A 72,089-nucleotide genomic window follows, 5' to 3' on the forward strand; every position below is an offset into this window, starting at 1 on the left:
CTAACCACTGGCTGCAAATGTTAAAGCGGACACTTTATCTCATTGTTCCAACCATCAACTAACCCTGCAGACCGCATCACAAAAGAGTTAGGGCGACTGTGTAGGCTATACTGTTACCACAAGCACAATGCATGTGACGTGCATATAAAGGCATTCGAAGAAATTCTGAATGAGTTGCCGAATGGGTCAATGATGTTGCCACTGGTATTAGTATTGAAAAATACGAAGCCTCTGAACTGAATCAAAGAAATGGTACCATGGTCAAAGGAAAGACAACTCCGATACAAGGAGATCATAGACATAGCTTTGAAAAACATGAAGTATGCTGCTGAAATAAGGCAGAAGTACCAAAGGAAAGTACGAAAACTCGACTTCTATATTGGACAAAAGATGTGGGTTCAGCCACACAAGCTATCAAATAAGGGGAAAACGATCTGCAAAAAATTCCTGAACCTTTATAGTAGACCTTACCAAGTGTGCCGCATCCCTCACCCCAATATTATCGAAGTCCAGACCCTATGGGCAAAGAAATCAAGAGGGCTGCATCACGTGTCCAACATGAAACCCCTCATAGAATAGCACACAGTGTCAATGTAAAAATTATGTAATATAGGTCAATAGTGTTACCTTGTATATTAAATATCACTCATAGATTTTGTGGCCCTAGTGTTTTGTTGCATAATGTCAACACGGCAATGGTAGTCGTCTATGATAGAGTAAAAAGGGTAAAAACAAGATTTACAAAGAAGATTTAATTTTAAAAGAAAAGATAATACATTTTGTGGAGAGAATTTATGTTGCAGCAAATAAGTCTTCACGAGTGCAAAGAGGAATGAAGCAAGACGCCACATGACATGTACCAGGGGCACGGAAAGGGAAAACAAAAACAAGGAAGCAAGAGGATTAAATTACCATATAAATTAAGGTTGTAGAATTCATGGTAGACAGTGAAGAGTGTACTTTGTGGTAATGGTAGTTCTTTGTTTGTATTTGTTAATGTAGCATTGATGTATTCTACAATCACTGAATATGCATGGTAAAAGCTATAGTACATGTTCTATGTATTATGTGTGAAAATAGCTTGAAATGAATAGTCATGCATGCGGAAAATGTGATGTCACCAGGGATGCTTTCTGCGTAGTTGGTCAAGATTGCCTCTGTGAGTTACGCATATGTGTAAAAGAATGTGAAATTTGAGGTGTGAGTGACACGAGAGTGTAAAAAAATGAGTGGGTTCTTTTCGTACTCGATATTTTAGCTTCATAACTAGTGCTGATGGGATACACAAAGCATCGATAAACGATTCATGGAATTGAAGTTTAATTTATTTCTTATTTACCATTAACTAAAAACACTTTAAGTTTGGAAAAAAAATCCCTGTTGTAATGCTGTTGAGGGAACGATCAAGAAATAAGACTATTGTAAATTAGCGATAGAGTATTTGTTTACTTAATAGTCAGCTTAATCACAAGCCATGGTAAATATAACGCCCATAAAGCACAATATGAAGAATCATAGAGAACAGGTAAACGTTGGAAAATTATTATGAAGGATGTATTGAGAACAGTGTTCTCCTGAGCACAGATTCCCATCAAGAAGCAGCTTGCAGCTGTGGAAAGTAGAGGCTGCAGGTGAAGGCAGTTAGCAGTGATGACAGGGCGAGCGGGCCACGTCTGGAATTCCCTGACTGAAGAACGCTGTCCGCAAACGCCAGAGCGAAAACGTGGGCCTTCCCCACCACTGGGCCTTCCCCCCACTCCAGGTGGTCAGAGCAGCACAGGGGCTTGGCGAAAGATAGTGACCCTCACTACGGAGTGCGCGCACTGACAGTCGACATGCCCCCAAAGCTGAGTGAGTCGCATAGAAACATCAAATGGTCACGTGCAGTCTGTACGGGCGACATGTAAGGTGACTTGCTACCAACTTGACAGCTGTTGCCAAATACAATACTGAAGACTGCAGCACCCATAAGAGACGAGCTTGGTTTACCATATGTCAAGTATTGCGATGTGGCAGGATGGATGAGAGAAGGACGGGTGCACGCGAGGGGTATGGAACCAGTGTTGGCATGTTTGCAACACCACCACACCCACAATTTCTGCAGCACCACATCAAGAGACATGTCAGACTCACCACCAGAGTCAGGCATGGTGGGACTGCTGGAGGAACAAAAGGGATTAACGCTACCAAGGGGGTGACGTTATGAGTAGTGGCTGTCAAGACAACACTTGCTGAAAAGGCCACACTACTATGAGGTGTCAGCCAGGTGGGTCCAGACACTCGCAACACGACAAGAGGCGATAACAGCTGCGTTGCGATCATCCTGGCCCGGAGGTCGACGCTCATCTGAAGCAGAAACGGATTGCCACCGTGACCTGATGTGGCTGTTAGCATGAGGCACCACGGATCCTGTTGAGCTGCTGCCAAATCGTAATGGAGAGGCCAGAGGTAAGGAGTTGATCTGCATGACAGAGGGACAGTCTACAGTCCCTAATATCTGCACAACAAGTTTGGCCCCCCGTCCACCAAGTAGCCTAACACAGATGTCCTCTGAATGCCCCAAGCCCAATAGTGAAGTGCATAAAAATGCTCGAAAGTGCCACAGATTTAACAAAGGTAGAGCAGGTGTTTCTTTTACAGTGGAACTGATTTTATACGCGTATTATCTTTATGTACGTTTTCAGAAATGTACTTAGGTTAATGAAAGAGACTGATTTCTTAAAATCTGTGATTGTTGTAGCGAAAGGGAAATACTACTTTCAAACTGATCTTCCGTTTTCTAACTAAAGAAAAAATGGACCAATGTTAAAGAAAGGATTTTACCACATTAATCTGAAGTTCAGTAATGAAACTCAAAATAATTTCAACAACTTTATGTGATAATCTCAGAAATTTCAACCACATTTATTTGCCAGTTAAAAAAGAAAGGGAAAATGAAGTGCCAAAATAAGCTTGGAAATGTTGCATTAACTATACTTGGTTAAGTTTCTTATGTAATGTGTTTCAATTTTTCAAGTTTAAAGATTTTATATGTTTCCCTCTGCCTTGTAGATTGTTTCAAAGGAGGACACACTTACGAAAAGATATTAATAACTTGAGTGCCCAAAAGTCGATTATCGATTTGTATACATGTTCTATGAGAATTATGCATTTGTACATGAGTATGTGAAAATTCCTTGAGATTTCAAATGTTTAAAACGTAGAAAATGATTATGTCTTTGTTAACAATTTCAATGCTTGCCTGGGGTAATGGATGAAATAACTTGTGTTCATCTTAAATGCTAAGTCAATGTTTCCATGATAATGTCTGAGAAAGGCACGGGCCTATATATTACTGCGTTACATTTGTGTCGATATTCACTGAGAATAATTTGTTAATAGTCAATAATTTCCATATATTATTCCCTATATATTAGATGATTAAGATTTTGTGTACTTAAAATTAGTGGTCAATCATATATTTACATGACGCAGCTCTTGCCACTATGACTACAACGAATGTTTCAAAGTGCCCTTCCAAAGCAAGAACACTTACTGCTCATTTTTTTCTCAGGAGTGAAAAGTTATGTAACGGCTCCATGTGAGCCACTACATGGCCTGACACAATAGTCATATACTCAAAACACACCTGGGTGCCCTTCTGACACTCAGTGAAGATCAATATAATATTTATTATTCAGAATTATGTTATATTATCACTCTTAGTAGACTCTGCAAGTGTGAATGTGGGTCATCTGCAGATGTATGCGTGGGCTGTCTGCTGTGGGTTCTGTGAATATGGAGATGCTGTTTAGCCAATCATTGTATTAAGTAGAGCGCGCATGCACTGGACCATAGAGACATAAGTTCCCCAAGCGTTAGCAGATCCTGTTAGGTTGGCAAACAGCCGCCGTGCAGACTCTCTGAGCCCTTCCGGCCACTGTGTGTGGACTCTGGGGGAGGTGAGACGGTTAGGCATTCCCTGCTGACACCCTGATAAGTACGGATGCTCTGCATGATGGCTCTTACAGTCATCTTATTTAGGAGAGATTGCTATTTTTATTTTGTGCTACTGATCATGGGCCAGTATTCCTTATAATCGCACTATTAAGTAAAGTGACTGCTTAAGGAGTATTTTTCATGATTTTAAGGAAATAAAAGTTGTTGTTATATAAAACTCTTAAATTTGGAATATCACAGCAATGCCATATTTCCATTACCATTCCAATTAAGTTATTCAAACTTTCGACTTAAAGTTAACCAATAAGCAAAAATTTTGTGTAGTGATGTTTGCTCATTCAAACGGTCGTAGGTGTCATCCACAAAAGACCCAGATGCCATTTTCAAATTGAGGATGCCTGCCAAGGCTTTGTGGAAAGCAAGTATCATGCAAGGTATTTTCATGAAAACATGGTGATTGTGGTAACAAACCGAATAAATCGTAATAACGTTATTACTCTGTAAGAAACCACCAGGGACTTTGCGTCTCTTGTACCAGAATACTCTGATGGTATCCCTGAACAACATCTGAAAGTTTGTTGGTGGAGTTCTGGTTGACTCTGTATTCTCATGGTTCATAGTTCAAAGTCTCAGTTGCAGGTTGCCTGTCTAACAGCTTCCAGGGCTAACAAAAATTTTTTAAAAAATATTTCATATAATTATTGATCGAATTTTGAAATTTAAAAACCTGTCACAATATACTCATTATTTTGAAGGTTTTTAACACAGTAAGACAAGTATTACAGTTATTGTTTATATGCCTTGTTACAGCATTGCTCATGACACGCAGATTGTCCTGGGTGTATTCATTTAGCATTTGAGAATGAGAGCACTTAAGGTTCGCAACAAACTTTGCACATAATTTCAAACCTTTGCGAAATTTTTCTCGCTGATACCCCCGACAAAATGATGAATGGAAAAAAGTTTTTCGCTTACTACATTTTAGCTGTTCATACAGACAAACTGCCACACTTGGAATAAAGTTTTAATATATTACTTCTTTACTCCTAACTCTATTAACAACACATTTAGCAAGCAGTATCTACATAAACCACTGAATGTATCTGTAAAATTACGTATTGTACGACAAATAGCTGAGGAAATTAGACATGATAAACATTGAGATGTGTGAAAAATCTGCTTTTGCTTAAAACAGAGTGTATATTACCCTAACTATAATCGTCCAGTGTTTCATAAAGAGAGCATTGAACTTCTATGAAAAAAACTTTAAATGTAATTTCAACCTTTTCCTCAAAAATGGTTCAAATGACTCTGAGCACTATGGGACTTAACATCTGAGGTCATCAGTCCCCTAGAACTTACAACTACTTAAAATCAACTAACCTAAGGACATCACACACATCCATACCCGAGGCAGGATTCGAACCTGTGACAGTAGCAGTAGCACAGTATCTGAATGAAGTGCCTAGAACTGCTCAGTCACCAAAGCCGGCAACCTTTTCCTCACTTTCAGGCTTAATATCAAACAGTTAACACATTAGCTCACTAGTAAAATAATCAGACGTTTCAATCTGTTTTATACATGAGAGTCTACCCTTTAAACGATCGGGCTGGGGTGTTACTGTTGTATAATAAAACTTCTATGTCATTCTACTTTATTTTACATCATGACTCCCAAGTATTTGAATAGCGAGATTGCTTGCATCAGTGGTTCAGTAAATCTACAACGTAATAACTGTAAACTACTCCCTTAACTGAAATGTGGTAAGTTCACTTTTAAACTCACTGCATAAAATACTAGCCACCCTCTCAAAAGAGCACACTAGTCGATTGGAGGCGCTGCAGGTGGTTTGAAATTGGTACAGTTGGTCATGTGACCCTCCATCGCTCATGGTGGTGAAGCAGTTTGCATATGCCAGTCGGTGAGTCCATGCAAAAACATGGAAACGTGACAGGATGGCAGAAAGAAATTGTTGTGGTTTGACTTGCCACAACAACACAATGGATGAGGTTATCCTATTTGTCGGTGCCTCAGTGCAGAGTGTTTATAAGGAATGTTGTTTCACCAGTAACTACGTAACACTTTATGAAAACAGTTTTCGTAAGAAAATCCTGATGAACACAGACTGTCAGGCCTTGTCTATGACAGTTGGTTTCAAATGTGACAGGAACTGCTCTTGTCAGTGAATTCAGGTCCATGTCGGCCAGTTTCCGAACGAACGTTGCGAAGGGAACTGTATGAAACATGCTAAACGACATGTAAACTGGACGGTAGCTTCTTGATGATGTGTAATATACTTAAGGGTCCATGATTTTTTAAATGATGCAAAGCGTCGAGTACACTGATGTTCCAATGAGATATTTAACCCACAGCATGTGAAGGTGCTCTGTAATGATTTGGGTCCACTCATGTTAATGTGAACATGAACCACGATTTTATTTAAACACTCTTGGTGGCCAAATGTAGTCCTTTCGTTAAAATCATCATGATCAGTGTGCTGTGGACACTCCTGTGAATCTCCCCAGGGTGTTCAGGCAGCAATGGTTGCTATGTGGATGGCGAACACAGGTTTACCAAGCTGAAGGCTGGTCAGCATCACTAGTCCTCTCCTATCATAAACTCCGAGTATCCTTGAGCGACCATTGTTAGGCATTACAATGGAACGTTGTTGGCAATCAACAGTGGGAATCTTGGTTTTACTGCTTGGGTCACTAGGAAAACTGCCAATATCATCCAGATTTTTATTGGGGGCTGGAACTTGTGCTACCACTTTGGCGATGCATTGTCAAGACCTCTTTATTTAGGAGAATATAGCTCCTCAAGGCAATATTCTAAGTGTAACACTGCTTGCAATAACTATCAATGGCATCTTGTCTGCAAGATATCTGATAAAAGCTCATTGTTTGTGTACGATTTTGCGATTTTCTATTCTTCATCCAACTTCACAATAACAATGTGGCAAGTACCATTGTCCATCAGGAGGCTGGGAAGATGGAATAATATAACTGGTTTTAGGTTCTCATCAGAGAAAACTGTTTGCGTAAATCTTAACTATCCATGTCAGAGTTCAAAGTGGGATACAATATTTTAAATTTTAATAAATGTTCCATTTAAGGGCTTTATAACCAACACAAAATTAACCCAAGTATTGAAACTTAAAGACCTAAGAAAACACGTATAAAACCATTGAATATATTGAAATGCACAAGCTTACTAAATAAAAACGCTGGATAATGTCCACCATGAGGGATCAGGCTATCAACAGTCCAGTTTTGAGTTTTTATGCAGAGGCTGTTGTACCGCTATTGCCGGCCGCTGTCGCCGAGCCGTTCTAGGAGCTTCAGTCCGTAACTGCGCTGCTGCTACAGTTGCAGGTTCGAATCCTGCCTCAGGCATGGATGTGTGTGATGTCCATAGCTTAGTTAGGTTTAAGTAGTTCTAAGTTATAGGGGACTGATGACCTCAGATGTTGTTAAGTCCCATAGCGCTTAGAGCCATGTGAACCATTTGAACCATTATTCCAGATATGTTGAGGTCTCACCTTGGCAAAACAGTTCTTTAAAATATTAGCTTTGCCCCAGTCATTGGCATTTAGTGTGGTGGACTGTCAGAATTGTTCGGGAACTGCCAAAATGGAACTGGGCAGTTTGGGACTCCTGTTACAGAATGCCTCATAGATCTAGATGTATCAAACTTCAGAAAAATGCGCCAAGGGATGGAAAAACCTGCTGCTCGGCATCTTCAGAAACTTAGTGTTCTGTAAATTGACAGAGTGAAAGAAATCTCTTATTCCAGACTATTTTTCAGAAGTGGGAGAATGTACTCAATCATTCAGCATCTTTCCTGATAGAGGCTACATATTTTGCCTCCCAGAACAACTAACAAATGAAGACACATAAGTATATCAAGGCCTGGAGGCACTAGAGGAGGTGAGATGCTGTCATGGTAGAACTCTTCTCATCTGCTTCAACTTTATCAGTGTCATGGAGATTGAACAATAAATATATTCTGTACAACAGATAATTCAGATGATCCAAGACATCGTACAGCAAATCCCAAGCAATAGATACGTGATGGTATTTTGCTGGGTACCAAGATAGTTAGGTTACAGGGAAATGAAGTAGCCAACAAAGCAGCCAAAGAAGCAAGTAGATGGATCTCACCCACTGTGCCAATTTCCCACGTGCTATCATCTCACTGTCGAACAGAAGGATCATATGTCAGTAGAAAATCGAGTAGCTATTGGTGTTAAACAAGAAACTGCTATCAATCAAACTTACCAGCCGGGTGTGGTGAACCTCATCGAATTCGCACCAGTGGAAGCAATGCTCACCAGGTTGCAAATAAGACAATGTCCACTGACGTGCATTTTATTCCTCTAGAAGGATAATCCATCAATATGTGAAGCTTGTGGGACACCACATTCAGTACAACAAATGTATGTACATGAGTTTCATATGTCGACACAAGAGCGATCAAGTTGGGTGGAGACCTATCCACTCTTCTATAAGGGGGAGTCAAATGACAACTAGACACATGGAAAATAGTAAGTAAACTGTTTATTATTTCGTAAGTAATCTCCATTGCTGTTCTTACATTTATCCGACTTTGTGACAAGATGGCCACTGTCTTCATGCTAAAATGTTTATGGTTGCTTATGGAACCATATTTGTTCAAAGGTTTGAACCTCTTTGTCTGAAGCAAATTAACAGCCATGGATATTTTTCTTCAGGGCTGAAAACATATGGAAATAGCGTGGGGAGTAATCAGGATTGTGTGAACGATGTGTAAAGGCTTCCCAGCTAAACCTCAGCAGCTTACTCGAAATAATCTTTGCAACATGTGGTGAAGACTGGTGGCCTCGAGGGTATAGTGCAAGCAGAGTGCATAATCTCCAACACTGTCCCTAGAATTTGTCTTGGTCCTTTGATATGGAGCCAAGTGGAGAGTTTCAAGGAAAGGCTCTGTCGATTCTGTGATGGACTCAGCCGCAGATTTCTGGACCTGCATTGTGGGATGGAGTATTACAGGTCTCCTCTTGGGAGGTCAGAGGTGCACTGCACAAGCAAAGTAGCTACTTAGGTAGCAGAGTACTTGTGTAGTGCACAGGGTTTTTTTTTAGGCTAGGTTGGGAGTGTGAGGTCCTCTGGTGAACGCTCGATATTCGATATGCAGAGATCGAAGTCAGACCCAGTACATAGTACAAACATTTCGATTGTACAAATTTTGACAGCAAATTGTCGAAGCATTCGCAACAAAGTTCCTGAATTTATTGCACTCAGGGAATTTCTTAGAACCATGAGCATGTTGAAACCTTAGATAGAAAGCTCTGTATATTTATCAAGGCATGGAATGTTTACCGAAAAGGCTTTCGAAGTAACTTTTCTCCTAGCCAAAAGCTCTTTAGGCTGCAAAAAGAATTATAAGAATATTGGAGGGCCTGAAATGGAACAAAACCCGTATTCCACTCTTTGAAAAGCTAGAAATCTTCCCACTTCCATGTATAACTGTGTATGAGATAACTGTTTTTGTGAAAAAAATATTCAATGGTAAATCTCACTCTCTTCCAAACGAATAAAATTTCCAATCTTATAAAATTAGGCAAAAAGAAAACTTTCATATAGAGCCCACCAATACCACCATAAATAACAAAGGAACCCTGTATTATGGGAAAGTTATTTATATTAACCTTCCCCCATAAATTAAATCAATGAAAGACCTGGCATGTTTCAAATCAGCTTCTGAGGCATATTTGATTCATCACTGCTTTTGTAGCCTCCACAAGTTCCTTCAGGAAGTACATGAAAAGATCTGTGTCTTTGCCTTAGTGATGTTTCATACAAATTTTACTAGAGTCTTAATGATTTACCATCTAAATGTTACTGTAATACAAATATTAATCTGGCAGTATAGCACACGCTCTTTCCGCTTTATAATATCTTCTTTTTAGTTTTATACACTATTTGCTTTGTATATTGTAACTCAGAGATCATTCAATGTCAAAATAGTGAAATTAATGCAAAGTTAAATTATTTATATTATGTTTTGTTATAAATTGACTTGTACTACATCAGAATGTACCATTTGTGTACTGTATGAACACCAGCACCAATAAAACTTTACTCCACTTTACTGTAATCTAGAGATTGGACGCCACAGGAGGGGGAGTGTTCGTTGCTGTTGACAAAAATATTGTCTCTATCGAGATCAGAACTGATTCTGATTTTGAAGTTATCTGGACATTAGTAGCAGGCCTAGGTTAAAATTATTGGATGTATCAGCCATCCAAGTCTGCCATAAGTTGTAAAATCTTCCAAAGAAAGTCTACAGCCAGTAGAGCGGAAATACCCAGATCATACAGTACAAGTTGGAGACAACTTCAACCTACTGAGTATAGACAGGGACGTCTATGGATGCATTGTAGATAGTACAGACAGAAAGTTTTTGGAGTACTTTTGAACACGTCTACCAAAAACCGTTTTGAACATCTAGTTAGAAAATCCATACGCAGTGATAATATTTTAGGCCTTGTAGCTCCAAAAATGTCTCCCCTTATCGACAGTGTCAGTATGGAGGCAGTGATAGGAAAGTGTTTATGCTAGAAAGATCAGGTAAGCAGTTGCTAGCATCCAATTTGCACAATAAATGATCATCATTTAGTTCCAATACAATGGCTGTAGAGGAATTAAGGGCAGAGTAAATGGATTAAGGGCAGAAAAGAGCCACCACGGATTAACAAAAAAATTTGAGAAATGCTGAGAAAGTAGAGATTGTGGCACTCTTGGTACAGGAGGGAACACACTGATGTCAACAGGCAAAATTTAGTAAAATTTTTGAGTCTATGAGAAGAACAATGTGGGAAGCATAAAACTTCCACCGTCGTACCATAGCAAAAGATCTTGCCGAGGATCCGAGCAAATTTTGGCCTTACGTAAATTCGTGAGGCAGTTCGAAGACTTCTACACAGTCACTTGTGGATCAATGGAGTCTAGTGATAGAAGGTAGCAAAAGAAAAGCTTAAGTTTTGTGGTTCGTTTTTAAGAAATCATTTACACTGGAGGATCATACACTACTGGCCATTAAAATTGCTACACCAAGAAGAAATGCAGATGATAAACGGGTATTCACTGCACAAATATATTATACTACAACTGACATTTGATTACATTTTCACACAGTTTGGGTGCATAGATCCCGATAAATCAGTACCCAGAACAACCACCTCTGGCCATAATAACGGCCTTGATACGCCTGGGCATTGAGTCAAACAGAGCTTGGATGACGTGTACAGAAGCTGCCCATGCAACTTCAACACAATACCACAGTTCATCAAGAGTAGTGACTGGCGTATTGTGACATGCCAGTTGCTTGGCCACCATTGACCAGACGTTTTCAATTGGTGAGAGATCTGAAGAATGTGCTGGCCAGGGCAGCAGTTGAACATTTTCTGTATCCAGAAAGGCCCGTACATTACCTGCAACATGAGGTCGTGTATTATCCTGCTGAAATGTAGGGTTTCGCAGGGATTGAATGAAGGGTAGAGCCATGGGTCGTAACACATCTGAAATGTAACGTCCACTGTTCAAAGTGCCATCAATGCGAACAAGAGGTGACCGAGACGTGTAACCAATGGCACCCATACCGTCACACCGGATGACGAATACACGCTTCCAATGTGCGTTCAGTCGCCAAACACGGATGCAACCATCATGATGCTGTACACAGAACCTGGATTCATCCGAAAAAATTATGTTTTGCCATTCGTGCATCCAGGTTCATCATTGAGTACACCATTGCAGGTGCTCCTGTCTGTGATGCAGCATCAAGGGTAACCGCAGCCATGGTCTCCGAGCTGATAGTCCATGCTGCTGCAAACGTCGTCGGACTGTTCGTGCAGATGGTTGTTGTCTTGCAAAAGTCCCCATCTGTTGACTAAGGGATTGAGACGTGGCTGCACAATCCGTTGCAGCCATGCGGATAAGATACCTGTCATTTCGACTGCTAGTGATACGAGGCCGTTGGGAACCAGCACGGCATTCCTTATTACCCTCCTGAACCCATCGATTCCATATTCTGCTAATAGTCATTGAATCTCGAACAATGCGCGCAGCAATGTCGCGGTAAAATAAACAGCAATTGCGATAGGCCACAATCCGACCTTTATCAAAGTAGGAAACGTGATGGTACGCATTTCTCCTCCTTACACAAGGCATCACAACGGTGTTTCACCAGGCAACGCTGGTCAACTGCTGTTTGTGTATGAGAAATCGGTTGGAAACTTTCCTCATGTCAGCACGTTGTAGGTGTCACCACCGGCGGCAACCTTGTGTGAATGCTCTGAAAAGCTAATTATTTGCATATCACAGCATCTTCTTCCTGTCGGTTAAATTTAGTGTATGTAGCACGTCATCTTCGTCGTGTAGTAATTTTAATGGCCAGTAGTGTACAAACATACCATCATTTCTCTGTTGCAAGACTCTCGTATGGAGGACACAGTAATAGGCATATGTGGCGTAGAGAAGTAACCGAAGAGCTGAAAACAAATAAGTCGCCTGACTGTATGGGATACCAGTTCGGTTTTACAGAATACACTGTGGCATTGGGGAGCTTGCAAGGACTGCAGATCTTCTCGTCCATCGCAAAATGTTCAAAAGATCCAAAAACAAGAGCAGGTAATCACCACATATAAGGGCAAAAGAACGGACCCCCATTATTACTGACTAGTATTTTTACCATCGATTTTTGCGGAGTTCTTGGACGTATTTCGAGCAACGATATAATAAATTTCTTGAGACATAAAAGCTTCTCTCAAACTTTCAGCAGAGATTTATAAACAATCCCTCATGTGAAACCCAGGTATCCCTTTTCCCACAAAACATTCTGCAAACTATGGATGAAGGGCACTGGGCAAGAGTCCATATTTCTAAATTTCCAGAAAGCATTCGACACAATGTCCCGCTACAGACTGTTCATGAAGGTATGAGAATATGGAATAGATCCCCAGATATTGAGTAGCTCGAAGATTTCTTAAGTAATATAACCCTGTACATTGTCCTCGACAGCGAATGTTTCATAGTGGACAATGGTATAGTCAGGAGTGTCCCAGGCAAGGGTGATAGGAACATTCTTATTCTCTATTTACATAAATGAACTGATGGAAAGGGTGAGCAGACTCTCCTGCTGTTTGCTGACGATGCTATGGTGTGCAAGATGGAATCGCCATTGAGTGACTGTGATACAAGATAGCTTAGACTGGTGTAATGAGTGGCCACTTCCGCTAAATGTGGAAAAATGTAAGTTAATGCAGATGCGTAGGAAAAACAATCTCATAATAGCTGTAGATCGGCCAACTCTTCATCAGTAAAGCTATCCATAGTACTACCGTTCCTCACTGTTTATGCACAACTAAAACGTTGGAAAACAAAACCCTGGTCATATTTAATTTGACTAGGGTCAATAAACAATAGATAAATAAATAGACGCAACCGAGCAGAACTGAATGCAAACATGGGGACACTGAGTTAAAAGGGAATTAACGCTGTCAACATCAGCTACTGTGAACGAATGGAAATAAGTCACACAGCACATACCGTCAACATCTGCACCGTTTTCCACCTTTTTTTCCCAATACATGTACGAAGCTAACTGGGGCAAGAAACCAAACGAAATGCAATAACTTTGTAACGAGCTGCCAGAGTCTGTGGGTTCCTTGTACCAGAAGGTATTGTTACATGACTGTTGGTCGGAAACAGTACTGTTGTATCTGAAATTATGATTGGTATATTTAACTGACACTGAGGAATGTGATACATAAAAGTACTAGTTATTGTCGGTAACTGACTAATGTCATCTACTCCTTCAATCGGACTTGCATGCCTTATTAAATGACAGAACTTTGAAAGCACATGTGGAATGATGTAGCAGCTGCTGGGTTGCCATGGGAGTGAAGTAGACTACAACTCTTGGAGCCGTTTCGCCAAAGGACACACTGGAAGAGACGCAGGTCAATGGCTCATAGGTCATCACACAGCTTCTTGTAATGCCGCACTGCGGTGCCCAGAGTATCATGGACAAACATGGATAGGATCTCCTGTGGGGCCGTCCGACACCTCCCCCTCTGCCCCTGGCCACGACTGCTTTACAACCGAGGAGTGGAAGAAGCAGGAGCACTTTTTAGCAGAGGGCACTATTGTGTGCAAAAGTAGACAGCTGAGACATTCTCCCAAAAACACTGGAAACCACAGATAAACATCTTGAGAATGGACTGGGTACCTGCAGTTTTGAGAATCAAATGTTTACACAGGCCTAAGACTCGCAGGGCTTGTCTAACATAAACAAACAAGAGTTTGGATGCAGAAGATCGACTGTGCCAATGAGAATCAGGCTCATTTTTCACAGAGATAGATGGAACAGGAGGAGGAGGAGATTGTTATTTAACAACCCATAGACAATTAGGTCATTAGAGACAGAACATAAGCTTGGGTTATGGAAGGATGGGAGAGGAAATCAGCTATGCCTTTTCAAAGGCATTTGCCTGAAGCGATTTAGGAAAATCACAGAAACCTAAATCAGGATGGTCAGACGCAGATTTGAACTGTCATTCTCCTGAAAGAGAGAGAGTTGGAGAGGGAATGAAATGACTTCTTTCAGTAGTAAATGGTAGAATTCACATTATTGGTTAACTGACTAGAGGATAACCCAGGGAAGAGACTGGCATGTTCTAAGGAACATTTTTATTGGTCAGCCACTGGAAGATCCAAAACTCAGCCTATGTGAATACAGCAAGAGACAAAAAATGCAGCAATGCCAGGTTTCCTTTTAGTAAACATTGGATCAGAATTTACTTGATCATCGTCTTCGATAGTCTTGAGCTTCGAAAGACTCTGCCACCAAACTTCTTCGCTGACAGCTTCTGCCATCACAGGTGATGTATCAATGAACTTATAGAAATGATTGGTGCCACCAATGACTGATTCTGTAGCCACTTCAGTCATCACCTACACCTGAAATTTGCTATGGAGAGATGGAACCGCAATCACAAGATGATGACTAGGAATACTAAAGTCATTTTGTAGCATACTGAAGACTTGGTACAGTGAATTTGCTGTTTTCTACAGGCCACCTCACATTGGCCCTCACAGCACCATCACATCATGGCAACTTCACATCAGGGAGTATTCACAATGTCCATCACATCAAGTCAATTAAAGTCATTTGATCTCAACTCGCATTGATGTTCTCAGCCGTTTTTACGTGAGAATTGTGGTCTTTGCAAGATAATTCATAGTCTACATAAACAACAGGACAGCATACATGCGTAGATACAGGAGTCCACATTTGTATGATAATGTCACTTATCAGACTCGAATGGTTTGCTGGTTGAAGGGCTAGCTTGTATGTTAGAGGAAGAAGACAGAAGTGAGAAACAACACAAAAAAGGAGTAGAGTCCAAAAAATGTCATTATGTGCTACTGTACAGAGTGGAATCTGCATTTTGTAGATATTTTAGAAAGCTCAAGCTCCAATTTCTTCTACCAAATTACACCCAGAACTATAAAAACAAACGTAGATGTTAGGAATTGCCATCACACTCCATGAAAAATTTGTTTGCCTAAGGTTACTTTACGTTGCCAATATCAGTGCAGATTTTAATGTAATAGTCGTATCTCCCTCAATACTCTTATCTCCTTCAAGATTTACAGATTTTCGTTAAATCCTGTACTTGGCTTTTAATAGTTCAAGTGTCTTATTTGTACTAGGGTTAGCTAGTGAGACCACATAAATAATGACCATTGGCGCTTGCAAAACTATTTTACACACAATCCAGAGAGCTACTTGACAGCAAATAAGCTTGCCACTAACATATACACTATTTAAACAAACAACGCTAAAAAATTACTTGCTGTATACATCTAAAAAAAATTGCAACTGTTGCTGTTTCTGAAGGTTTCAGCCCATTTCTTTATTAAACATTACAAATTCCTCACAAGATACAAATTAATTCTACTTAATAATCTTTTTTATTCTGGCCACAGCACTTTTTTCTCTTCAAGTTGCAGCCATATTCGGGTCCATTTCACTATAAAACATTAAATACGATATCTGAAGGTATAAAAACTCATTTTATGAGTGTACTAGAGGGCAAGTAATTTAGTATGTTCATGTCATGCAATTTGAGACTGCAGTCTCACTGCTTCAATTAACCTTTCATCATAAATTTAAATGAAAGAAATAACCAAAGATATTGAACTGTTTTTACGCACAAAATGCACTTACACAACATGGCAGCATATACACATGTATGCTGGCGTCCTCATTTGTACAAAAATTAAATTTATGGTATTTGAAGTGGTTTGCAGGTCCCAGGGATAGTTCGTATACTGCAGAAGGAAGACAGAAGTGCGAAACAATGCAATAAAAGGTTGCAATAAAAGGTGTGGGTCCGAAAGATTGCATTACATGGAACAGAAGTGGAATTTCACACACTCTACAAGACACTTGAGGAAGAGGTATCTGCATTTTATAAATGTTTTAGAAAGTTGAAGCTCCAATTCTTTCATTTGTTACGTCAAATTGCACCCTGAATTACTAAAAGGAACACTCTTTCGAGCTGCTATTACACTCCATGAAAAACTGATTTGTTTAAAATAAAATTTAGTTGCTAGTTAGTTTAAGGTTACGTTTTGTGCCATGTCATATCTCCCTCACTGTCTTTCCCTTAAATATTTATAGCATCCTTTCCTTTACATCTTCTATTTGGCTTTCAATAATTCAAGTGCCTTATTTGATCTGGGGTTATCTAGTGAAATCACACAATTATTGACCACTGCTTTTTGCAAAACTGTTTCACAGACGATCCACTGAGCTGCTTAACAATAAATCAGCCTGCTAAAACCACATATATACACAAACAACTCTAATACATTACTTGATGTACACTTAATAAGTTATTTTTTCCCATTATTACAGTGTCTGGAAGTTTCAGTACATTTCTTCATCACATATTACAAATACCTGAGAATATACAAATAAATTCCAGTTATTAATCTACCTAACTGTACACAAAGTACTCTTGTCACTCCAGGTTTCAGTCATATTGCAATCCATTTCATAGTAAAATATTAAATATGGTTCCGGTATGTATAATAATTTGCTTTATAAATACAACACAGAACAATTAATTTAGTACATTCATATTATACAATTCAGACAGCTGCCTTCCTGCTTCAATTAATCTTTCATCATTAATTATAAAATTATAATTTTAAACAAAGTAAATAGCTAAACGAAACAATTTACAGGAGATTAAAAAATAATGAATAAAAAGACTTAGAATAACAACTTATTTCAAGAATGAAAAACGTGATGAAATGGAGAACAGAGAAGAGTACATGGCTGTGTATTGAGAGGAAATTAGCTAGCGGATCACATGGTCAAGAACAGATGGTCATATCAGCCATCAAAGCGTTCTTCTCAAGAAACCTTGACAGTGCTGTGACAGGACATGACGGACACTGTGGATGGCGCAATTTCAAATACATTATGAAATGTTCTGTGGGACATGACATGATGGTCTGTGTGAACTGGCCCTTAAGCGTTCTTGATATGAATAATTTTTTTTATTATTTTACTGTTGTATCGTTTGTGTTCCGTGAGTAAATAGATACTGACATCGGTTTGTTGGCCATATTTAATAGTTCCACTGCTGTGGGCTTGTATACACGCCCTGCTACGTTTTTCCCCAGGTGTTGTGGACAGGCGCTGCTTGGATTTTCCCACTGCACAATGGACGTCTGAATGCATCCTGAGACGCCGATCTCTCACTTCTGCGGCCGTGTAATTTCCAGTTCTTGGTCAATAAAAAGCTTTCGAGTAATTACAATACAATATGTGCCACATTCCGTGCTATATTTGCAAAAAATCTCGTTTCGATATCTAGAATCATTTATGAGATATGACGATTATTATGGCCACATGATTCGCGATGTGCCAAAACGTGAATGGGCGAGTCGCGCGCGACCGTCCTTCGAATATAAAACCTACTAACTCGAGAACGAAATTAAATTTTGTTCTGCTTTCTATGCAATGCATTTTTATCTGTGCAAAATCTCTAAAGTTTCGCGCAATGTTCTACTAAATTTGATGCAGCACAGTAACTATGGCATATAACGAGAGGAAATTCAGTTCTTTATTAAGCGAAGATATTAGACTGTAAGATGAGTAAAAATTTAATTTTTAACCTAATAATTTTTAAAAGTATTTCAAAGCAGCTGGCAAGTGCGCATGGATGGAACTGGGCGCGTCGCGCCCGACCGTCCATCGGATATAAAACCCACTAACTCCTGAACGAAACGAGATAGCGTTCTGCTCTCAATTTCAAATAAAATGTCGGCATCTTGTCTGCAATTCATTCACTGCAATTTATGAGTTAAAATGAACCATATGCAAAGTTGGCGCAATGCGTTTTTACACCTGTGAGCTCTTTAAAATTTCTTGTAATTCTTTACTGAGTTTGATGCAGCGCAATAAGTATGACGAATAACGAAAAGAAATTCAGTTCTTTATCGAGGGGAAGAGTTGAGGATTACTAAGAATGGGATACAGCCCGTCGGCTTCAAACACTGACACCAGAAGTTACCGCAGATGACGTATTCCACAGACTTAACAGCAAAGACGGATTTTGAGAAACAATGCAGGACACAGAAAACAGTTAGTAGGCATGTATCACACACACTCATATTTCGAACATGATGTTATGAATATCGCTTCTTTGAGACCTAGTATCCTATTGTGCAGTTCATACTAGTACTAGCGAAGGCAGAAAGACTGACGTACATAAAATTTGCTTCTCATACTTCAATTGACCTATATAAGTCAACTAATGCTAGCGAAGACAAAAAAAAAACGATGTATGTAACACTGGCATCATGTACCTTAGTTGAACTACATGAAGGCGATAAAACGCAACATACATAAAATTTGTATCCCCTATATTGGTCAACTGAAAAATAGGATACTAATGCTTGTGAAGGCGAAAAACAGCGAGGTACATAGATTTGTATCTCGCATCCCATACCTCTGTAGTTCAACTGTGGTACAGGATGCCAATGTTGCGCATGTCGCTTTTTTCGCCTTTGCTAGCCCTAGCATCCTATTCTTCAGTTGACCTACACAGGTCGACTGAAGTACGGAATACAAATTCTTCGTATGTCAGTCTTTTCCCCTTACATAGTATTAGTATTGACTGAAATATATCGTAGTTAATGCTAGTGCTAGCGAAGGCGAAAAAAGTCGACAACTGTAAAATTTACATTCCATACTACAAATGACAAACCATGCTTCAAGTATTCCATATTCATAGAAATGGCTAAATCCATACCTTCAGACGAAAGTCAAAAAGCAAAAATTGTCCTAAATGAAAAGCAGTTTTTTCAAAATATCTAAAACTCACTAAGAATGGAAATAAGTACCAATTGAATTGGAACGAAGAAATGATTTAAATTAGTGCAAGTTACAAAAATTGCACACAATGTCTAGCCCTGTCTTTTAGAAACACATTTATTTCCGTTTACAATGATGACACCTCGACACACGAGACAACGGCTTTATTATCTATGGCTCGAAAATAAAGACATTAATATCTATGAGTAAAATATGACGTCTAGACTGAATTTTTCACTCTACAGCGGAGTGTGCACTTATATGAAACTTCCTGGCAGATTAAAACTCTGTATCGGACGGATACTCGAGCTCGGGACCTTATGCTTTCGCTTTGCCAACTGAGCTACCCAAGCACGAATCACAGCTTTAATTCCACCAGTACCTCGTCTCCTACCTTCCAAACTTCACAGAAGCTCTCCTGCGAACCTTGCAGAACTAGCACTCCTGGAAGAAGGGATATTGCAGACACATGGCTTAGCCACAGCCTGGGGTTGTTTCTAGAACGAAAGTTTCACTCTACAGCGGAGTGTGCGTTGGTATGAAACTTCCTGGCAGATTAAAACTGTGTGCCGGACCGAGACTCGAACACTAGAGAGCACTTGCCCGAGAAAGGCAAAGGTCCCGAGTTCGAGTCTCGGTCCGGCACACAGGTTTAATCTGCCAGGATGTTTCAAAATATGACATCATTGTTCAAAGCCAAGGGTGGTATTCCATTCTTCAGTTGACCTGTAAGATGCGCAAAATTCCAATTTTTTCAAATAATAGTTCTCAAAGAATTGGTTGAGAAGTACTTCATATCGGTCGTAAAGCCGTCTCTCAGCAGATGCACCAGTATTTGTCTTTAAGTCATTTCAAAAGTCGCTTCGGCACGGAATACAAAGAGTATATCTAAAGCATCGAAAGAATTACTACTTAATTATAACGTATTTCCTCGAATACTCGAAAGATACGATTCGATTATTTCTTTGGAAAGGCAATGACCGATTGTTTTCTTTATCTGATCTTCTATCCCCTCTGTAGCGATCGAGACGTCTACAGGATTATGTATACTAATACTTCTCCTTTCGATATGCATGTATGATATGAATGCTTCCAGCACTGTTTGAACCACAGTGTTAATAAGATATATGTTAAAGGGTACGTAGCTTAAAAATTTTGGTACAGTAACATACAAAGATGGTAAAAGGTAATTCGTATTCACTTGGAAAATTTTCAAGAAACAATGTTAAATTTCTATTCAAATAACAGTACGAAACTTGTGAGGAATTGAAGACGATCTCTTCCCGAGAAGTGTTACAAAAATTCCATAATTCATATTTTTACATACTATGCTAAATTATTAGCATCTTTAATTGTTACTAGTGGCTCGACAAAGCACTAACCTTTTCGCAGCTTCCAATCGCCTTTGAATGCGCTGACGGCGCGCGAGTTTCCGTTCATTTGGATCATCTGATGTAATTTTCAATTCCTCTGATTCTTGCAATGAAATTCCTTCCATTTATATTTCTAGTAACTTGTTTCCGCTGCCGTGCACCTGCTGATTTTTGTTACTTTGTTACTAGTTGCTAATAGCAACGTTGTTTCTGTACATCTTTGTGAAGAGACGTGTGGTACATCTTTCGGAGATGTTTTAGAATGGCTTTGAATTAAAACTCAACACGCAAAGGAAGTTCTTTCTCAAACGTGGAAAATGGCGGGGGTAAGTTGGTTTAACTATGGTGGTTGATATCCGAACACATCGTAGTTTAAAGTCAAAATGTCTGCGTACTTACAGCTGCCTTGAAAATGTTACATATTTATAAGTCTGAGTTTATTTAGTGGAAAATGTATTGATGAGACATTGCTGTTTCACGTGTTACTGTTGTTGCAATGTGTACATGCATTATTTATCCGTGGTATGGTGAAATTCTATTGGATGTACTATGTTCATCAATTTAGGAAAAGGGTAAAGCAGCTGGTAAGACACCAGCGAAAGCGGCCTCCGAAGTATCGAGGAAGGAACCAAAAGACAAGACCAAGAATCCTATGCGCGAAGTTCGCATCAGGAAATTGTGCCTAAACATTTGTGTCGGTGAATCTGGTGACAGATTAACAAGAGCAGCGAAGGTGTGTAACAACTTAGTAATCAATGATTGTTCTCTGTAATATCATTTATTGGCGTAGTTGTAACAAACATGTGACCCGTTGTTAAGGTACTTATTTTGCCCAGTGCCAGAAAATTAATTTGCATTGAAACTATTCAAGAAAGATTAATAGACGGTGATATCTCGCGTTTTATTGTGGTGACAAAATTTTTGTTAGTCTTGGATATAGGTAAGTTTTCTAAGTTTAAAATTGCTGAGTTAGTGAGATCATTTTCTTTGCAAAAGCCAAATCGTGGTAGCGTCATGTTACTTTTAAAACCTAATGTGCTTCTCTGCCGTGGATTTTCGTTAGTAAATGAGTCACATTTACCATCTTCATTTACAAAGTGTTTTTGTCGTCAGGTGTTGGAACAGCTCACAGGCCAACAACCTGTTTTTTCTAAGGCGAGGTACACTGTAAGGTCGTTTGGTATTAGACGTAATGAGAAGATTGCTGTACATTGTACAGTGAGAGGTGCCAAAGCAGAAGAAATCCTAGAACGAGGGTTGAAGGTAGGTTTTTTTTTGTGTGTGATAAAGTTGATGTAAAATTCTTTTCTGTGAATCACTTAAATCAGTAGAATAAGTGATTAATATATTATCTGTAATATTAGTTGACTTTGCTCCATGTTAAAGTGCACAGTGCCATTTGTGTATGAAAAGAAATTGCTAGATACACATTGCAGGAGGTATGGTACATATTACATGGCTTGTGAAGTTTGGTTATATGCTAAATTACTGCAATGAAATTCAGCAATTCTAGGATTAAGATTACTGGTATTTCATGGGTTCTGATTACTACTTTGTCACATGAAATGTATTGATGCACATTACAGCAAGGTCTTCAGTGCCTGTGTTTAGTGGACCATATAGCTTCATGGCCAGTGTTCAGGTGCTTAATGTTTGGAAATTCTTGCCTCGACTTCTGGTTATGTATTCCTTCTTAAGATATTTTAAAAATGTTTAGCCGGCTGTCGGTACTTCTGTTCTCGTAAGTGCTGATTTTATCTCAGTCATTAGAGAATGTTTGGTGGGAATGAAGCGATTTTGTGTTACACGAAAGAAATTCGTAGTAAATTGTGGCGGGTAGTATGTTGTTCTGATGACCTCTCAAAGAGCATTATGAACTTTCACTCTTGGGAGGAATTATGGTGTGGTGGCTGACAGTTTTGATGGAAATCAAATGGTCTTGGTTCAGTTTTCTCGTTGCAGCCATAATTAACAGGCCACAGTATGCACAGCACCTTTACGTATTTGCAAACAAATGTAGAAATAGCACATGAGGTTAAAGTTGCGTATTGGATTCTCCCCATTTTTCAGTGTGGTGCAGATGTAAACATTAGGCTTTGTTGTAAGTCAATTTATCACAATTAGATATTCTTTCACATTTGTTAGCCTTGTCAACTCAGCTAAATTGTCACCTTCCAGTTTATACTAGGCATTGAGTTATGCTACAAATTAGTGTGACACCACAACCAAGATTTCAGATTTAGACACACACGAATTACAGATCACAAATGTAATTGAATTTGAAATCATTTAAATTTGTTATGTTCCACAAAGACAGCCTTGAGACTGTTGAGAGTTAAGGTCGGTAGTGACTTCAAAGAAGTGAATATTGCGATGCAGTCGTACACCTTCTAATAAAACAGCCATGCCTGTTGGCCATCTGTCTGCAGTCTGTACTCTGCAAGATATTGGTGTGTGGCAGTAGCTCGTGTACCAGTGGCACTCCTCCTCACCCCCAACCCTATTTTTCTAGTCAAGTCACAATCGGCTTGTGGGAAGAAAAATTGCTGTAAGTCTTCATGTGGTCTTAAATTTCTGAATTTTTTCCTTCGTGATCTTTTCATGATATACTTACGACAAAGCAATATATTGGACTGTTCCAAAGATGGAGCAAAGGGAGGTGGTGATGCCAGAGAATGGTTTGTGTTGGATTGGGATGGTGGCGGCAATGGTGATGGCAGCAGGGCAGAGGCTGTTTCCACCTATGTTTGTCAGAAGCTGATGTGTGTGAGGGGGACTGTAATAACAGTTGTAAAGCAGCTATTGAAATTGAGCCACTGGGTGGTCATCTCTGCCCCCTGACAATATATGTGGGTGGAGAGGAAGCTAGTCATGTCCATGAAAATTCCATGCCTCTGATAGTTCAATACACCTCTGACAGTACAATAGCAGGGTATGTGGGGTGGGTGTGGAACACACATCCTGCACCTGAGTCTTTCATGTGGGAAGGGGTTTGGACTAATGATGGACTGGGATAATTCTTTGGCTGTGTGGGAAGTGGAATTCCACATTGGGGGAAGTAGGAAAGATTGTGGATAGGTGTAAGATGATAGTTTTACCAGGCACAGTGACACGTAGCCTAAACCCTTTGCGCCTTAACTACTCTTAGCGTGGACTGTTAATAATTGCAGATACATTCCTCATTTTGTGTTATGTTAGATGGAATTTAATGAGAGCTATAGGATTAATAGTTTGGTCCATGGATTATTAACTGTACATGTCAGAATGATTGGTTACTTGAAGGAGAGTATTTGTGACTCCATAACAGAAGTATAATTGTAACAAGAGTTGCCAATTACTTATAAATGTAAGAAGGGAAATACGGAAGCGTCCGATCTAACCCGTCGGCTTTGACCCATGACGTCACAAATATAGCTGAAACGACAATTCCAATATGGCGGATATAGAAACGTTGCATACGTATCACAAAGACGAAAACACATAGAAAAACAACACACACAAAGGTTTCACAAGAACAATCTGCTAACATTGATAGCAAACAAAGATAATAATAAAAAAGTGGTACTCAAGGCCAGGCAGGGGTTGCTGACGCCCCCCCCCCCCCCCCCCCCCCCCCCCCGGCCAAAAAAAAAACTCCCAACCTAACCTCGTATTCAGGGCTACGCTACAGATCAATGTGTAGGTCAATCAAAAGATAAAAAAAGAAAAATAAGTATTGATTCATTAGACATAACGAGTAGCGCCAAAACATACAAACACGCCACACTCACAAACCAAACTCCGCGCCGTAATGACGTCACACACCACAACACCCTTATGTCACGGGTCAAAGCCGACGCGTGAGATCGGATGTTTCTGTTGACCCTGTAAGAAGTTAAGAAAATGTAGACTGTGTGTATGCTGTGTAAGATTTTAAGTCCAATCAGTGCATTCACTTGGTCCAACTAGGCACTGTTGTCTTATTTGGTAATTGTTGAATGCTAAAGCAATTTGTGACTTCCAAATTAGTGCTTGGCTTTATAGCATAAATATTTCACATCACATACATAATTTTTTTATGAAATTATAAGAAGCAGCATCCTTTTAAAACTCTTTGGATATTCTCAATAAATTGGATGCAAATTAAGCTTAACAAACAAGGCTGGCACTGTTATTTGCAATTATTCTTCCTTGGTAATTGACTATTATGTAGATGTGAACAACTGTCTTTTACGGCTTAGTGTTATTTTGTTTTTAACCAAACGTATTTCGCTTCTGTGTAGTGAAATGTGCGATGTACTGTTACTTGGAAACCTGTACTGAGTGCACGTAGTATGTTTATAACAACCAATGAACGATAACAGAAAAATACAAACCAATTAAGATACTACCTCTGAGTAGGTGGAGCACATTTGATTGGAAACCATATAAATATTTTCAGTTGCTTGACAAGGAATTGTTTGTGTCAGTAGGATAAAAGGATCTATTGTGCTGTAGGCAGGCTTTACTGCACACACACAGCAGTGGACACTTTTCAAGCAGATGGGGCTTTTCACACAGCTTGAACACATGTCCTGTCTGTTTCATTGCTTGGTAATCTCTAGTGCTAGTTGTCAACCCCATTGGAATTTTATGCCATATAAGATTCCATCATTCCAAAACTAAAGCATTAGGCAGTTGTCATTACAATTTGAGTGCTAAGAAAATGCCCTGCTTATGATGCCTTGAAGCTGTGTCAAAAGGACTTTTTTGTGTAGTAAAACTCACAAAATGGCAGTGTTGGTGTACAAAAGTGTTACTTACATGCTCTTTCCAGTTCTGCATCTTGCTACTGCTGTTTACCTTCACTTTGATAGCTGCCATCCTTTCCACATCAAACGCTCCCTTCCCTACAGCCTAGGTATTCGTGGCAAACGTATCTGCTCCAGTGACAAATCCCTCAACAATTACACCAATAACCTGACCAGTGCTTTCCTCGCCCGCAACTATCCTGCAGACCTTGTCCACAAACAGATCTCCCGAGCAATACATTCCTCCCCATCCAACAACAATGTTCCTACCCCCAGACCACACAGAAGCATCCCCCTTGTCACCCAATAATATCCTGGCCTCGAAAACATCAACGAATTACTCTGCCAGGGATATGACTTTCTCAAGTCAGCCACTGAAATGAGATCATCCCTTGACAAAATTCTCCCCACACCACCCAGAGTTGCCTTTCGTCGCCCCCCTAACCTCCGTAACATCCTTGTTAAACCCTACAATATTCCCAGACTACCTTCTCTACCCAGCGGTTCCTACCCCTGTAACCGACCCCGCTGCAAAACCTGCCCCATGCATCCCCCCACAACCACCTACTCCAGCTCAGCTACTGGCAAAACATACACAATTCAAGGCAGGGCCACGTGTGAAACTACACATGTCATTTATCAACTGACATGCCTGCACTGCACAGCCTTTTACATCGGCATGACAACTAAACTGGCTGAGCGCATGAACGGACACAGACGAACTGTCCGCCTAGGAGATGCCCAATACCCAGTAGCGGAGCATGCCCTCCAGCATAATTCTAGGGACCTAGGAACCTGCTACACCGTATGTGCCATTTGGCTTCTCCCACCCAACACCAGTCCCTCTGAACTGCGGAGATGGGAACTTGCACTCCAACACATCCTTTCATCCCGCCATCCCCCTGGACTGAACCTACGTTAAACCACCTCACTCCCATTTACTCTTCAGTCTTCTCCTCTTTCCCTTTCCTCTTTAGCCATTCACGCATGTTTTCATCCTACATAGTTGTGTTTATCTTTGTACTATATACCTCTTTACTTCTGTATGCATCCTCTTTGGTTTGAAGCTGGCACAGTACTTACAGTAGAATATCTTTGGCTTCCCTCTGACAACCATGCCTCCATCCTTGCTACCCTCCCTATTTTCCTTTCCCTGTTGCTTCATAACCTGGGTTGTGAGTAACTGAATCTCCTTTCCCTCCTTCCCTTTGTTTCCCCTCTCTCCTCCCCGGTGAAGGAACATTTGTTCCGAAAGCTAGGAATGTAAATTTTCAGTTCTGTTTTATGTGTATCTATCGGCTGTACTGAGCTGAAGTAAGTACTGGCCAGCCCCTCTATCTCTTTGTTAGTATTTGTTTCACATCTTTATATGAGATTTTACAATATCTATACACTCTACTGACCAAATTTGTCAGCTTAGTCACCTTTAAATGCTCATTTGTGTATGTTTGTAAGTGCAGCATTAACAGATTTCAACTTTGCTATTAAAGAAACCATACATCAAGGAATACTTAGAGCATCGTATTTTTGTAAACCACACTAAAACGCAACGTTCAACTTGAGGTGCAGATTCAAATGTCCATATTCACAATAAAATACCTGGTATTGGGTCTAGTGCAGCAGGGGATACAACCCGTCGGCTTTGGACAAGGACGTCACAAGCCGCCAGAGAGCAGTTTCCCATTTTCGCTTTTGCTGTTATGTTTCAGTTTCGTTTTTTTTGCTGATTGCTTAATAAAGTGGATCTGTCTGTTCTATCTCGTGAGATTTTTTTTTAAGCCAAAAAACACTTATCAGCCACTGAAGGGAGCTACAACACTAAGAAGAATCGCTTCTCGATTGGCCGCTTGTGACGTCATTGTCCAAAGCCGACGGGTTGTATCCCCTGCTGCACTAGTCCCCTGGTATTTAACTTCAGTGTGCTTGTTGAGTGGTGATTCTCTTGGTGTAATCTCTCATGTTTGGTTCTTTATTGTGGCATCATATGTGATCTGTGAGAGCCATATATATGAGTAACTGAAAATGTGCAATTGAAATTGAGTGGACAGTTCAGACTAGCCAATATCATTAAGGTAAGAACATTATGTGAATGTATTTCAATTCACTTGATAGGTCTGTCTCAGAAATGTTTTGCTTTTATTTGACATAAGAGCTGTGCATGAAGTAAAAACAGGAGATGGGATGACTACCACTACACTGACAGCTATGTGCATGCACACATCATGCAGCTGAGGAGTGCCAGAAAAATTTCTGCTAGCTGCTTCTGGTAATTTTTTGCAGCTACACTCACTGCAAGAATAATTTACGGACACACTCCAGTTGACCATAATTAAGAGAAACCTTTGTACAAATGCTACTTCTGCTCTATGCATGGGTTTGAGTCTGGGAAGTACTGCATGGGGAAACCTAAACATAAAAGCTGCCAGTGTAGGGCAAGACAGTTAGCTTTTTATTATAAGCACGTGGTGTTTTGTTACATGAGCAAGAGGAATCTTATTAAAAAGTGCTGGAAGGTTTTATTTAATTTTGTATTTCAGCTTGTAATATTGCTAGTATTTTAGAGCTTTCTGGTGATATATGTAATAATTTTCGTAGCTGTTAAATGTAATTCAACAATTTTTTCACACAACTTTTTCAGGTTCGAGAATATGAATTACGAAAAGACAACTTCTCTGACACTGGTAACTTTGGTTTTGGAATTCAAGAACACATTGACTTGGGAATAAAATATGATCCCAGTATTGGGATTTATGGTTTGGACTTCTATGTTGTGCTTGGACGACCAGGTTAGTAAAATGTACTTTGTACTTTTGTTCTGCCCACTCATTTTTGACTCCTTTAGGAACTCATTTCCCACTGCATTTACAGTGCACGTCTGTTAATCACAGATGGATTACCCTTATTTATATTTATTTAGGTTGAGATACAGTCCACTGATTGTAACATTCTTCCACACTAGTGTGGTTGCAGGCAGCAATTAAGTAGCCATGCCTTTAAGTTGTGGTGCAAATAGAAACAATGTATCCTGCAGTCTGACAGTAAATGTTTGTTGGCATCAAGGGAGGATCAGTCAAGGTCATTCCTCCTCTTGTGGAAGTATGGACTAACGAAGTTTTGATACAATTGATAGTCATTGTGGAAGTAACTAGACAATGTTCCTGTCTAAAGGGGACAAATTTGGTAGCTGGGTTTGGAGTATGGTCTACCACACCCTTGTCTTCCCTTCCTCTTTAATTGTAAATGAAATGGAGTCTTATGCTGGATGTAAAAAAATAATAAATAAAAAAATAAAAAATGCTACCTTATGCACAGTCTCAGAAGGGAAGTCTTTCAAGCCCCATGGGATGAAACATGAAAGCCATGTGGTGTTTTCATTCTGAATAGCAAGGAGGATGTGTACAATATAGAGAATCCTGTGACCAAGAAGTTTCTCATGGGAAAGATGATATGGAAGAACTAATTGATTTGGATGATACGAAGGTGGTTGTTTCGCACTTTATGGGAATTCAGAGGTTGTGGTATCATAATGCAGCAGAATGTGGCAGATGTGGTTTCATGACAAAATATTTCACATGGATGTGACTGTTGAACTGGCACAATTCTGTGAACATTCTTCATTCAGGTATGAAAGGCCCATTTGGATGGATGTCATACTGTAACAACTTGGACAACTTTCTTGAGAAAAATGATCATTGACGAGAAATTACTGAAGCAAAATTATGCCTAAAAGCACATGTCAAATACAACAGGCATTAGCAGCTTGAAAACTGATACTGGACAGTCCATGATGGTATACAAGTATGGAAAGAATAAGGGTAAGCACTTGCCATACAGTTGAGAGGGCAGTGGAAGCAGTTTTTGAGCATATTCCTTTGTAATCATTAACAAAGTGAACTGCGTACCTGGTGGTTGTGGAAACTAATGTGGTCGTGTGGCTAGGTAAGGTACGTTCCAGCACAACATCGCACATTGTTATGGAAGAGACTTCAGAAATGCCTTCTGGGAATTTGTTTTAAAAGATGTCAAAGTAAATCTTTAGCATTTGTATGAGACAGCTATTTACAAAAGCCGGACTGCAACAGTGTTTTTAAATGAATCATCAGGATTAGTGGTCTCCCAGTAGTAGCTGGAAACACTGTAGGAAGTATATTGTGGATAACAGCAGGTACATGGTTTGGTCTGATGTGAACAAAATCCTTAGAAAGTACAAATATTGTATAAACACTTATTCATTTGAACACTGTTCTGAGAGAGCTAATTTAGTGTATTGAGTAGTTTCCTGATGTTAAAATGCTGAAGTGAATTACATTGCCCAATGAAAAAATTTTGATAGTTCTATCACTGTAGATTTGTATTACAATGTTTGAATTTGGCAGAGTAAATTTTTAAATGAAGCTCTGAATAGGATGATTCCAGGAGAAATAATAATGCAAGGAAAAGTTATGAAGGCTGTTATATTTTGTAGTTATTCAGGCGTAATAATTTAAGTATTGGAACACCCGTTCAGTATTGACAGGAGGCAATAACAATTATTAGTATGCTAATGTAGCCAAGCACTTTTTGTTTATATTTTTTGAAGATACTGTTTATACTAAATTTTACTGTGGTGTCATTCTTCTGCCTTCACTCATTTTCAAATAGTATATTGTAAACCAGATTATTTTTAAGTAGGGAACTTAAGTTTTGCACACTATGTTCATGCGTGGCCATCAAATTGTGGCTTTGTTTAGTACAGTGTGCTAAAATAACTACTTCCTGTTGCAACACATCACTACGGCTTACTAGTGATGTTACTTTGAGAAGTTACAGTTCATTTTGAAGGATGCAGTTTCTTCTTGCATTGTCTCTTTCATGTACTAATTTTTTTTACAGGGTTCAATGTAGCACACAGGAGAAGGAAAACTGGTGTGGTTGGTTTCCAGCACAGGCTTACAAAAGAAGATGCAATGAAGTGGTTCCAGCAAAAGGTAATTTCTGTTACTTTACTTTATTCAACCATTGTATACCTGGAGTGATGAAAGAAAACTGGTTGTACTGATGGAAGAAAACAGTTGTAAATCAGTGATAATGAAAGAATTCACTAGTCTGAGTTAAAGGCAAATGCATTGAGTGTTGAAATGAATTTAAAGTTGATTTATTGTGTAAGAATGTAATGTGGTTATGAACCTCTGTTGTCTATGATAGTAATGTATTAAGTTAATTTTATATATTACTGTGCAAGAAAAGATTGGGGAGGCTGGTAATCTTTTCAATTAAATATTTAGGGGCACCTGCAGACTTGCTTGGTACGTGCTGAGTCATTATATTGCTTAATTTGTCTCCCAGTGCTAAGTAGATGTGTATGCACTTCTGAGTCAGGGCTACCTGACAGGCTGGTCTCACCATTTTCTGTATATTTGTAGAGTGTTTTCTGCAATATGGCTTGTTGCTCTAAGGTTTGTTAGTGTCTAGAGGAACACCATTGTAGTGTAAAAATTGGTTTTTGGCTCAGAAGTTTACAGTTGTTGCAAATCTACGTAGATGTGAAGATGATAATTCACTCAATAGTTTCCAATTAGATTTTGGTAACCTGTTACTGTTCGATTTTTTAGATCATTGGAATTGTTAAATCTTTTGTGAGGATAGATTGCTACTTGGCACATAGAGATGTTGAGTTGCAGACAGGCGCAACGAAAAGTGTTATATATTAACCCTAACAGTACCAAGGTATTTTCCACAACCTGCATTACTCTGTGTGTGTGTGTGTGTGTGTGTGTGTGTGTGTGTGTGTGTGTGTGTGAGGGGGGATATTCATGCCAACTTTAAAAATGTGAAAAAGCAAAATTCATTAATTTTGTTGAATTATATTAAAAAATACTTTGTGAAGTGGCGTTGAAGTGTAAATAGGATCCAGAACCTGAAAATACCTTTCAGCAGGCAGTCTTAGCAATATCAATGCACTTTCAATAAGCCAGAGCAAAAATCCAACAATTGTTATTATTGCCACTCCCGACATACTTTGTAAAGATATATTGATGTGTAAGTAAGGCCCAAAGCTGGAAATATTCATTATAATATTATCAAGGAAAGTGACGTATGAGGGTTGTTTCAAAAGTAAGGTTCCCAACTCTGTACCCTTATCGTGCGTGGTGCAATGAGAAATCTGGCACCACCACCGTGTTCGACGTATCCCCCACCACCAATTCCAAAAACCAGCGGGCTCTGCAATGGTCAGTACCTGCCTGACAGCCATAAGCTATGGAGTCTGTCATCGCCGTCACCGCCAGGTGTGAAATTTGTGCGTTCATCCAATTTTTGCACGCAAGAAAGTTACCTCCTGGAGAAATTCATCGGCAATTGAGTGAAATGATGAGGAAACATGTATAAGCATGCAACACGTCCGCAAATGGTGTAGGGAGTTTGTCAACGGCTGTATGGACGTCCATGACAAACAACAAAACAGGAGGCCATCAGTCTCTGCCGAATTTGTGGCGAAAGTTGAGCAACTCCTGCTCGAAGATGGGCGAATCACCATCCGGCAAATGGCTGCTCAAATTCCTGAGGCTTCTGAATCTTCAATTGACAAGATATTAAATGAAAAACTAGGCTACCAGAAGGTGTGCGCGTGCTAGGTGCCGCACATGCTTTCAGAAGTCCACAAACAGCAGCGCATCGACTTTGCTCGGAAGTCCTGGAGTGAATGCGATGAGAATAAGGAAGACTTCCTTGATTCCATTGTTACGGGGGATGAATTGTGGTGCCATTATGTTACTCTGGAAACAAAACAACAATTGCGCTAATGGAGACACACCGGATTGCCACCACCAAAGAAGTTTAAGCAGCAGCTGTCATCACGAAGAATCGTGGCATTGGTGTTTTGTGACTGGCATGGTGTACTGCTAATTGATTTTATGCCTAGAGGGACCACCATAAACTCGACAGGTTATTGAGAGACCTTGAAAAAGCTGACGGGCAATCCAAAATCATTGTAGGGGAAAACTCAGCAAAGGCGTAAGTCGGCACCATGACAATACCCATCCACATGTGTTGCAACAAACGAAGTACTTAATCGACAAATTTGGCTGTGATGTCATTAACCATCCCCCTTACAGCCCCGATTAGGCACCCAGTGATTTCCATCTGTTTCCGAAATTGAAGGAGCAACTAGGCGGTCTAAGATTCCAGATGGACAAGCATCTGCAAGTAGTAGTTTCCAAGTTTGTCAACAGGTTGGCAGCAGACTTATTTGAGGTGGGAATGCAAAAGTGGATTACTCAACAGTGAATGCATAGAAAAAATGAGGACTATGTGGAAAAAGAGCTTGAAGATCGTTTCCAATGGTGTAATCGTGGTTTGAAACGACCGTCGTACATTAGTTTGGTGCTTAAGTTTGTAGCATTTTTGTTTTGCATGTCGGTATTAAAGTTGCTGTGTGTTAATAAATCGTCATTTTTTATCTGTGGTTTAGTGTCGCAGCTTGAATTTACATATTGTCATTTGGAGATAGTGTGTGGAGCACGGAAAGGAAATATTTTTCCCATTTTAAGGGAACATTGTATGTCCTATGCTGCCCAATTTTTCATAATTATTGAATGCACCTTTCTAGATACACTGAACTAGAAGTATTTACTGAAATAGTATTGTGGAGCATGTTTCTGGTGGTGGTTTTTTCCTTCCTTCAAACACTCAATTTTTTTGGTACTATTTTGTAAACAAAGGAAAATAAAAACAAAACAACTCAAGGATGTTTTAATTATTCTATTTCCACATGTGTTGAATCTCACACTTGACGTGCTCTGAAAATTTCGTGTCTCTACCATCCAGTACTTTTTAGAAAACAGGTCATTTCTGCAAGAAATGTAGTTCAGAAATATTGAGGTTTACAACTTTTTCCCTAAAAATTCTTATACTGGCTTACATTTCTACATCTTTTATGCACTAGAATTGCCCTGGCCCATAGTCTCTCTTCTTCAGTGTCACAACAGCCCAGGGCTTGCTGCCTCCTTTCCTTTCTTGCTTCTTTAGTCATTTGTTGAGCAGCTAACTCTGCTTCACGTACACTAAGCTCATCCATTTCCCATGGTCCTAATGTCTCCAGAACCTTCAGTCTTTCATAGTTCGCACCATTAAGTTATTACAGCATCAGACACTGCTAACTCGAGTCATAAGGCCAACAAACACATATTTAGGCATATGGCACCACACAACATTATTGAAGAACTCATTCACATTCTGGGTCTTCCCAAGTAAACACTTCTTTAGTAGCTCAGGATTTGCCAAATTTCTGTAAATAGGTTTGATTGCCTCCATTACTGACAAAGGAAGAGAATGTTTGTGTGTAAATTCAGTTTGCCTGTATCACACTAAGTGTTTGGTGGAGGTGGACACAAAGCATGACATGGCTTTTCATTGGTTACACTCGATGAAAGAAAGTGCTCCACTCAGATCTTTTCATCTTCTTTAAATTGTCTGTTAGTCTTCCAGCACATTTTATTGTCTTGACATCTGACAGTTTTGTGTATCTAGTATCAGAAACAAAGGACTGATTTGTTTATTCATAATGCCAACTTTAAAGACATAAAAGTAGACACAAAGCAAAGCAATTCACAGCCTTCTAGACTGTGTCGTTCTGAAGATATGACTGCTCAACTGAAATTTGAGTCACATGTTAACATTAAAAATATTGTTTGAAGGTCTTACAATTGTTTGATTTTAATGTATTATACACCAAAATGTTCAGGAAAGTCCAAAGTACGTTATGTAGTAGATAACAGATTTCAATGAATTTCACATAGTGTCCTCTTAAGGAGGATCGTTTTGACGTTAGTGACACACTACATTCAGGAAGACCTTCAGGGTCTGATGAAGATTGTTTGAATGCATTACTCCACAATGATAGACATCAGTATACCTGAGAAGTGGCAAGTGTGATGAATTGTGATCATTTCACCTTTGTGTGATATTCACAGCAACAGGGAACGTTCAAAAATCGAATGTATTGGTACTGCATGCTCTAAGACAAAATCTCAAAAATTTGTGGGTGTCTGTAGGTGCATATCTGCTTGCTCATCATTAGTTAGCTCATGAATAAGTCTTACAGATGCAATCAAAGAGCAATGACCATGCAGGCTGTGCGAAGTGATGCTACTCCACAATAATGTCTTGCTTTCCGCTTCACTGATAAAATGCACTAAATAGGCCCTCGGATTTTCACCTTTCCTGCTCTGTTGAACAACCTTAAAGGATCTTCACTGGATGAAAATGTGCTCAGAACGTGCCTCAGAGTTCTTCACCGCAGAACCACACGATTTCTACAATTGCGGAACAGACAGGTTACCCTATTGTTGGCAGACTGTTGCAAATAGCGAAGGGGAGTATATCTGTGTTCAAATCTCCCTCATACCCTTTTCTTTTTCCACAAATTTATGAACTGCCCGTCTGGTCATTGACTTTTTTGTTTGCGGTATTCAGATTTGTGTCCCTTGTGATACGATGTTCAATGCAAAACCGAGGTGTAAGGAAGGGACCTACAGACATGTACCTCCTATATGTTATACACAAGTAGTATATGTAATGACTCTTGCATTGCTTTTTGGAAGTTTGACTCTTGAATTCCTTTGTTGTAATATGGTTCACACCCATTTACAAGAGGTCTGTGCAGCATCTCACTTGCTCTCGCTCATAATCACATTTACTTGGGACAGTAATCCAGGTGGATGGTTGATAATTTTGTGACAAAAGTGTGTGTGTGTGTGTGTTTGTTTTTGACGAAGCTGTATGTGCGACAGTCTTTTTGTTGTATCTATTTGCAACTCAGCAGCTCTTCTTTGTTACATTCTATCCTGGGTTTTCCATTGTTTAGTATAAGATAGAATATTTGCATCTTCGAAATTAGAAAGTGACATTTTAAAAAGAGCCTAATATATGCAGTTGTTGGGGAATTGGGTATTGAATCTCTTCCATCATTGATCCATATTATATTTCATTGAGATTTTAAGGTTTGAAATTCCAGTGTTTGAATTTGCTACCAGTGAAGGAAAAAGTATGGCTATTTGACTTATGAGAACACGCAAGGTATTCTATTTATTATTATTATTTTAACTAGTTTATTAATACATTCTAAGTTCAACATAATAATTGTCAAGTATGGTGGCTAAATATGAATGAATGTATTTGCTCAGGAATCTTGCACGGGCTGACCTTGGGTCATGTTAATTGCAATAACTTTTTGTAATGCTAATCTTATTTTTCTAGTACACTAAAATTACTAATGAAAGTTTTCTTTTGTTTTACAGTATGATGGTATTATTCTTGCTGGGAAGAAGAATTAAGAAGTTTGAAATTTGTATGACCCAATTAAAATAAAGTATTTAAAATAAAAACTATTTTTCCATTATGAATATCCTTATCTTCTTGAAAGTAGTTCAGTGATCACTGTAATAAGCTCAATGTAAGAAAGCAGCTCTCCATATAGAAGAGTTGTAGGGAAGTGTGGAAGGGAATTAGTTCACTTCTATGAGAAGGTCTGACACTTTACCATGTTGCCAAGTCTTACGAACTTTTGCCACAGGCAGAGGGTTAAATTTTCTGGCCATACTGCTGCCTGAAGGCAAGTACGTATTTTAGTCTAGTGCTGTTTGTAGCAGTGTGTCCCAAGTATATCATAGGTTACTTGGGATCTGCAAAATTAGGCCACCTTCAGACTTGTATACTAAAATTGTTGTTGGAGTGATGTAATTAAATTGGTCAGTGGCTATGATTACAGGTTGGTATTGGAATGCACTGAGTATATGATTGAAATCACTCTACCTGCCTTTTAATTCTTAGTTAGTTGTCCTCTGGGTTGACATACTGTGTTGCTACACTGGCTGAAAAATGGGGTTTGTAATTTGGACCCTGACTACCGTAAATATTGTAGCCAACAGATGCACAGTTTATCTTCCTTTTTTTCACAAACCCCCATATACACATTTATATATGTATGGCCAGTGCACTGTTGTTTAAACTTTCCATAAGCCTCATTAATAGTTTGCAGGCAAACCTCCACATACTGCTAAGATAGTTTATGGTTGAACATCTATGAGCAATAAAAACATAACCACAAAGTTCAGTTCTTCAAATAAATTTTTTAACAGTCACTGTCATTGCTTTAAGACACGGCCTATTGGTGTAACACTTCACTATTAAGCTGATACATTGTCGTAGTCCTAAGCAGCAGAGGTTCCTTGTCTGAAACTCGGCCACAGACTGTCTCGTGACCAAAAATTGGGCCCTTATATATCATAATAATAGGTGCTGAAACTACACATTGCTTGAGGCTTAATTTACAAAAATTACTATTACAACTTAATTCATTATATTAACTGAATGCATTGAAAAATTGTATTTTAAACAGTTTCTTCTTCAGAATTAGACCAAATCATTTAAGTCATGAAATTAACATATATAGTTATGCAAACAATACCTTCGACAAAGCTGAAAATTACTTTGGAATTAAGGGCTGGCTATGCTAACATGTTTTACGTATAGAGCTAAACAGATACTTAGATTGCTAGCATTTCATCTTCCAAATGTTTATAATTGTTACAGAATTTATATTTATAAGGCAACAATAGAATTTAAGTTGTGAAACTGTTACTGATTTCCCCCAATAACAATATATACTAACTAGGAATAGTCAAAATAAATTAGAAAATCTATTACATACATAAAACTAAGTATGAAATTAGATCTGGTATTACGCTCTTCAAAATTGAGGGCCAACCTTTCTTTTATATGAAATTGCAGATTCTATTCACGTATGCTAATGGTAATTATTTCAGAATTAAAAAATGAATTTTAAGGGGGAGATAACAATATAAGAGGGGAATTAAAATTATCCCAGCTTGCTTTGTCTCATCACCCCCTCATTGGATTGATAAAATAGATATTGCTAATAGCTAACTGGACAGTTCAGTGACCACAAGTGATGCCTGAAATTGGGTTTAACAAGGTACACACAAAAAGTTATTACATAAGAAATTTTATCAAAGCTACAGTACATATGTTTTGTCAAATTTATACTTACGTGAACTGGCCATATGAAAATTCCCATACAAAATAATTACAGACAGATCACAAAATGTCTGAAAGTTACAATTTTAGCAAAATTTATGCGTCTTCATCACAAGTGATGTCCTTTTCGGGTAAAACAAGGATTACATTAAAACATGCACCATTGTACACAAGTCCTGTCTTGCTAAACAGAATAAACTCCCGTGGGCAAAAAGTTTCACAAGCACTTTCACACTTTTAATGCTCTTTAACACACTTTCTCACAAAGTTGTCCATGCCTTCAACAGATCCAAGTGGCAGTTACGAATGCCCTACTTAAGTACACTTTTACTTATAACTGAAGTCTAAGAAAATGTTTAACACTAATTGCAAATGATAGTCATTACATAATAAATAAACACTTTACGTAGTTCTCATAACACTGTCTTAAACTGGTTAAACTTGAGACTTTTTCCTTTCTCGTTTGCAAAATATCAAACTCAAGATGTGCAGTAGTATATTTACTAATCATTGCGTTATGAAAAAAAGAATACATTCACCATTACATAGCTTAATTACTATTCAAATCAAAATTAAGGGGATGGAAGTTGTACCAAATCATAGCCCTATTTCTCCACTCTTGAGTACTACTCTTTCATACAAAATTAAATCCTCACAAAATGTTACCACGTAATTGACCTGTCTGAATATTCAAATCACTCTCGCACCACAGTTATCAGGGAATCAGCAAACTTATTGTTCTTCTTTCCAGTATTGCCACTTTAAACTCTTAATTCCTCAGAACATGAATAGAAGCTTTCAGATAACCTACAGATCCAATGATACAGCATTACATTATTTGTATTAATCTCTCATTCCCAGCTGCAGTGTCATGAATTGCACAATATACGCAGTACCCGATGTTGCCTAGTTCAAAAATAGATCATCATTACAGTTGCACCACATTTGTTTGTATACAGTTATCTTGTGCATTAATCATGTCAGCTCCATTATTTTGCTTACATTTCTCATTTAGTTAACTAGTGGGGTGCATTCTCAAAAAAATATCCCTGCTGCAGAGACAGACTCCCTAACCATTAAGACCCTAACATTATTCATTATTGTTTCATTATCTAATAAACAAACGTCTGCTCTGCTTATCCAATGCATTGACTCTGCTCAAAAACACTCCACATTAACAGATCATTATGCTAAGGCAGACTTAACTCTCATTACTGATCAGACAAAATTATCACTTAGACAAACCATTATTTCACTGTATTCTTGCCTGAAGGGCGATATACATATGTCTTGCTAACACATTCCACACACATTACTCCAGGCAATGTTTAAAATTGTAATTCCTTAATGTTAGAAAAGTCTATATCATGACACAATAGTTATCTCACATATACTGATTGCACTGAACACAAAGCCTTCTGTTATACCACAATTGAGATTAATATGTAATATTTAAGATGGTTTTTACTGCATATTACCTCTGCTGCTGCACGCATGAGCTGATTACTTCAGATGTTATCCTCCACACATGCTGACACCTTTTATTTTCTGTTTACCTTCCATTTGTGTGGCAGAAATTCTTGAATCATGGTACCACTTTATTTTCTCCCATCCTCTTAAGACTCCATTATTTATAACTAACACAACATAATCTATATATACACACACAGATAACACTTGCGAAACGTTTTTCTAAAATATTTCTTTACTAAAGTATCCTATGATAACAAAATTACATGAACGTCAAAGATAGTTCCTATTTACTTATAAATTACAGGATAGGAGAAGAGTTTGATTGCCTCAGGAAACAAGAAAATTGAGATAGACAGCTGGGGTAAGCATTGTCACCACATAATGAATCCACTTGCTAATAGCACAAGAAATTAGTTGCAAATTTTACATCACTGCTGAGATTTTGAATCGCCAACAATTTGTACTTCAAAACTGTCCTGCCAATTTCACAGTTAATAGTACCTCTCATGTCACACACTGTGTTGCTTGCCAGTAGCACTAGTATTTTTTTTCCAGATACATGCATCACTACTATACCCTCTGTGTTCTTAAGATTCAAAAAATGCCTTTGAATTATCATTCATATGACTACCACTGTCCACTAAACATTTAATATGTATCCCTTGTACAGTTTGCTGTTAACAGGTTGACGAATGTTTCTGCTTACTATGTGATCTTCATACAACATATCCTCATTAATCCTTTCTTTACTTAACACATTGCCCTCAATATTAATTATAGATTAAAATACCCCATTCTCATCAGTACTGGATTTGTCATTGCTATCATTGTTACAACTACTGTCAGAATTATAAACTTTCACTTACGCTATGCTTTAGATTTGTACTTCCACTTTTTTCTCTATTTTAGTCAATTTTGGATTTACAGTTTCATTTACTTCTACCAGTTTTTCCTCTACCACTACTGCACACTTGATTTCTACCTCAGTTCCTGAATCATTTCTAATGTGATCGATTTGGTTCCCAAGTTTAACTCTATTTTCAGCACATTGTTTCTCGAAAACCTCCACCTTCATACTATTGTCATCTCAAAGTTTTTCTTTCCCTTCTACACACTTACAAGACAACGTTAATTTATCATTAGTATTATCACAGTCTTTAACTACCGCATGAAACATTCTATTTAATTCTGAAAGATGAGAGCTCACTACTTTAAATCTCCTTTTTAATTTCTTTCTTCAGTTCATCCTGTAAGCTATCCATGTCAGTTCTAATACTATCAGTTTCGTTTTCTACTCTACTAATGTTTTTTTTCACACTATTAATGTCTTCTTTCGTATTCTTTTCCATTGTATTCACATTATTTTCTCTCTTTACAATAAGACTTTCATCCCCAACCTTCAAAGTTACATTCATGTTTGATTTACAATCATCCACAGAACCAGTCCCATTTAGATCTTTCTGTTCACTTAAAAACTTAACCTCTACAGTTTTGTCCTCAGTTACACTGTCTTGTTCATTAAGGTAACTCATTATGTATCACTTAATACAGAACAGTTTTTGCAATGACTTACCTTATGTTTAATCACTTGTCTGCTGTTGCTCTGCTGTGGTTCTCGCAGTCATCCGGAACTGCATGGCTGCGGCAAGTTGTAATTCTCTCGGCAAGGCGTCTTGTTTACCTCCAGTCAGCTGTGTCTACCTGCGTGCTGATTTGTTGCTCCTGTACGCAGTGGCTGCTTCCATAGAACCCGCTCGCTGATTGGCTGCTGCCATACTGTGGCCGTGAAACAAGTGCTGATTTGCGATTGCACCACTGCAGTGTAAACCGCTTGTGATTTCACTTTTCAAAGTTTGCGAGTTGTTTATTGTGGTTACGTACAATACTCCTCGCCTGCAAGGGCACCACATGTCAGCTCAACCTGCTTTTTAATTCTTCTTTTATTGTCCTCATTGTTGGTGTACTGTGTTGCTACACTGGCTGAAAAATGGGGTTTGACTACTGTAAATAATATAGCCGACAGAGGTACAGTTGCGTTTCACTGTCTTTTACTCTCACTTTTCACAAATCCCCATATACACATTTATATATGTATGGCCAGTGCACTATTGTTTAAACATTCCATAAGCCTCATTAATAGTTTGTAGGCGGACCTCCACATACTGATACAATAGTTTTCTGTTGAACATCTACGAGCAGTAAAAGCCCACATAACCACAAAGTTCACAGTTCTTCAAATAAATTGAACAATCACTGTCATTGAGTTAACACCTGGGCTATTGGTGTAACACTTATTTCACTGTTGATACATTGTTGTCGTTCTAAGCAACACAGGTTGCATTAAGGACTGGCTTTGCTAACATCTTTACGAATAGAGCTAAATAGGTACTTAAAGATTGCTAGCATTTTATCTTGACATGTTTATAATTGTTATAGAATTTAAATTTATATGTATGTAAACAGTGGAATTTAAGTTACGAAACAATTACTAATTTCACTCTATAACAAAAGATACTAACTAGGAATAGTCAAAATAAATTAGAACTTCAATTACGTAGTTAAAACTAAGCACGAAATTAGATTTGGTGTTATATTCTTCAAAAGTTAGGGCCAACTTTTGTCTTCCATGAAATTGCAGATTCTATTCACATATGCTAATGGTAATTAAGTCAAAATGAAGAAATGAATTTTAAGGAGGGAGATGACAAAACAAGAGGGGAATTAAAATTATCCCAGCTTGCTTACTCACAACTCTGTTCATAAACTAAGAGCTGAAACTAGGCTGCCAAAAATGTTGCGTACCTGCTGTTTCAATCTGTGGCTTCCTATTATTGACCTCTTTGATCCAAGCATGGTATTTTGAAATGTTAGTGGACTTTTGCATTGTTGAAGCTGAAGGTACATAATTCTCATTTGTCATTACATGTTAGGTCACACACAATTGTCCAGTCATTATGCTGAAATAATAGTAGTCAGTCTTCCTTCAGCACCTTGTGCTCACTTTGTTGTCCATTTGTAGATATGATCAGTGCGTTGTGAAGTGTGGCAGGTTGCACATCAGCAATACTGGCCCTGCCATTGCAATCTGTCACTCACAAAGTAATTTAGTGTAGTAGCCTTCTTGTGTTGCATTGCTATTCATCTTAGGTTTCAGAAGTGAGCAGTACTGAAATGACTTCATTATATGCAAATATTTCCCAGATATCCTGCTGTACAACAGTTTATATGGAGATACTGTAGGTATATTTTAGTCTTGTCCCTTTAAAAATGGTTGGAAAACGTAATCTCGATCTATGTGTGTTTGACTTACTGTTAGTTTGCATGACGGTTCTAATGGATGTCTCCATTTTATAGCAACCATTTACCACATGTAGTGTATTATTTGTTTAACTATGTCTTCTTAATTTTTGAATCCATTATAACTCAAAGGCACCTTTTCACTTGGATTGTAAGTTGTTTTACTCTGAATGAAATCAAATTTATTGAAGTTTGCACTGTGTGAAATATCCAGACAGAATTTAATGTCCACCACACATACGTGTCAATAAGTTCTCCTGCATTTGAAGATTTTTCCCCTATCAAGTGCAAGTGTGCAATACCTCCAGATGAAGCAGCAAAGTCCTGGAGTGACACAGTCAGATGTGTGTTTTATGTACCGGTAGCCCCTATGATTGGGAATCATGTACACAACAAGGGAGAGATGTAATGTGAACACAAGTTGCCACAATGAATTATGCTAGACAACCAAATCAAATGTGGCTTGCATACTGTAGTGTAAGCACTGGTCATACTACAGATTACAACAAATCTGAGATTAAAAAAATCTTCCTGTGGTTTCTTGATTAGAGGTCATAGAAATTAGGCTCCAAGACAGTCTAACAAAGACTGTGGCATACAAATGAGTCAGGCATGGAACCCTGTCTTATCTCAACTCTGCAGTCCTGTGCAGTGAAATCCATATCTAATGGCAATAGCACACAGACTGGGATCTACATTTGGTGAAATGCATGTAAGAAAGTGGCGGTGTGATGCATTCTGTGCAGACACAGAATACTTTGGGGTGTCACCAATGTGCTCACTTTGTCTGACCCACATCTTCCACCCCTAGCTGTTGTCTGCTGTGGTAACTGGTAATGAAGGGGTGAATGCTACATCTGTTTTTGTTTCTGATAACATAACAGTTAATCTGCCAGGAAAAACGCCTGTCCCTTCTTAACATAATACTTGTTTCCTGCACACCTAAACTAGCATGAAAATTAATGCTAAATATTCTGCACGCGCCGTGATGTGTGTGCTACAGGCAGAGATTCAGGCATGGGTCTGAACTGTATTATCGATTATGAAGCTTCCACAAAGCTCTGCAATCAAAGCAGATATTTTTTATTTAAAGTTTTTGATACCCGTCACAGCTATCTGCCAAATGATCCCATCTTAAGTGCAGTTGAATCTAGAGCAAGATGTCAAGTGAAATGACAGCATTAAACAGCAGGAAAACCGAATGCCAGACAGATATGTAAGAAGAATACTGAGGAAATGTAACTTGTCCATAAAGTGGTTTACTAGGCAGTTTCTGCTAAATTCTTGGATAGCATTCAGCAGTTTGGGATCCTTACTATGCAGGGTGACAGGAGTGGGTGGTGGTGGAGAGAGAGAGAGAGAGAGAGAGAGAGAGAGAGAGAGAGAGAGTGTGTGTGTGTGTGTGTGTGTGTGTGTGTGTGTGTGCGCGCATTCTGGGAAGAGTCTCACAACATGTTCATTCCTCCCACATCTATCTTGCGAAATTACTACAACAAGGAAATTAGAGATATTACAGCTTATATATATGTTTACTTATAGCGAATCTTCCCGTGCATCATTCTTAAATGGGACAGTGAAAGCGGGGATCAGTCTGTTGTACCAGAAGGACCCTTGGCTTGCAGAGTACTGATATGATGTATATGTAGGACAAAAAACCTCACCAAAAGACTGGTACAATGTAGTTTGTTACTACAAAACAAAGAAACCCTTTGTAGTAGCTGAAAAATGAGTTCTTTGTCTACAGACTCAAAGAACCATACCACACTGCAAGAAGACAGTCGATGGCTTATTAGTAAATTGGCTTTATGTACGATTGATTTGATTAGAGATGTTACTACCTTACACTGCACAGTACAAGACCACTTTATGCAAAGTAAATTCGAAGAAGTATGCAGTAGTTACCAACTTGAGCTTATAAACCAGGATACCCTGTACTCAAGTATTCCACCCATCAACGAGGAAAAGAGGACTGATATGTCCCTCCTCAAGTACTCGTATATTCCTTGTATGAACCATGACTACAAGATGATAGTGACCACTTGTGAGGAACACAATGGTTGTGTGTCAGAGAACTGCAGTGCCTTTCATTGTGATAATTGGGCACATTGGTCTAAAAAATACAAATGTCAACTTTGTACTCTGTTTCAGTCTTTATGTGTGTGCTGTTTTCATCAGATTTATTTATCACAAAAAATTATAATTACCATAGTAATTGTATCATGAATAGAAATTTCAGTTGTTAAAATTGAATTTTCAGCATGCATTGAACTTCAGCCTCAATTGCTGTCCACTGGAGTTAGTTTGGCTTCTTAATGGAACACACAAAGGTATGTTGGCTGGAACAGCTGCCGTCTGGTACTACCTGAAGATGGCAGCAAGTCTCTATCCTAAAATATTGGGGAGAAGTCAGATGTGACTAGGTTAGACACCTAAGAAATCTATAGGTTAGAATATGCGGGAAAAAGTTTGTCTGCATACTACAGTGATAGTCATGTCTCCAGTTGGTAGTTTACTAATTCATTGACTTTTCAAACAACACTTGGTCTCCTTTTAGCAACACAACCACAAACTTGAGACGGGGAGTGTGGAATAAATGGAAGTGGAATGAGAGCTGCATGTAACAGTTGCTGAAGCTCTTGGACAGTGGTGGGTGAAAGTGCATGCACCTAGTAAGTTAAATGGTGTTCAGCTTTTTTGTGGGACAGTTTTCCTTTAGATTATTTAGTGAATAAGTTAAGAAATCGTGTCGTAAAAAAATCCATCAAATGACAAAACAATTTGCTCTCTTCATTTTTATTATATGCAATATTGCTGTGCTTCAGTATGTTTGACTGGAAACGAAAGCAACCTATGTAAAACAGTGTATTCATTTACTATGCCTGGAGCTAAAAAACTTGAAGCTTGTAGAATTTGCTGAAATATACAAGGAATTTCATTCACTATCAAATTTTAGCAATTATTCTTCCTCTGTAAAACTGTATAGTGTTTTGGACAACATTCCTTTAGGATCAAGTTTGTTGTAAAAATTAATTGGTTTCAGGGAGTTGTTTCAGTGATAATTCCAGTTCAGGTAGACTATTAGTCATGACAACAAGAAAAATAGAGCAGAAGTTGGGGTGAGTTATATGTAATTTTTAAAAAGAGTTAAAACTTCATGACATCGGAGGAGTACATTCTGTTTATGTGTACAACGATTTACATAAATGAAAAGCATGTCACGCCCTTAAGATCAATGCATTGACTGCCATGGCGCGCACACACACACACACACACACACACACACACACACACACCAGTGGCGCATGTGCTTCTATCTCAAAAGAAAGGTGCTTAAAACGTTTTCAGGAAGGCAAAGAGTATGTGGCATGAAAATAGAATAGCTAATTCACAGGATAAAATTAAAACCATATGGTCAGTTGTGAAGAAAGCGTCTGGTCAACAGCACAAGGTTGACGATGTAACGTCAGTTCGTAGTAAAAATATTTCTGGTACTGATAAATCAGATATATGTACAGTATTTAACAACCATTTTCTGAACATTGCTGGTGAATCAAATAAAAATTTAGTTTCTGCAGGGAATCATAACTTTCTTGGCAAATGCCTTTCTGAGATTTATGTCTGAAATATTCAAAAATGGCTCTGAGCACTATGGGACTTAACTTCTGAGGTTATCAGTCCCCTAGAACTTCGAACTACGTAAACCTAACTAACCTAAGGACATCACACACATCCATGCCCGAGGCAGGAATCGAACCTGCGACCATAGTGGTTGCGCAGTTCCAGACTAGCGCCTAGAACCGCTCGGCCACTTCGGCTGTCTGTCTGAAATATTCCTCAGTGATATAGACAAGAGGGAGATTGAGTCAATAATTAAATCGCTGAAGGCTAAGGACTATCGTGGTTATGATGGAGTGCCCAGCAGAATATTAAAGTACTGTGCTGCACGTTTTAGCGCTGTATTTAGCCATATTTGTAATTTTTCCTTTATGAATGGACAGTTTCCTGAATGATTAAAGCACTCAGTAGTAAAGCTGCTTTATAGAAAGGGTTAATGCAGATAATTTTAGACCTATTTCTATGCTGTCAGTGTTTGCTAAAGTTATTGAAAAGGCTGTGAATGTAAGGATAATTGATCATTTTATATCATGATTTGCTATCAAATGTAGAGTTCAGTTTTAGAACTCACTTAACGACTGAAGATGCTATATTCTCTTTTATCTGTGAGGTACTGGATGGGTTAAACAAAAAGTTGCGAATGCTAGGCATATTTTTTGATTTAACTAAGGTATTTGATTGTGTTGATCACAAAATATTTCTCCAGAAGTTCGACCATTACGGAATACGCGGAGTAGCTCACAATTGGTTCACCTGTTGATTTAGCAACAGACAGCAAAAGTTCAATATTCACATTGTTGAGAACACCTGTGATGTGGATTGTGAGTGGGGTACGGTGAAGAGGAGGGTGCCCTAGGGGTCAGTGTTGGGGCCACTCCTGTTCATTATTTATATAAATGATATGCCCTCTAGTATTACGAGTAACATATACATCTACATGATTACTCTGCAATTCACATTTAAGTGCTTGGCAGAGGGTTCATCGAACCACAATCATACTATCTCTCTACAATTCCACTCCCGAACAGTGTGCGGGAAAAACGAACACCTAAACCTTTCTGTTCGAGCTCTGATTTCTCTTATTTTACTTTGATGATCATTCCTACCTATGTAGGTTGGGCTCAACAAAATATTTTCGCATTCGGAAGAGAAAGTTGGTGACTGAAATTTTGTAAATACATCTTGCCGCGGCGAAAAACGTCTTTGCTTTAATGACTTCCATCCCAACTCGCGTATCATATCTGCCACTCTCTCTCCCCTATTACGTGATAATACAAAACGAGCTGCCCTTTTTTGCACCCTTTCGATGTCCTCCGTCAATCCCACCTGGTAAGGATCCCATACCACGCAGCGATATTCTAACAGAGGACGAACGAGTGTAGTGTAAGCTCTCTCTTTAGTGGACTTGTTGCATCTTCTAAGTGTCCTGCCAATGAAACGCAACCTTTGGCTTGCCTTCTGCACAATATTATCTATGTGGTCTTTCCAACTGAAGTTGTTCGTAATTTTAACACGCAGGTACTTAATTGAATTGACAGCCTTGAGAATTGTACTACTTATCGAGTAATCCAATTCCAACTGATTTCTTTTGGAACTCATGTGGATCACCTCACACTTTTTGTTATTTAACGTCAACTGCCACACCATACAGCAATCTTTTCTAAATCGCTTTGCAACTGATACTGGTCTTCGGATGACCTTACTAGACGGTAAATTACAGCATCATCTGCGAACAACCTAAGAGAACTGCTCAGATTGTCACCCAAGTCATTTATATAGATCAGGAACAGCAGAGGTCCCACGACGCTTCCCTGGGGAACACCTGATATCACTTCAGTTTTACTCGATGATTTGCCATCTATTACTACGAACTGCAACCTTCCTGACAGGAAATCACAAATCCAGTCACACAACTGAAACAATATCCCATAGGCCCGCACCTTGATTAGAAGTCGCTTGTGAGGAACGGTGTCAAAAGCTTTCCGGAAATCCAGAAATATGGAATGAACTTGAGATCGCATGTCGATAGCGGCCATTACTTCGTGCGAATAAAGAGCTACCTGTGTTGCACAAGGACGATGTTTTCTGAAACCATGCTGATTACGTATCAGTAGATCGTTCCCTTCTACTGCAAACCGACGTCAATGATATAGGTCTGTAGTTCGATTGATTACTCCTACTACCCTTCTTAAACACTGGTGCGACCTGCGCAGTTTTCCAATCTGTAGGTATAGATCTATCGGTGAGCGAGCGGTTGTATATGATTGCTAACAAGGGAACCTCCCCATCGCACCCCCCTCAGATTTAGTTATAAGTTGGCACAGTGGATAGGCCTTGAGAAACTGAACACAGATCAATCGAGAAAACAGGAAGAAGTTGTGTGGAACAATGAAAAAAAAAAAAAAAAAAAAAGCAAAATATACAAACTGAGTAGTCCATGCTCATGATAGGCAACATTAAGGATAGTGCCAGCTCAGTAGCGCTGTGGTCCTGTGGTTAGCGTGAGCAGCTATGGAACGAGAGATCCTTGGTTTATGTCTTCCCTCGAGTGAAAATTTTAATTTTTTATTTTCAGACAATTTTCAAAGTTCAGGCACACATACACAATCAACTTCGCTCTCCAAAGTTCCAGGACATGTTCAGATTTGCTTGGACATATGCAGGATTTGACGGTGTACACACAGAAAAATGTGAAAATGTTAAAAACATTTTTTGACAGAGCACAGGGAAAACTGTGCGACTGTGAAACTGTTGCATTCATTTGTTGCAGTTTATGAGACAAACTCTTGTGATTTCATCACTTTTTTGGAAGTGATTATCACATCCACAAGAAAACCTAAATCGGGCAAGGTAGAAGAATCTTTTTACCCATTCGCCAAGTTTACAAGTTAGGTGGGTCGACAACATATTCCTGTCATGTGTCGTATAGAATATATCAGACGTGTTTTCCTGTGGAGGAATCGGTTGACCTATGACCTTGCGATCAGATGTTTTCGGTTCCCATTGGAGAGGCACGTCCTTTCGTCTACTAATCGCACGGTTTTGCGGTGCGGTCGCAAAACAGACACACTAAACTTATTACAGTGAACAGAGACGTCAATGAACGATCGGACAGATCATAACTTTACGAAAATAAAAAATTAAAATTTTCACTCGATGGAAGACTTGAACCAAGAACTTCTCGTTCTACAGCTGCTCACGCTAACCATGAGACCACGGCGCTCCTGAGCTCACTCTCTCCTTGATGCTGCATATCTTTGGCATCGACTACTCAGTTTGCATATTTTACTTATTTTTTTCATAGCTCCACACAGCTTCTTCCTATTTTCTCGATTGATCTGTGTTCAGTTTTTCAAGGCCTATCCACTGTGCCAACTTATAACTAAATCTGAGGGGGGTGCGATGGGGAGGTTCCCTTGTAAGTATGGAGCTATTGTATCAGCATAATCTGAAAGGAACCTAATCGGTATACAATCTGGACCTGAAGACTTGCCCGTGTCAAGCGATTTGAGTTGCTTCGCAACCCCTAAGGTATCAACTTCTAAGAAACTCATGCTAGCAGCTGTTCGTGTTTCAAATTCTGGAATATTCTATTCGTCTTCCCTGGTGAAGGAATTTCGGAAAGCTCCGTTCAATAACTCCGCTTTAGCGGCACAGTCGTCGGTAACAGTACCATCGGCACTGCGCAGCGAAGGTATTGACTGCGTCTTGCCGCTTGTGTACTTTACATACGACCAGAATTTCTTCGGATTTTCTACCAAATTTCGAGACAATGTTTCGTTGTGGAACCTATTACAGGCATCTCGCATTGAAGTTCGTGCCAAATTTCGCGCTTCTGTAAATTTTAGCCAGTCTTCGGGATTTCGCGTTCTTCTGAACTTTGCATGCTTTTTCCGTTGCCTCTGCAACAGCGTTCGGACCTGTTTTGTGTACCATGGGGGATCAGTTCCATCTCTTACCAATTTATGAGGTATGAATCTCTCAATTGCTGTTGCTACTTTATCTTTGAATTTGAGCCACATCTCGTCTACATTTGCATAGCCAGTTCGGAAGGAATGGAGATTGTCTCTTAGGAAGGCTTCTAGTGACACTTTATCCGCTTTTTTAAATAAAATTATTTTGCGTTTGTTTCTGGTGGATTTGGAAGAAACGGTATTGAGCCTAGCTATAACGACCTTGTGATCACTAATCCCTGTATCAGTCATGATGCTCTCTATTAGATCCGGATTGTTTGTGGCTAAGAGGTCAAGTGTGTTTTCGCAACCATTTACAATTCGTGTGGGTTCGTCGACTAACTGCTCGAAATAATTTTCGGAGAAAGCATTTAGGACAATCTCGGAAGATGTTTTCTGCCTCCCACCGGTTTTGAACAAGTATTTTTGCCAACATATCGAGGGAAGGTTGAAGTCCCCACCAACTATAACCGTATGAGTGGGGTATTTATTTGTTACGAGACTCAAATTTTCTCTGAACTGTTCGGCAACTATATCGTCGGAGTCTGGGGTCGGTAGAAGGAGCCGATTATTAACTTAGTTCGGCTGTAAGTATAACCTCTACCCATACCAATTCGCACGGAGTATCCACTTCGACTTGACTACAAGATAAACCACTACTGACAGACACAAACACTCCATCACCAATTCTGCCTACTATCTTTCCTGACACCGTCTGAGACTTCGTAAAAATTTCTGCAGAACTTATTTCAGGCTTTAGCCAGCTTTCTGTACCTATAACGATTTCAGCTCCAAATCTAAAATATTTCTGTTTGCTGTTTACACAACCTTGGTAGTAAAGGATGTTGTATGCAACACTGGCCCAGTTTCAAATAATGCAGCTCATGACCTAAGTTCATGGCTTGTTGAAAAAAAAAAAAAAAAAAAAAAACTAATGCTAAATTACAGTAAGACTAAGTTTTTACAGTTTCTAACACACAATTCAACAAAACCTGACATTTCAATTTCGCAGAATGGGTGTATGATTAACATTTCAAATTTCTAGTTGTTCACATAGATAGTGAACTGTAATGGAAAACCCATGTTCAGGATCTTGTGCAAATACTTAATGCGGACATTTTTACTATTCGAATGGTATCTGAAGTGAGTGATCGTTTGGCACGAAAATTAGTCTACTTTGCTTATTTTCATTCACTTTTGTTTTATGGTGTTATATTCTGGGGTAACTCTTTCCATTCTAAAAGGATATTTTTGGCTCAGAAACGGGCGGTTCGGGCAATAAGTGGTGTAAGTCCACGAACCTCTTTTCGACCCCTGTTCAAGAGTCTGTGTTTTTTGACACTGGCCTCTCAATATATACAGCGTGTCCCATTTATCTTGACCACCCTAAATGACTGTTTGTCCAGATGCAAATTACAAAATGTTTCAAGCAAATGTTCTTTAGCCGTCAGGGGACATCAGTGTGCATGATTGCCTTCATTGTAGCTTTGCTTTTTACAGAGATATGAACAGATATATGACTTTTTTAAATGGCACCCTGTATTTTTATTCGCTAATTCATTTCCTCTCCTAAAGACGTACTCAGAAATGTATCACAGTGTACCATTTACTAAAACATAACATTATTAATTATGTAACACATAACTGACGTTGACGCTCCCAGCGCTTAGTGAAGGTACTCAGGATAATGGAACACATTCAGTTGCTGACGTTGACAGAGGACAAATGTAAACATAAGTAGAATGCACACCCGTCATTCTGTCAACCAACATCAGTTGAAGAGTTGTGTGAGTAGAATATACACGAACGAAGAGAAGGTAGAAATGTTACTCATCTATGGGGAATGTAAGTTAGCAGAACAGTAATTGCAATACAGTTTTCTAATGTACGGGTACATTAAGTACAGTAGTTTAGTCCTTTTAAATACTGTTGTGTAGAGTAGGCATACATTAACGGCTGGCCTTCTTACAAACTGCATCAACACAACGTTTCTTTAATTGTTGTTGTTGAAGGTAGGCGAAATGTTATGCAGGCAGCGGAACTGTACAGAGAGCGATATCCTGAAAAGAACCCACGTTCCCGACGGATGTTTTCTCGTCTTGTTGCAATGCTTCACGAAACGGGAAGTTTCAACCGACGACAACATAATCGTCGTAGCTCTCACATAGACGAAGCTGCCGAAGTTACTCTTCTCACTTCCGTTGCTATGAATCCACATGTGAGCACACAACAGCTTGAACACGAGATTGGCATTCCTAAAACCGTTGTACATCCAATTCTTACACATCACTGGTTCCATCCTTACCACGTACACCTACATCAAGAATTGCATGGGAATGATTTCCAGAATCATGTACAGTTCTGTCAGTGGGCAAAGCAGCAAATCCTTGCAAACCCGAGCTGCTTCTCCAATGTTCTATTTATCAATGAATGTTCCTTCTCACATGAAGGACAGGTAAATACAAAGAACATGCATCATTGGTCCAGCGACAACCCACGATGGCTTAGACAGGTGGAACATCAGCGTCAATGGAGAGTCAACATCTAGTGTGGGATGCTTGGCACTTCAATTATTGGTCCTTATTTCTTCAGTGATAGTCTAAACGGCACAGCATAAACCAAGTTCCTCAGACGAATTCTTCCTCCTCTTCTGGACGAAGTGCCGCTAAGAAGCAGAATGCTTATGTAGTATCAACATGATGGATGTCCAGAACATAATGCCTTGCGTGCATGTCATGTTCTGAATCGAAGGTACCCTGCCAGATGGATTGCTGTAGGAGGAACAGTTACTTGGTGTGCTAGGTCTGCTGATTTAAATCCTGGACTTTTTGGGGGGGGGGGGGGGGATGCATTAAAGACGTTGTCTATCGCGATATTCTAACAACTCCAGAGGACATGCAGGAACATATCGTGTTTGCTGTAATTCTCTTCAGTAGGCAAGACTGGAAGCAGTAAATAATTCTTTCATTCAACGAGTGCACCAGTGTATCGGTGTCCAAGGTCACCACTTTGAGCTCCTTTGAATGTTCTACTTCTGGGCAATGGTACAGGAGAGTCAAAGTCAATTTTGTGTTATGTTTTTACTTGGTTTTCATTTGTTTTCTGACACCTCCAAGCAACTAGACGAGTTTGTGATCCCAGGCCCAAAGTCAATGTTGAATTGTGTAATTAATAACGTTTTTTTCAGTGAATGGTACACAGTGATACATTTTTGAATAGGTCTTCAGGAGAGGAAATGAATTACCGAATAAAAAATACAGGGTGCCATTTAAAAAAAAGTCATACCGCTGTTCATATCTTTGTAAAAAACAACACTACAGTGAAGGCAACCATGCTGATTGATGTCCCCCTGACGGCTAAAGAATATTTGCTTGAAACATTTTGTAATTTGCATCTGGACGAACAGTTATTTAGGTTGGTCAAGATAAATGAGACACCCTGTATGTATTCCTTACTTCATTTCTTGTTAACAATATTTGCTTATTCCCAAGAATAAGCAGCTTTCACTCATTTAATACTCGGCAGTAATCAAACCTGCATTTGGGTTGGACTTCCATAACTCTTGTGCACAAAGGTGTGCAGTATACTGCTGCATTCATTTTCAATAAGCTACGACTCGAATTCAAAAATCTTAGCAGTAATCCACACGCTTTCAAATCGAAACTGAAGAGTTTCCTAATGGGTCACTTCTTCTACTCTGTCGAGGAGTTCCTTGAAAGAGTAAGCTCATTCTTGTTGTATTGTTCACTGTGTTTACTTAAACTTATGGATTGACTTTTTTCGGGTTCATAAACATTTTATTTTTATCTGTAATTATTTTATGTTGTAATTTCATGTACTGACAGGTTCCATGACCTTGGAGATTTGCTCCTCAATTTGGTCCCACGGAACTTGACATGTAAATATATAAATAAAAGGCCCTCTGTCTGAAAGCTTTTGTTTGTAGTAGTCATTTTGTTGTTCCTGTCTGCGACTCAACACCTCTGTCATATGGTAAGTGGCGATCTATCGTTTTCATAATCTTGGCATTATTCCATTAAGGATTTTCCATTGTTCGATGCTGTAAAGTTTGTTAGAGGGTAGATAGCATGATATGGGAAAAATAGTATTACTTATTTGGTTATTATATCAAGAACCTATAAAGTAAGTGATACGACAATCATGTAATTACAGACATAACAATTGTAAGCAACTAGAATTACCATGTCTCCATTATATTTCTCACTCTCCATGATAGATGCACTTGACAGCACAAAAAACAGCCATGGCAGAAATTTGAACTACCTGCCATGTTACACAGTAGCCAAAGACATCATTGGGTATACAGATTTGTTCGTAAAAGTAAATAACATTTGTAATTGTGGGTGTAGCGGAAGGCTTAACACCTTTCAAACTTTGAGCATGAAAATCCCTCATGGGTTTTTGGCGTAGGGATCAGGACACTTTTCCTGCGTGTACTGCTTTGTCTCTGCTCATACATTTGCAATAGGGTTTAGATGTGGTGCTGTAGGCGTCCAGTTGAGAAGAGAACTCTCATTCTGTCATTCTTAGCGTTACGGACCTAGTAAAGGCATTTCATTTAGAGCCCTGAAGTCGAGCGGTACGATGCATCTAACTGTAGGCAGCTGTAGCTTAATACATTTGTAGCTTATTGGCATAGCTGGCAGTCCAGTAGGCAACTGCCTGGTGGCGGTGTTTGTTTTGTGTAGCGTAGTGCAGTTCTAGTATTACTTTATCTATTTTTAATCTAGAAATAGTGAAATTATTAAGAACCATGAATGTTTATTGTATTATACTTTTGGCCCTTGAAAGGGTGCAGTGTGTGGCTTCTTCAGTACATAATGTACTTTCCAATGGCCTTTATCTCCAGTGCCTGAAATCACTGGGGGAGGGTTTCAATGAGGTGGGTAATAAATCTCGTTTTTTTCTGCCAATTCCTCCCAGGCAGGTAGTGTGACATTACTTAGATGGTCACGGGTTTTTGGCGTGCGGATCAGGCCACTTTTCTTGTGTGGTCTGTTTTGTCTCTGCTCATACATTTGCAATAGGGTTTAGATGTGGTGCTGTAGGCGGCCAGTTGAGAAGAGAAATCTCATTCTGTTGTGCAAATCATTGCTGCATCATCACTGACATGCATAGAGACTGGTCCTGCTGGAAATAGGTTACACATGGTATAGTAGTTGCACTAATAGGATGTCATATTATGCATAATAGGGTGCACTTGGCAGCTTCAAGTCATCTATCTATCCTGTGAAGCATTCCATTCCCAAATATGTGGCCAGTGTTATATGATTCATGGACAAATTTGTTTGGTGCGTAAGTTGTAGTGTTTTTTCCCATAAGTTTAATGAAAACAATAGATACACATATTTGCGACATTAGTCATCAATATATTCTCCTTCATATTTACTGGGCTAACTTTCTAATTCTGCAACTACAGATCGCATAGTTTTGAGGTGAAGCGCTGTGTTAGGAGCGCATTTCAGTCAGGAAAGGAAGTTCCTTGAAGGTTGTTTGATAGAGAGCATAAAAGGTGAAAATCTGAAGGCATAAGATCAGGTGAATAAGATGAGGGTGGAATTACTACCCATTCAAACCCCTGTATAGTGATTGTCAGTCTAGTAGAATGTGGGTGGGTATTGTGGAGTAGCATAACTTCACACAGTCTTTCTGATCTTTGCTTTTGGATTGCAGCTGCAAGACGTCTCACTTGTTGACAATAAATGTCACCAGTGATGGTTACACCTTTGGGAAGCAATTCGTAGTACACCGCACCATCATTACTCCACCAGATGCGTAACATTGCCTTTGTGGATGTGCACAAGTCCTTCGTATTAGGAGTTGCTGCTTTTTTGGGGCTTATCCATTCCTTTCTTTTCCTTATGTTAGCATAAAGACACCATTTCTCGTCACCAGTAACAATACAGGATACGAACAGTCGGTGCTGTTCACAATACAATTGATGACGGGCAAGCAGAATACATATATGGCCACCAACTAATTTTTGTTTTTTGGTTTACAGTTGTAGTACATATAAATCCAATTTTTAACCTTCCCCACTGCTTGTAAATGTTGCAAGATGTTGGAATGATCACAGTTCAATTTGGCTCATATGGCTGTGAGCACTATGGAACTTAACATCTGAGGTCATCAGTCCGCTAGAACTTAGAACTACTTGAACCTAACTAACCTAAGGACTTCACACACATCCATGCCCAAGGCAGGATTCGAACCTGCGAACGTAGCGGTCGTTCGGTTCCAGACTGAAATGCCTAGAATCGTTCGGCCACACCAGCCGGCCTGATCACAGTTAATCGTACTTGCCATTTCTTGAGTACACTGACAGTGTCATTGTGGATTAATGTGTTTAAACCATCAAACACTGAAGGACTTCCTGAATGTGCGAGTCACTAATGCCAAAACGATCCTCCTTAAAACAAAGAAACAATTTTCTTGATGTGCTCTGTCCAATGGCATTATCCCCATGTTGATGTTGTGGTCTTCAGTCCAGAGACTGGTTTGATGCAGCTCTCCATGCTATTCTATCTTGTGCAAGCTTCTTCATCTCCCAGTACCTACTCCAACCTACATCCTACTGAATCTCCTTAGTGTATTCATCTCTTGGTCTCCCTCTACGATTTTTACCCCCCCCCCCCCCCATGCTGCCATCCAATACTAAACTGGTGATCTCTTGATGCCTCAGAACATGTCCTAGCAACTGATCCCTTCTTCTAGTCAAGATGTGCCACAAATTTCTCCCCAGTTCTATTCAATTCCTCCTCATTAGTTACGTGATCTACCCATCTAATCTTCAGCACTCTTCTGTAGCACCACATTTCGAAAGCTTCTTTTCTCTTCTTGTCCAACTACTTATTGTCCATGTTTCACTTCCATACATGGCTACACTCCATACAATTACTTTCAGAAACGCCTTCCTGACACTTCAATCTATACTAGAAGTTAACAAATTTCTCTTCTTCAGGAACGCTTTCCTTGCCATAGCCAGTCTGCATTTTATATCCTCTCTACCTCGACCATCATCAGTTATTTTGCTCCACAAATAGCAAAACTCATCTACTATGAGGGGCATTTAAAAAGTCCGAGAGATGGCACAACCGGCGCATATCGAGGTCATGTTTAGTTAGTAGCATCTTTGAAAAGAATGCGCACCAAGTTTCAGCCATAGTGGTCTATTTCATTGTGTTTGGCATTCGTGTGAATCAAGAAAGTCGAGTGATTGTCAAAAAATGGACGAAGAAGAATTTCGTGTGACGATTAAACGATACTTCATGAAAGGCAAAACGCCTCAGGAGACTAAAGATAAGCTTGATAAACATTATGGTGACTCTGCACCTACGATTATAAAGTTTATAAGTGGTTAAAAAATTTTCGGAGTGGCCATATGGGCACAAGTGATACTGAATGTTCTGGGCGCCGTGTGGAGGTTACGACTCCAGAAATCATAGATAAAATCAATGATATGGTGATGGATGACAGAAGAGTTAAGGTGCATGCGTTTGCTAGTGCTGTGGGCATCTCGAATGAATGGGTACATAATATTTTGCATAAGCATTTGGACATGAGAAAGCTATCCGCAAGATGGGTTGACGCTTGACCAAAAACTGAATCGTGTGAAGTGTTGCAAGGATGGTTTGCAGTTGTTCTGGAAGAATCCACAGGACTTTAAGCGTCGTTTCGTCACTGTGGATGAAACATGGATACATCACTTTAATCCTGAGACCAAACAACTATCTAAACAATGGGTTATCAAGGGAAAATCTATAACAAAAAAAGGGAAGACCAGACCTTCGGCTGGAAAGGTTACGGCGACTGTCTTTTGGGATTTGCAAGGGATAATCCTTATCGACTATCTGGAGAAGGGTAAAACTATTACAGGTGTATATTATTTATCGTTATTGGACCATTTGAAAACCGAGCTGCAAGAGAAACGCCGGGGATTGGACTGCAAAAATGTCCTTTTCCATCACAATGCACCATCACACACCTCAGCAATTGTGGTCGCAAAATTAATGGAAATAGGATTCAAACTCGTTTCACATACCCCCTATTCTCCAGACTTAGCTCCCTTGGACTACTATTTGTTCCTCAGTTTGGAGAAATGGCTGGTGGGACAATTCCTATTATTCGGAAGGGATCAACAAATTAGAACAGCGTTGGACGAAGTGTGTAAGTCTAAAAAGAGACTATGTCGAAAAATGAAAAAGGTTTACCCCAAACACTTACGTAGTTTTTATTTTTGCGCGGACTTTTCAAACGCCCCTCGTACTTTGAGTGTCTCAGTTCCTAATCTAATTCCTTCAGCATCACTCGATTTAATCAGACTACTTTCCGTTATCCTCATTTTGCTTTTTGTTGATCTTCATCTTATATCCTCCTTTCAAGACAGTGTCCATTCCGTTAAACTGCTCTTCCAGGTTCTTTGCCGTCTCTGTTAGAATTACGTCATCTGTGAACCTCAAAGTTTTTATTTCTTCTCCATGGATTTTAATTCCTACTCCGAATTTTTCTTTCATTTCCTTTAGTGCTTGCTCAATACACAGACTGAATAACGCCAGGGATAGGCTACAACCCTGTCTCACTCCCTTCCCAACCACTACTTCCCTTTCATGCCCTTTGACTCTTATAAGTGCCATCTGGTTTCTGTACAAACTGTAGAGAACCTTTTTGTCCCTGTATTTTACCCCTGCCACCTTCAGAATTTGAAAGGGAGTATTCCAGTCAACATTGTCAAAAGGTTTCTCTAAGTCTACAAATGCTAGAAACGTAGGTTTGCCTTTCCTTAATCTAGCTTCTAAGATATGTCATAGGGTTAGTATTGCCTCACGTGTTCCAACATTTCTACGGAATCCAAACTGATCTTCTCTGAGGTCGGCTTCTACCAGTTTTTCCATTCATCAGTAAAGAATTCGGATTAGTATTTTGCAGCTGTGACTTATTAAACTGATAGTTCGGTAGTTTTCACATCTGTCAACACTTGCTTTCTTTGGGAGTGGGATTATTATATTCTTCTTGTAGTCTGAGGGTATTTCGCCTGTCTCATACATCTTGCTCACCAGATGGTAGAGTTTTGTCAGGACTGGCTCTCCCAAGGCTGTCAGTAGTTCTAATGGAATGTTGTCTACTCCCGGGGCCTTGTTTCGGCTCAGATCTTTCAGTGCTCTGTCAAACTCTTCATGCGGTATCATATCTCCCATTTCATCTTCATCTACATCCTCTTCCATTTCCATAATTTTGTCCTTAAGTACATCACCCTTGTATAGACCCTCTATATACTCCTTCCACCTTCCTGCTTTCCCTTCTTTGTTTAGAACTGGGTTTCCATCTGAACTCTTAATATTCATACAAGTGGTTCTCTTTTTTCCAAAGGTCTCTTTAATTTTCCTGTAGGCAGTATCTATCTTACCCCTCGTGAGATATGCCTCTACATCCTTACATTTGACGTCCAGCCATCCCTGCGTAGCCATTTTGCACTTCCTGTCTATCTAATTTACTGCATTTTTATATTTTCTCCTTTCATCAATTAAATTCAATATATCTTCTGTTACCCAAGGATTTCTACTAGCCCTCGTTTTGTACCTACATGATCCTCTGCTGCCTTCACTATTTCATCTCTCAAAGCTACCCATTCTTCTTCTACAGCATTTCTTTCCCCCATTCCTGTCAATCGCTCCCTAAAGCTGTCCCTGAAACTATCTACAGACCTCTGGTTCTTTCAGTTCATCTGGGTCCCATCTCCTTAAATTCCCACCTTTTTGCAGTTTCTTCCGTTTTAATCTTCTCTTCCTTTTCCCACTATCGAATTCCAGTCACACATGACTATTAAATTTTCGTCTCCCTTCACTATCTGAATAATTTCTTTTATCTCATCATGTACACGTCTTATGTTACGGTCATGAACTGCTCTCCTTAGTCAAATTTACTCAGATTTTCTTTAACAAAGACAAGGCAGTTGTAAATACACAGGCCAGGCACTGTTATTATATTTAGTTTCTTAAAATAATCTCGACATGAATCATATGAGCTAAGTTCTGCTATGCACCTTATGACTTTCTTTTGCCATTTAAACACTAATTTTGAGCATACGGAATTGCCCCATAATAGTATTGCATATCTCAGGCGCGAGTGGAAGAATGCAAAACACGCATACAACAGAAGTTATTTACTGACGCTGCTCCTCAGCTTGTACAGCAGGTATATGGCTGGTGCCAATTTGCTACATACCTTCCCTGTGTGAGTATCCCAGCTGAACTTTTGGTCTATATGAAATCCTAATAATTTTACTGTTTTGTTACCATGACTGGGAGCATTCAGATTGAATGCAATAGCTTGAATTTTACTATCATTCTTCTGCAGTACATTTGCTTCAAACCAAGTAGTGCACCTCTCCATTGCCACTGCCATGCTGTGTTGCACATTTTCAAGATTGGTATCACATGTGATGAGTGTTGTGTCATCAGCATATAGCACTGCATCACATGATACAACTGCAAATAAGTCATTTATATAAATAATGAAAAGGAAAGATCAAAGAACAGATCCTTGAGGTATACCCTTTACAACTGGAAGACATTTTGACATTTTATTATTTACCTTAACTAACCGTTTTCTGTTGTCCAAGTATGACTGCATTAGGCATAGAGCATTCTCTCTCACACTTCAGTGGTAGAGTTTTTTTTATGAGAATATTGTGAGAGACCATATCAAAAGGTTTCCTGAGGTCCAACAATGTTGCACAGATAGTATCTTTATTTACAAAACAATTGTATATTTTTGTTACCATACTCTCAACTGCTTTGACTGTAGAAAGGCTATATCTGAAACCACACTGTGAGGAGGTGAGTATATTATTACGTTCAAAATATTGACTCATCTGTTTATGCTTGCAGTATTCTATTATTTTTGATATTATGGGTATAAGTGATATTGGTCGATAGTTATCTGGTGCTGCTGTATCTCCTTTCTTATGTACTGACTTAACTACAGACATTTTTAAACATTCTGGATAATTACCTTCATTTAAAATTTTGTTGATTATTTTGGTCAGTGGCATTACAATTTGGTTTCTGCTGTTTTTAATAACATAATTTGAATGACCATAGTAATCCTCTGCTCTAGAATTACTGAGTTTAGCTGTTGATTCATTGACCATCTTCTCAGTTACACAAGTTCAGTGAAAGCTGTTTGTCTGCTTACTGTTCATTTCTGGCAGGCAGCAGTGCCTCTGCCTTGCTCACTTCCTCCATTACGCTGTTATCTGATTGATGACTGACAAAATTCGCATTTAGAATATCAGGTGGAATTGGTGTGTGCTATACTTTATCATCAGTCTCTTTGTCACCTGTGACGCTAGTTGGCATATAAACTTGTACTACTGTGGTAGGCATTGGCTCCGTGTTTATCTTGGCCACAATAATGTGATCACTATGCTGTTTGTAGTAGATTACTCGCACTCCTATTTTTTATTCAATATTAAACCTACTCCTGTATTACCCCTATCTGATTTTGTATTTATAACCCAATATCCACCTGGCCAGAAGTCTTGTTCCTCCTGCCGCCGAACTTCACTAATTCCCACTATATCTAACTTTAACAAATCCATTTCCCTTTTTAAATTTTCTAACCTACCTGTCCGACTAAGGTATCTGACATTCCATGCTCCGATCCGTAGAACGCCAGTTTTCTTTCTTCTGATAACGATATTCTCCTGAGTAGTCCCCGCCCAGAGATACGAATGGGGGACTATTTTACCTCTGGAATGTTTTACCCAAGAGAACGCCATCACCATTTAACCATACAGTAAAGCTGCATGCCCTTGGGAAAAATTACAACTGTAGTTTCCCCTTGCTGTTAGCCCTTCGCAGTACCAGCACAGCAAGGCTGTTTTGGTTAGTGTTACAAGGCCAGATCAGTCAATCATCCAGACTGTTGCTCCTGCAACTACTAAAAAGTCTGCTGCCCATTTTCAGGAACCACACATTTGTCTGGCTTCTCAACAGATAACCCTCCGTTGTGGTTGCGGCTACGGTACGCTTATCTGTATCGCTGAGACACCCAAGCCTCCCCACCAATGGCAGTGTGCATGGTTCATATGGCAAAAATGTGTCTGCCTGCTTCCTCTGCATCATCCCTCTACTGAAATCTAATTTGCCGACTTGCGACTCTCATTTTCTAGCGACCGCAGCTCCATTTGCTGTCTCCAAATGACATTAAACAAACTCAAATAGCAACAGTGAACTACAAATAAAAAATGACAGTCGATAAAACAAACCTTTAGCAGACGAAATACCAACATGCAAAACAAAAATGGTATGAACTTGTGCACTGACCTAACATTTGGGATTGAAATGGGCATCTTCTGGCATGTATACTTGTACTGAACATCGTTCATTATCGCTGGAGTGGATCATCATGGGACCTCTCCATGATGGTAGCGTGTTTATTAATGCCCTCCCAAAGCTGACACTGAACTGTACCCACCAATAGAGGATGTTTCAACTATGCCAGGTTCAAAAAATAATTTTGCTGTGCAATGTTGAGAAGTTCATTGTTGTGGACAGGTCATTATAACACAAATTCGTTCCCGCAAGCCTATTAGATCCTCAATATTTCAATACCATTCTATCAATTGGCATGCTGTGTGCTCAGGAACGCCATAAAATACCCCAACCTATGCTGTCAAATTCGCTTCCTCCACAAAAGCAATGAAATGGCCATGAACAGAGCGTTGACAATTGATGACGATGTATGGCACACAAATAACGTGACTCAGTTGAGAGCGATGTAGATGTAGTGCAGCTATTTGACCTTTCTTGTTTACAGCCATTGGCTAATTTAGAATGAATGGTACACTTGTAGATGTAACTCACCGTGAAAATCAGTCTGTTACCATATATCATAGGAACTACATGAATAATTCTCAAGTATTATGTCAAATAAAGGTAGTAAATGTAATTTTTTGGCTCTAGAAATGTCATTAATCACTTCAAGTGAATGTCATTCATTAATAGCCAAACTTCCATCATGTCATTTATGGGAAATTAGTTACACATAAAACAAAATTTGTTTCATGTAATACAATGGAGTGCTTCATAGACAGCAAATTGTTGAACCAGAAGAATACATCTCTCACACTGAAAAACCACATGGACTGGAACATGAGTTACTTAACATACAAAGCCTGCATGTTATTTATTCACCAATAGTGGCAAATTAAGAACTTACATGTATTCTATTGAATAAAAAATCCTAGTATAAAAACCTAGACCGCAATTTATACAATATGATTAAAGCATGATGACTAGTTTCAGTCACTTTCAGAAAATCTCGGTTTGTTCGAATTATAATAATACACTGAAAAACAACATTAGCAACAGTCATGCAATGACTTGCAGTCATATTAAGGGCCAACAAGACAAGATCACTACATAGTTAAAGGCATCATCGAGAGTCAGCTAGGTTGTAAACCATAATCTTGTAAGATGCAGATGATAAAGAAGGAAAGTGGCCACTTTCATGAGTAAAATTTGTATCAAATGCCAATTACATAGTTATACCACCAAAAAAACCCACTCCATCTACAGGCTACAAGTGGCCCATCAGGACCATCCGACTGCCGCGTCATCCTCAGGGGAGGATGCGGATAGGAGGGATGTGGGGTCTGCACACCACTCTCCCAGTCATAATGATGGTATTCGTGACTGAAGCCGCTACTAGTAGGTCGATTAGCTCCTCAATTGGCATCATGAGGTTGAGTGCACCCCAAAAAATGGCAACAGTGCAAGGCGGCCTGGATGGTCACCCATCCAAATGCCGGCAAGCCCGACAGCGCTTAACTTCGGTGATCTGACAGGAACCGGTGTATCCACTGCTGGGAGGCAGCCTAACGGCTAACACAAAGACTGTGAATCTGATGAAATTTATGTAATGAGAGATAATGAGTACTTGCAGTACTGGAATTAAAGCATGAATTCTTGTTGAAAGTAAATTGGTGCCATGAACAGTCTTCCTCGCAGCATAACAAAAATGAACTGTAATGTACCAAAGTCATACAAACGGTATTTTACAGCTAACTTGGTGCTTAATAAAAGGTCAGTTGTTCGATAATTACACTTATATATTTCTAAGAGGAGTCACATTATTTGGTAAAGCCTGGTATGTATTCTCTTCTAGCTCCAAGTGAATAGTTTCTTGGGCTGCTCGCAGCAGCAGTTTAGTAAACTGTTCATAGTTTATCGGAACTGGAGGAATTCTGGTCACAGTTTGTTCCATGCGAGATTGGAATTTGTCCCATTGTGCCTTACGAAGGTTCCGGTGGGGGATTGGTGGACTGTCTATGACTGGTACCTGCAGGCCAATCTCCACAATGACTGGTGAGCGTAGGCTCTTCGGCAGGCGTGTCCAAACAGTTCACTTTGCTTGCATTGGGACCACATCATTACTGGTCGTCACAAAACAGGAATCTGGCGAAGTTGAAGTTTTCCATGCATTCGACATAAATGTGGCCTTATCCTTAGCATTTTATATGAGATGGATATTGTTGACATCATCCCAATATGCTAGCTGGAGACCTTGGTCATTGCAGGAGTGGTATCCCCATCTGAAATGGTGAGAATTGAAATCCACAGTGTACACTGCTTACATCAGGAAGAACAGGAGATGCCCAGTTTTTGGATGGAGGTTTGTACGCACTGACTATCGTTAAGTCATTTACTTTTAAACCTGTGGCAAAGTCAGTGGGCCTGGGAAGTTCTGTAGTATTACTCAATAGCTCATTTTTAATAAGTGTTGCGATTCCATGACCGTCATGGCCTTTGGAGGCAACTGTGGTAAATCCTTGCACTTTAAGTTGATAAGTTGAATGCTCATTGGTATGTGTTTCTTCAAGTGCCAGTACGTCTAACTCATTTTCTTTCATAGTTTTGGAGAGGATATCACCTTTGGCTCTGCTATAGCCTTCCTCTGTTGGCTTGGCGTATTCTTAGAACATGCCTAATTTTTGGTTTTTTGAAGGGCTGTATTTTGCTAGCCTTCGAGTAGCGCAACTGGCAGGGCTGGGAGGTAAGAGTATGTCTGACCACCTCTTGGGGGTGACATTCGCTTCTTGGTTTGCTCATCTTCTCATCACATCGAAACACTACCAGGGGAGTGGGCCACATCAAGGCTGTCTCTGTCCACTCAAGGATCTCTTCTTCAGGAATACAACACTGTAAATCCTCAAACTGCAGACTCACTGACCAAGCTTCTTGATGAAGAATGAAGGAAACATTGGTATGAGCTAGTTGAGCAGCTTGACTTCACCCATTCCAGTCATAATAGTTGGGCCTTCTCAGAAAATCAGGAGGTGCTGTACATTCTAGCTCCAAACAGAGTGCTGTTACCCTAGTAAAATAACCCCAGTTATACTTTAAAACTCCTAGATCCACATCCCTACACAACAGAAGGACATTAAAAACCTCATGGATGGATCACCGATGAACTGCACAGCCCAGACATTGTGAGCACTTTCTCTGCAGAAGAGCTGATAACTGCAAAATATGACATCAAATCAAGGAAAGCGGCCAGACCAGTTGTAATCCTACTGGAGTTTCTTAAGAACGTAGGTCCAAGAGCACAAAATGGCTCTGCAAATTTTTCTCTGCCATACTTGAGACTGGAAACATCCCACACAAATGGAAGGAGTTGAAGATAGTAGCTATCTTGAAGCCTGGAAAGGACGCGGGAGATCCCAAGAGCTACAGACCTATCTCTCTGCTGTGTATGATGTACAAACTTCTCAAGAAAATTCTCCTGAAGAGGGTGGCCCACCTAACACGTGCAGCAATAACTGTGGAGCAAGCTGGTTTCAAGTCAAAGAGGGGCTGCTGCGATCAATTCCTGGCACTAACAACGCAGGTAAGAAGTCATTAAAGCTCTTTTACAATATGCTATTCACAAGGAAGTACAGAGTACATCTTTACGGAAAAAGAAACAAAGCCCGAATCATCAATAATGGACTGCCACAAGGCTCTGTGCTATCTCCTTTACTGTTTAATTTGTACATCTCTGACATGCCGGAACTCAAATCACGGAAGTTCGCATATGTCGATGATCTGCATGGCAAGTCATTCGAATAATTAGAATCAGGCCTAAATTCTGACTTGGTGTAGCTTCGTAACTACCACAGGACCTGACATCTGAACCTTACTGTATCAAAAACAGTAAGCACAATGACGCACCCGAATAACATACAGGCAGACAGGAAGCTGCGCTTGAATATAGCAGGCCAGAATGTAAGACATGAAAGAGCACAAAAATACCTGAGTGTTAAACTGGACTGCAGACTAACATTCAATGTACAGCTGCAGGATGTCAGCCAGAAACTCAGAGGCACAGTCAATATCATCCAGAAACTCACAGGCTCTAGTCTACAGCGTTGCAGAATACTGTGTGCCTGTATGGGCCAACAGTTCACATATCAATAAAGTAGATGTTTGCCTAAATGACTCTTTGCGAAAAATAACTGGAACCAGTAAGACCTACCCCAACACCTTGGCTCTCCGAGCTGGCAAAAATTGAACCTCCCTCACTCCAAAGACAACACGCAATCCAAAGAGAAATGCAAAAAATTGCAACTGGCACCACACTCCCAATACACGCTGATCTGCGTGGCCAGACACGATTAAAGTCAAAAAATCCCTTCTGGAACCACTCCTCAAACAATCGGGACACCGCAGGAGAATAGAAACACCTATGGCAACAAGCAAATGTTAACAATGGACACCTCATCAAGAATCTGGCTGATCGTGTTCCTGGCCTCAACATCCCTCGAAGAACCTTGATGGCACTAAACAGAATGAGAACTGGTGTTGGATGGTGCAACGAGCTGATGGCCAAGTGGGCCTACATGGATGATCCTCACTGTGACTGCAGCGAAATACAGACGATGCAGCACATAATCCAGTGTGGAATTAATGGTCTTGGGGACAGTTCACTAGAGGATCTGCATAGAGTCACAGACTGTGCCATTTCTTGGCTCTGTAATTTAAGTGTTCCTGTTTAATCGTTAATTTTTTTGACAGATTACAACATGTATGCACTATAGGTTTATAAGTACTGTGATAGGTATAACTAAATTTATAATTAATAATAATTTGTTATATTTGCATGTTAAGTTTCCCATGCTGAATGTGTATAGTACTGTAAGGCATGTGGCATATCGAATGCAAAATAAATAAATAATAGAAGTCACTATTAAGTTACGCTAACATTAATTTACCTCCAATTTTTTGTGTTGCCAATCATACAGTCCATCCACCAAATCTTGATGATTAGCACATACACTATGTGATCAAAAGTATCTGGACACCCCCAAAACTGTAAGTTTTTTATTTTAGGTGCATTGTGCTGCCACCTACTGCCAGGTACTCCATATCAGCGACCTCAGTAGTCATTAGACATCGTGAGAGAGCAGAATGGGGCACTCCGCAGAACTCACAGACTTAGAACATGGTCAGGTGATTGGGTGTCACTTATGTCATACGTCTGTACGCGAGATTTCCACACTCCTAAACATTGCTAGGTCCACTGTTTCCGATGTGATAGTGAAATGGAAACGTGAAGGGACATGTACAGCACAAAAGTGTACAGGCTGACCCCATCTGTTGACTGACAGAGACCGTCGACAGTTGAAGAGGGTCATAATGTGTAATAAGCAGACATCTATCCGGACCATCGCACAGGAATTCCAAACTGCATCAGGATCCACTGCAAGTACTACGACAGTTAGGCGGGAGGTGAGAAAACATGGATTTCCTGGTCGAGCGGCTGCTCATAAGCCACACATCACGCCGGTAAATGCCAAACGACGCCACACTTGGTGTAAGGAGCGTAAAGTTTGGACGATTGAACAGTGGAAAAACGTTGTGTGGAGTGACGAATCACGGTATACAATGTGGCGAATCGATGGCAGGGTGTGGGTATGGCGAATACCCGGTGAACGTCATCTGCCAACGTGTGTAGCCCCAACAGTAAAACTGGGAGGCAGTGGTGTTACGATGTGGTCGTGTTTCTCATGGAGGGTGCTTGCACCCCTTGTTCTTCTGCGTGTCACTATCACAGCACAGGCCTCCATTGATGTTTTAAGCATATTGTTGCTTCCCACTGTTGAAAAGCAATTTGGGGATGGAGATCGCATCTTTTAACACGATCGAGAACCTAGTCATAATGCACGGCTTGTGATGGAGTGGCTGCACGACAGTAACATCCCTGTAATGGACTTGCCTACATGGAGTCCTGACCTGAATCCTATAGAACACCTTTGGGACGTTTTGGAACGCCGACTTCGTGCCAGGCCTCACCGACCGACATTGATACCTCTCCTCAGTGCAGCACTCCTTGAAGAATGGACTGCCATTCCCCAAAAAACCTTCCAGCATCTGATTGAACGTATACCTGTGAGAGTGGAAGCTTTCATCAAAGCTAAGGGGGAGGGGGGTGGGGGCAACACCATACTGAAATCTAGCATTACCGATGGAGGGCACAACACGCTTGTAAGTCATTTCCAGCCAGATATCTTGCAGGATGGATGAAATTACTGCCTCTTATGATTGCAGGCAAAAGTCATGCTTGTGAACGAATATTCGTGTAATAAATAAAAATATTCTTGTGGCTATGATAAATCTTTATATATATTTTCTTCCATTTTTACCACACATAACATTTACTATACACAGTGTTGAGGTATGAGTAAAAATTACATGTCTTTTTCTGTGTGATCTAAAACATAAGCACTCTCAAGTGAAACTGAAACAAAAGTTGTTAAAGAAATTTAATATTCTCCAGATATTGCTCTTTGTAACAAAAGGTAATTTTAAAAGCCTATCTTTGCCATCTTCTGCGAAAATATACAAATTTCTTATTACTAATGAGGAAAAGAAAATATTCATAGAAATTGATAATGAGAATGAAACAGCGAAGTCGTCGTGTGTTGCATCGTGTATTCCTCCACAAATATTTGTTCATTTCCTGAAAATGTGTGTGTGCTTGAGGTAATTTCGATGCTGTGATAGGACACCAATCCTGCAGCCCGGGACCCGGTGTTTACCCGTCATATCGCGCTTATTCAGCAGAGAGGAAATCCGTTGCTCTGCACCCACCGACAAGATAAGTTCCTTGTGAAACACTTCTCCATTTATTGAGTTAAGTGTAGTTTAGTAAAATTTTTATAGGTTTGCATACGCGTACTGAGTGTCAACACATTTCAATTTGAAAAAAAAAAGGAAGGAATCACTTTTACACAGGTTCCTTGCCGAATTGCCATCCAACTCTATCACTTGTTTTGCATAAAGTGTTTGCTTCTGTATGCTGTTAATCTTTATACAAATCGTTATTTACATTGCTACAATTTTAATACATTCATATATTACGTGTTATTGCTGACATTCCACTCACACTTACTCAGTGGCGGATACATATGCCGCCCCCCCCCCACCCCCCCCCCCCCCCCACCCGCCTTGTGGGGCTGATCACATTGCCACCCGCGCTGCTCCCGCCATCAGCCTGCACGCTATTCATTCGTTTCTTTCGTCAGTCGACTCGACTGAATCGAGTAGTTGTACTTTCCTATGTAGCATGTGCGTCCGAGTCATCGTATTTTATATGTTTGTGTCTGGCACATAGACATCTAAGACATACCTACGATAAAAGTCGCAGCCATTCTAGTGATCTCGATACATTATTGTGTCTGGAATTTGATCGAGAAAAGTCGCGAATATTCTACTGTTTTGTGATTAAGAAGAGACTAATGGGAGAGATTCTTCAGTACAAGCAAACAAGCATAAACGTCCTCAATGATCGTGATTCTGTTATGCAAGTGTTGTCTGTTTGTCCTAGATCTGACTATCCTACTTTGCAAACACTGCACAAAATATTTGCTTGTCCACCTGCATCTGTTGCTACAGTAGGAAGAAGTTTTTCAACATTGTAGCATACAAAGACATGGCTGAGGTCGACAATGGAGAGGGATCGAATTCATGGCTTAGCTCTGTTGAGCGCTCACCCTGACATTGATTTTGCTATTGACGATGTAAGTAACCAATTTGCCAGAAGAGTTTATCAATTAAGGAAGAGAACCAAAATTGTAACTTTTTTATATCATAAGATGCCATTTTTTCTGTATCTGCCATTCCACTTCATACCGAGCTTCATAATTTAAGTACTCATGACACGCAGTTAATTGCCACAAATGTTGTTGTCATTTGACGTGTAGATTTAATAATCCTGTTTATAATTATCACATACACACACATATTATAAAGAGAAAAATGGGTGTTGGGAGTTTCTGAAGCAGTGACTGTACTTTATGTGTAGATCGGCCCCTTACTTGTTCTGTAGCATCAAACCTATAGCATTACGACGTCACTTACCATACGCTACTGTGTATACCTTGTGTCATTCATTCATATCACTTATATATGTAATATTTCTTACAGCTAAACTTTATTCCCTTGAGGTGCGGCCCATTAAACGTGTATGGTACCATGCCACTCTCTAAGCTTATCATCTCTTCTTTCACGCTGTGTTGATACACTGGTCGCTGAAAAGAAAGAACTTAAAACTAAATGTGTAGTAGCTGAGTGTCCTCTGATTTAGTCATTCTTTTACTTTAGTATGCAACTGTTTTATTTGCCTGTTCTGCCCAGTGCATCACCAGCTTCAGTTTCCTTTACCCTGTAAAGAAAAGTATCTATAAAATTCTATAAAGCGTGAGATACCTGTACTCCTCATTTCTGCATCCTGCTTCCATCTTAGCTGTCATCGTTCATTTCCTTAAATGTATGTTACATGTCCTGTAGATCACTTTCTGTAAACGCCTGTACATGTCTGTATATAGTTGGTTAACAATATTATTTTATATAGATATTACTCGTAGTCTCATAGTACATTTCCTTAGTTCAACAATATATATTTTAGATGTAGTCCGCCTTAAGTTTATAGTTATTCCTCCTTTCTTCTTATTCTTATATAATTCTTATAAATATGTGTGTGTGCAAGTTGTGTTCAATTGCATTAGCTGGTGGTCGCTTATCATGTCAGCTGTCTAATAACTAAACCTCCTGCGACTGTATTTACATGTGCACGCATGTGAGTCATTGCTTTCACTTCATCTGCTGATATAGCACACTGCTCGATCACAACACAGTGTATCTGCTTTGCTGCCCTTTGCGTCAAATAAAGCAGTATATCATTTAATCTCCCTCTCAATGTCACTTACCTGCTACTTTAAGTATGAAAATACAAGTAAAATCTCTTACATCTAAACATGTTTCCTTAACACTAGTATTCAAAAGAAAACAGAAATTAAATTACTGTCATGTACAATATGTACAGTCATTTTCTCTCTCATCTGGAACAGACATACCCCCAGACCCTGCACAGAGGCGTCTGTGCACTCTGTATTGGTGTGACTAAGCTTATTTGTATGAAGTAATACCGCTTTTTTCATCCAAGGAATGGGATATTACGATACACAAAAAGTTTCGTGTGGATAAACATCCATTTTGTACTGATAATCAGTGATTGCCGTGGGTTTTTTTTCCGAATACATGTGCATACATAAATAATAGATCTGTAGTTCCTGTTCATTTAAGGAGTTGGACTCACTCACCTTTTGCTCTACCATTTCATAGTTTACATCTGATTTTGGCACTTGTTCATTATAGTGAGTACTCTCAAATAATACAGTAGGAAATATTCAACTGTCACATCAGACTCCTCCCACTCCTCCTGATGTTTTTATTAAATCGACAGAAAATACCTGCTTGTTTCACTGAAGTAGTATTTACCACTTCCCATGTCAGTTTGTGTCTTATAAGTTCTAAACGTGTCCATCCCAATCAAACAATATATTATTACTTTGTCAATGATGAGGATATTACATTTGACAGTAAAGTGTCCTATTTTAAATGGAATAAGTGCTTGTAACTTAACTTCTTTTGTTTTGTTTCCAGTGGCCGTCTATATTCTATAATTCTGCACTGGGAATGTATGAATTTTACCTCTGTAACTCTTGGAAAAATTCGGTTGACATTAAGTTAGTCGTTGCACCTGTGTCTAGAACTAGGTGTACTTCCATCTCAAATATCATTGGCTTTATAACTGCATGTACCTGCTCTTCATACAGGTTTTTCCGAACTTC

The 72,089-nt window shown here is 39.4% G+C and overlaps 1 protein-coding gene across 1 annotated transcript; it reads left to right on the top strand.

Moving 5' to 3' along the window:
• The first annotated feature begins 20,931 nt into the window (after positions 1–20,931).
• Positions 20,932–35,884, top strand: LOC124776376 (60S ribosomal protein L11). Its single transcript, XM_047251340.1, has 6 exons — positions 20,932–21,080; positions 21,320–21,487; positions 21,868–22,017; positions 28,162–28,309; positions 30,396–30,490; positions 35,798–35,884. Exons 1-6 carry the CDS (start codon positions 21,072–21,074, stop codon positions 35,831–35,833), a joined length of 606 nt encoding a protein of 201 aa, XP_047107296.1. The 5' UTR covers positions 20,932–21,071; the 3' UTR covers positions 35,834–35,884.
• Positions 35,885–72,089: the final 36,205 nt, after the last annotated feature.

Source organism: Schistocerca piceifrons, chromosome 2 (assembly GCF_021461385.2).
Source record: "Schistocerca piceifrons isolate TAMUIC-IGC-003096 chromosome 2, iqSchPice1.1, whole genome shotgun sequence".
NCBI classification, from domain to species: domain Eukaryota; kingdom Metazoa; phylum Arthropoda; class Insecta; order Orthoptera; family Acrididae; genus Schistocerca; species Schistocerca piceifrons.

Bases quoted from the DNA above. Each gene is read 5' to 3' on its own strand.
- LOC124776376 (XM_047251340.1), top strand. The intron at 21,488-21,867 runs GTGTGTAACAAC...TTTTGTCGTCAG, and splicing joins GATTAACAAGAGCAGCGAAG to GTGTTGGAACAGCTCACAGG. The intron at 22,018-28,161 runs GTAGGTTTTTTT...CAACTTTTTCAG, and splicing joins TCCTAGAACGAGGGTTGAAG to GTTCGAGAATATGAATTACG.